The sequence below is a fragment of the Oppia nitens genome, unplaced genomic scaffold (assembly GCF_028296485.1).
Source record: "Oppia nitens isolate AA-2021 unplaced genomic scaffold, nextdenovo-longstitch-racon4-pilon3 scaffold5_pilon_pilon_pilon, whole genome shotgun sequence".
Lineage (NCBI taxonomy): Eukaryota > Metazoa > Arthropoda > Arachnida > Sarcoptiformes > Oppiidae > Oppia > Oppia nitens.
The window spans coordinates 3712266-3764314 of record NW_026533243.1 but is presented as its reverse complement, the minus strand read 5'-3'; the positions used below and the strand labels follow the sequence as shown (position 1 = coordinate 3764314).

At 24.0% G+C, this 52049-nt stretch overlaps 5 protein-coding genes across 5 annotated transcripts; 3 read left to right on the top strand and 2 right to left on the bottom strand.

The window, feature by feature from the left end:
* Positions 1-26905: 26905 nt before the first annotated feature.
* Positions 26906-28800, bottom strand: LOC128961415 (pre-mRNA-splicing regulator WTAP-like). The gene is made up of 4 exons (XM_054307650.1): positions 27788-28800; positions 27532-27710; positions 27316-27470; positions 26906-27251 (listed from the first exon to the last, which is right to left on the bottom strand). The coding sequence occupies exons 1-4, from the start codon at positions 28502-28504 to the stop codon at positions 26962-26964; spliced, it is 1341 nt and encodes a 446-aa protein (XP_054163625.1). The 5' UTR covers positions 28505-28800; the 3' UTR covers positions 26906-26961.
* Positions 28801-29323: 523 nt separating this feature from the next.
* LOC128961416 (superoxide dismutase [Mn], mitochondrial-like) lies at positions 29324-30394 on the top strand. The gene is made up of 3 exons (XM_054307651.1): positions 29324-29440; positions 29500-29705; positions 29770-30394. Exons 1-3 carry the CDS (start codon positions 29400-29402, stop codon positions 30213-30215), a joined length of 693 nt encoding a protein of 230 aa, XP_054163626.1. The 5' UTR covers positions 29324-29399; the 3' UTR covers positions 30216-30394.
* A 907-nt stretch (positions 30395-31301) lies between these two features.
* LOC128961852 (SH3 domain-binding glutamic acid-rich protein homolog) lies at positions 31302-33040 on the bottom strand. The gene is made up of 4 exons (XM_054308148.1): positions 32801-33040; positions 32532-32717; positions 32352-32460; positions 31302-31746 (listed from the first exon to the last, which is right to left on the bottom strand). Exons 1-4 carry the CDS (start codon positions 32843-32845, stop codon positions 31739-31741), a joined length of 348 nt encoding a protein of 115 aa, XP_054164123.1. The 5' UTR covers positions 32846-33040; the 3' UTR covers positions 31302-31738.
* A 115-nt stretch (positions 33041-33155) lies between these two features.
* On the top strand, positions 33156-37678 carry LOC128961851 (Golgi-associated PDZ and coiled-coil motif-containing protein-like). Its single transcript, XM_054308147.1, has 5 exons — positions 33156-33427; positions 35873-36129; positions 36184-36547; positions 36606-36770; positions 37209-37678. Exons 1-5 carry the CDS (start codon positions 33164-33166, stop codon positions 37641-37643), a joined length of 1485 nt encoding a protein of 494 aa, XP_054164122.1. The 5' UTR covers positions 33156-33163; the 3' UTR covers positions 37644-37678.
* Positions 37679-43404: 5726 nt separating this feature from the next.
* Positions 43405-46803, top strand: LOC128960923 (runt-related transcription factor 1-like). Its single transcript, XM_054307091.1, has 5 exons — positions 43405-44224; positions 45557-45670; positions 45762-45926; positions 45985-46353; positions 46455-46803. The coding sequence occupies exons 1-5, from the start codon at positions 43915-43917 to the stop codon at positions 46754-46756; spliced, it is 1260 nt and encodes a 419-aa protein (XP_054163066.1). The 5' UTR covers positions 43405-43914; the 3' UTR covers positions 46757-46803.
* Positions 46804-52049: the final 5246 nt, after the last annotated feature.

Sequence of the window (52049 nt, the reverse complement as noted above, 5' to 3'; positions counted from 1 at the left end):
TAGTTTTTATGTTATATTAAAATTTTATTAAGGATTTAATACTTTATATTTGAATAATAGAGATATAACAGACTATATTTATTGAAATGACAAGTACTGTACTTAACATAAATTAGAGAAATGAGTTGACAGTGATATTTGATATAAGTTTAAATGAAATCAAGCATTTGTTAAGTTTAATTAAAAATATTTTATTTCAAATGAAATGACATTTTTCGGGCAGAATAGACATCATATCTATTGTTAAGAAGTGGTTCTCCAGAAAACCTTTTGTTGAGTCTATTATTAGTATTTAATATAATAAAGTACTCCTTTTGACTGATAAAAAACTGTGAAAGACTTAAAACATACAAATAGTACACAAACTACTTGTCCACTAAAATAAACTTTTCTCTGATCTACTAATTCATTGCACGCATCGATATTTTTATATAGTATTAAGTATTTGAGTGAATGTTTTTGTTTCAACTAGACTTTTGAACCAAACATTTTTAAGAACCGAACCGAAACAATAAAACCGGATCCGACCGAAACAAATGTTAATATTTTTAATTAATAATATCTAAAATAAATCTAATAAACTGCAAGTGATTTACATTAATGGGATTAAACAATGATAGATAAGTAGTGTATGTTAAACATAAATACAGTTGTAGTTTAACTTTTGTTTACTTAAATTAGTTGCAGTTATTAATATAATTTATAGTTATGTATCTATACTATAGTATAATATAGTATAATTCTCTATTAAAAAGATGATTGTTGATACTATAATCTAATATTTAGTAAAAATGTTTGAGAAATAATTTATTTTCAGTGTATATATATATTTATATCCAGTAAAAGGATTTCACACGTATATGTGAACATTTTATTTATAAATAGGATTAAAAATAGTGATTACACACAAAACTTAAGACACATGAAATCATGAAAAATCATATGATTTTAAACAAATGTCTTATAATTATTTAAATATATGTATAATATTAAAGTATTAAAACATTATTTAATAAACTGATTATTAGTTATAAATAAATATTTGCGGATAGATATATAAAATTCATATAAATGTGATATCCGTTTCAATAGATAGGTGTGTTCTAAATGTGCTATAAATATAACACATTATATGAAAATGATTTTTTCAGCATTTTGTTTTGTGTGTAATCTTAATTAATTTACTATTTTATTCAAATTGTCTAAAGAATTATATAACGATAATTTAATATAGAATTTACAATATATTAAAATATACATGTATTTAAAAATGTTAGGATTTCTGTGAAGTTATATAATCTAATATTATTAACGTTTTGTTAACTGAAAATATACTTTTAATACAAAGACAGAACATGTTATCGATTCAGGGTTTTCAGATTGCTGTCTAAAAACCGGAACCATTGTAAAGCCTAGTTTGAACACATATTGCTTATTATGCAATGCTTTTGTTAATGTTTCACAATATTGATGTATTATATATATAATACAAACTATTTGGTCAAACATGCAATTCATTTGGTCTTCATATAAGTACTCATCGATAAAAAGTGCAATCATTTAGTAAATAAAGATTTTGTTTTATATAAAGTTTTTATAACGTATTGATTGTTTAGCATTTGTGGTACAGTACTACTCGACATTTCAATAGCACTGTAAGCATAACAGTGTTATATATCAGACTTACCGATTGCTGACATCCCCTGAGAAAAGTCCAAACAAACTTCTTTTCTGTTGTTGGATGTGTTGGATGTCATTCTTATGAACGCTTCGACACCTATTCAGTGGTAATATCACACGGTTTGAGACCAACTCTTTCTTTTATGTAATTTATTTTTGACTTCAGAGTCCAGTCTCAGACTTTGGCAGATTTCTGTCAATTAATGTCTAATTTGATGCTATCTTTTATAACTGATTGACAACAATTAGTTACAACTTATTAGCTCTGATTCTGCCTCTTCTTCTTCTTCTAAGTGCTCATCTGTTAAGTAATGAAATCAATAAAAATCAGTTATTTTGATATAAATAAAATATAAAGCAATTTTTACTCAACATAATAATTTTTACCAAATATAATATTGAAATATATATTTGTTATATACTATAATTAGATAATGATAACTACCGTGACATTTACAAATTAGTATATATGTATTATAGATACAGATATCTATAACAAACAGGTTAAATGTATAATATTAAATGAACATGATAGATCTATTATAGTAAAAATATAGATTGCCAATCAAATTAATATGACTACACTTTACTTATATAAACAATGTAATTACATAAATAAATAGCTGATTCATTATTTTCTATTTACAATAATATTTGTCTAAATCTAATCAAACTGATTATAAAACTTAAATAAACGCAATATCATTAAAACATGTTTGTTTGTGTATTTTTTATTGTTTGTTTTGTCTATTAATTAAAATTTATTAAATATATATATATTCCATAATATTTTTAGTAATTTACAAATTTTCACCTTCTTTAGACTTATGTATAATTACAAGTTATAGTTATATTTGAAGCTAATGTTAATATAGAAAATATAAATTTACTAATAAAGAAATAATTATTCCATAAATACATCTTTTATTATAAATTGATTATTGAAAAACTAATAAAATGTTATGCTTTAATATTTCTGAGACATTTAATAAAATTCATACATTATATATTGATATTTATATATTATTATTTCATATATTACAAGATGTGTGTGTGTGTGTGTGTGTGTGTGTGTGTGTGTGTGTGTGTGTGTATGTGTGTCTGTGTGAGTAAATGAGAGAAAAAGAGAAAATCAAATTAGCATTAAATGAAAGTTGTGTTCATATATTGATTTGTTAAGCATTGCTATATTCAGTATATCTGTATATAGTTTACACAATAGATATAAAGATATATATATTTGAGATGATATCTCAAGAGAGCAAAATACAAAACAATGGAATTTTTATCTCAACTAAAAGTTAAAGATATTTTAAGTCATTTGATAAAATTCTTATATTATAGTTGTTATAAATATATATATATATATAATATATAAAATTAAATTCAGTGAACAAAAATTTAAAATATTGTCAACAGAGATTTGATAAATATGTGTGACAAACATTATTTTATTTTATGCTTATTAAAAACTGAGTTATAAAACATATTATTTTTTATACAAATRTTTAAAATTTTGACGACTAGAGATATTTAAATAAAATTTATAACTTATAATGGGATGATATTGATTAAAAATGATAATATGTAAACAAAATTATATAACCATATAAATTATATATAATCTCTTTTTTAATTCAATGCACAAAATTGTAATTATTTCTAATATTTATAAATAATATTGCAAATTAATACAAAGCGTTTCAATAAATTCTATAATTATTATAGTAAACTTTTTATAATTAAAATGTATTTAAAAAAATATTTATAACTTCATATACATATAAATGTGCATATAAATTTATATACATTCATTTATAGTTAATTTATAAATTTAGATAATTTATAGAAAAAATATTTTGGAAAGTTATTGACTTAATTTAATAAAATTAATAATAAAGCACGTTTTTAATATTATAATAACTCAAAAATAATAATTACTATTAAAAATATTGTATTGTATATAATATGATWTACAGTATACAGTAATTTCTAAGTCATAAAATATAAGAAATAATTGTTATACAAAATGACTATTTTAGTACTCATCATAAATATAATGAATAAATTTTTAAAAATGTTTATTACATTCAAACATAATGTGAACACAATTATTGACTCATATTAGTGTTAAATAAAAAATAAAATCAATCWTTTTAATAAAAAAATATATTAATAAAAAATGATAAATTATTATTATTCTGTTTCATTCAGTCGCCCAACAATATTATCTTCAGGTGCACATTGACAGCACATCTAATTAAAATACATTATTATTATTAATTGATTATATGTTATAATTTATTTAAATAGAAACATTATAGAAATTACTATTAATATATAGTTATTAATTAATAAATTGTAATTAAAAATTTTAGTGACATATCTTCACTGAAATGTCTATAATGTTGTTAACCATGAGGTCTCACTAGAGATGGGCAAATAGAAAGTTTCTAATAAATATCCGTGAGAAAGTTTCTAGAAAGTTTCTAAGGAATAAATGTCTATATAAAATTAACTTTATTGTTATACTATGGTATCCCCATATCTATAGCTATTGTAATACTATAAATATATTAATGAGACATAATATATACATATAATATTGTACAGTAATTATACAAATGGGATACCTATATAAATAATTATAATTATTTAATAATAATCAGTTTTGTAAAATTTTATTTATCATAGTTTAGCATAATTAAATTAATTATTTATTTTAATTAATAATTGAAATACTAATATAATATTTAATTATTACTTGTAAAAACAATGTTAAACATAACAAATATCGAGAGAACAAAAATAACATGGGGATCCCATAAATAGAAATTTCTTTTAGAAACTTTCTAGAAATTTCTCTATTAGTTTATAAATTTCTCTTTTTTGCCAACACTAGGTCTCACTAATCAATGACATTCACTGATATGTCTCAGACCTCTATAGGGGCGTAATCTGCGGTAAACTTTGTATCGGCAAATACACACCACTCGGATCCTTATAATTGTTGTTTATTAATGTCTCAGTTGGCACTTAAAACCTCGGAGCGTAATAATATATTTTTTTTATTTTACAAAAAAATAGTATTATTTATTGTAGAGTAGATTTGAAAAATAAAATAAATTATATAAAATACAGAGAATATATGTCATCAATAAATTGGTGTCAAAAATAGATTTGTAATAAAATTTTCGACTTTTCTAATGTCAAAAATGATTTAAATTCAAATCTATAATTTAATTTATATGTGCAAAATGATAAATTTGTGCAAAATATAAATACATTCAATTTTTAGATTTATTTTTACCATCAATTTCCTATTGAAAAAAAAACATTTCAGTATATTGTCGAACAAACAAAAGATAATGTTGTTATTGATTTTATATTTTAAAAATATAGTTATTAATTATGTGATAACAATTTTTTAGTTTTAATATTTATTATATAAAACCAGTATATATATTAGAGAGCGAAAAGTTTCGGACCCGTACCTGACCCGTACCTGATCTGATACCTAAAATCTCGGACTCGGACCTGACCTAACATAGGGTACAAATTTACCTGACCTGACCTGACCTGACTATGTAGGTCCGAAAATAATTTTATCAGAAAACAATTTTATTCATACTATACACACAACAAATTTGTTTAAATTAAATTAATTACTCGGGATTAACGATAACTGATAGTAGATCTAACTTAGATACTAATAAAGTTAATATGCCATTATTTATTAGATCAAAATATGATATTTTGTAATATTTTATGTTTTATTTATACAAATATTTCATAAATAATAATTTAATAAATTTTGTGTTTGATTTTGATATTTTGTAATAATTGTCATTTAAATAGTGAATAAAAAATTTTCGGACCTGACCTGACCTGACCAAAAAATTTTGGTGTTCGGACCCGTACCTGACCTGACCTTAGCCCTAACTTTTACCTGACCTGACCTGACCTGAAAAATCAGGTCAGTTTTCAGTCTCTAATATATATAAATAAAGCAATTGTATATCAAAAGTAATTATAAGTGATTAACACTAAAATATACACTAAAAAGATAATCTATTAATTAATTAATATTTTTAAAAGAATATCTATTAATTGATCATTGATTGTCAAATTGTTAATTATAATTCATGTCCAAAATAATCAACATATAGTGTATAATATAGTTAACATTCTTTGGTTACATTTGAGATGTATATAATTGTTTAAACATTGTATTAAATTGCTATTTCAATGACTATACCATTAGATATAAGAGAAGAAAGTTTTTATATAAAAAACAGGAAAAAAAACTGAGAGAAGAATCGATCACTTCTTGGATGTCAAGAGAATGAATGAATGGATTGCAATAAACAGAGCAGAAATACAATTGCCTTCAATTTGATAATAYATTTAGAGGTATAGTCATAATAATAATAATAATAACAATACTATTACAATAGCTATCAATAATATTAATAATAATAAATTTTTTATATAAATTAACAATATTTTTGTCTAATAAATAGTCGAAAAAATAAAAAGAAAGCTTTTTAATGTATGTATCTATTAATATTATATTTATACATATAATATTAATACATTACATAATAGTGAATATACATTTATTATATAGTATAGTGGTATATGTTAGAGGCAGTCAATTAATCTTGCGTTATAAAATAAAAATGACGTTACTTATGAATAGTATATATTTATTAGATGAATCATTCAATTATATTACTAATTGTAAAAACAAAAATTTAATATATAGAATAGTTTTCGAAATAATCGAATTACAATATAAATTATAGTATCGAATTACAATAGTGTGATTTATATTGTAATTCGATTATCTCGAAAACTAGTCGACATATAAAAATGTTGTTTTTAGAAATAGCATTAAATACTTTATCTAATAAATATATACTAACGTTTTATTCATAACGTCATTTTTATTTTTTACTTTTATATAATGTGATATATGATAAATTTAACAAACCATAAAAATAAAACTACTAATCCGATTTTGATAATTCTTATTTTATACTAAACTATAATTTCTTGACTACAAATTTTGCCGGTCATAATAAATTTGTCATTTGTAGTTTGACCTGTAGCATAGTATCTTTCGATGATCTCAATATTGTGTATATCTGGTTATCATAGTTTTGCGTTCAGGTGTATAATAATTCTGGTCGATATGATATTCTAAAATGTAATTTTCTGAATTAAATAAATTATGTCTAACCGTTAAAAATTTATTCAAATATTACCCGACGCAACATTAATTGACTAACTCTTTATATACAGACTGTATACTATATACCGTTTATCTTCTACTATATACACAATAGTACTCTATATAAGTTATATATATATACATATATATMTAGTTATACTGTATATAGAGTGTATATTACTGTATAATATTAGTGTTTTTATAATGTCTTTACACTAAAAAAATTATATAATATAAGCAAAATCACAATAAATATCAAACAATAAAGTATATAAATTATACAATTATATTATATAAGATATTCAAAAATTATATATTATTACAAAATGTACCGAATGTTTGGCATAAATTAACGTAATGTATAACCAAATTGATTGCATTACAAACTTTCAAAAACATACAGTTTGTTGGTTAGTAAAAATCAAGTCATCAAATTAATTAACTTTTTGAAAGACAAAATATTATATATAATATATATTATCAATTTTGATGGTTAATATTAAATAAATTGTATAAAAGAGAAGATACATGAGTTACATTATTTTTTATTATTATTATCAAAATTAATGATTATATTATACATTAAGGTTTGTTTCTATTTTTAAAACACAATTAATCATCATTAAGACAATTTGTACAGTTGGACATTAACAGCAACTTTGTGATAATGCAAACAATCATTTTTAAATAATATATTATATGCTTCTATAATATATATAAAATCAATATATATATATATATATATATAWAATTAAAGTATTTGCTCATAACATTTTTACAAAATAGTGAAATTCAAAGTAAAGTTTAAAAATACATATTTATTCATTTCACATAACATAAGATATTTTAAATGGAATCAAATGTATGAAAACAATAATAAAAATATCGATTATAATATTGAATTTATTTTATAGTTTAGTATTGTTTTAGTGAAGTAAATATCCAATTATTTATCTTTTTGTGTCACAAATGTTCGAAAACTCAAAAATAGTTTTTTAAGTTTTTAAAATACATTTTTTTCTTTATTGAAAATTTATTTATATATATATATATATATATATCTGTAAATAATATGTCATTAGAAAAATAAAAGCATAATCTTAATTTATAATAAATTTTATTATATAAGTTATATTTTAATAAAATGGTCACTCTGTAGAATAGCTATAAAAAATACAATAAATATAAAATATATTAAATAAAATTTGAAGTAAATCGAAAAACTCTATAATTCATGTGGCATATAATATTATACCTATTATATAAACTTAATATACATACAAAAAAATTTTGTTAAATATTTTTTTGGAGATATGATCAGTAAATATATTGTAGACTTTTTTGAACGTTTTGCTCAAAAGTCATCAAAACTTTATAATATTATATAATGTCTCTTTTCGTTCATCTTTTTTATTTATTTTTTTTGTAATATTAATATAATGACCAAATCTTAAAGTTTATCTGTATTTTTCTAAATAAACTATTTTTTAATTAAATAAAAATGCAATCTTACATTTAATTAAATAGTATGTAATTGACATTCTGAAGATATCAAAATTWATTCAAAATTGTGATTAAAAAATAAATTTTAAAAAAATCTATAAATACTGACAGAAATACTAAATTATTATTTGACCACTATTTTATATAAGCCATTAATACAATAGGAGTACTAACGTTATACTGTACTGTAATATAGTGTGATTTACAATGTTTTTGCGGTCATTATGTGGTGTTTTGTAAATCTCTTAATAAATGTTAAGCCATTAACTACTTAATGATATCAAATATAATACATTCTCCAAATGCATRTATTGTTTTGATTGGGTCTCAAAAATATTTATATACTAATGATAGTAACTTTTATTTATTTTATTTTACGCTATTATTAAATATTAAATTTTAAATATAATAATTATAAACATAATAATAATAATAATTAGTTTTATGGTTCAAATTGTTTATACTATAATAACTGGAAGAATACAGTTAATAAAATAATACGGGTTTCGGAAAATCTTAATGCATTATTAGGATTACAATTAATATCAATTAATTAACATTTATGTAACATATCTTTTCCAAAAATAGTAAAAATGTATTAATAATATTTTGAAAGATATACCAGATATGGACAATCGATTTAAGTATTCAAATAACTGTTGATATTAACATTTTTAAGTAGTTATCTAATTATAAAAAGTATCATGGTCATTCTTATCCTTTATTTTTAAAAAGTCTTCTCCCATCCAATTTCAAAAGGTCCTCAAAATAAGTGTTTTTTATATTTAAAATTAAATATTGATTCCAATAGTAAGTAGGAATGACTTTAAAAATTAAAACACGAGTTCTTCAAATATATAATGTTTCGCACATAAAATATTAGTACGTTTTCTTAAAATCATAAAAATATTATTTGATTTTTTCAAACTTATTTAAGTTGACTATCAAATGAGTTTTATGGTACATATTGACAAAATTGCTTTTGTACCGTAAATTATTTTAATTATTTTCATTATTATTATGTGCACTAAAAGCCTGATATTTACATCTATTTAAGGCATAAAATAATTACATCTATTGTTAAGAGTTGTTTACTGAAGGTAACAGTTTGATGTGTTGTCACAATTGAAATTATGGCTGACTTTCAGGGCTTTCCTCTATTTTTATAAATTTATGAATAATTTTTATGACAATTCTATAATGAACTTTAACTTCATCTGAAACTTAATATTTTGTTTATAATTTATTAAAAATAAATAATGACAAGAAATCTTATAAAAAATACTCACTAAAAAATCAACGAAATTACTTATTTAAATGTCATTAACTTTTAAAAAGTTTGTGATAATTTGATCAAATTTACAATATATATATATATATATATATATATATATATATATATATTACTGAATAGTTGACAATTACTATGACATAAAAATTTAATTCAATACTTTATAGATTTGCTAATACTTAAAACGGTTGCCCATACAKGGTATAGATATAATTAAATATGACATATACTGTATTATATGAATGATTCAAAACTATTTTGATAAAAATGTATTTACTATATTGTATAATAAGTTACTAGTAATCATTAGTTAATAATTATACTTTTAATATAAATATTAATATTGATTTAAAATATATATAGTTGTTCTCTGCTCTGATTTGTTAAATCCTTCAAAATTAATAAACTTTCAACAAATAAAAATATTTTTAAAAATTTATTACATAATAATTTTTATTGAAAACAATGTTTATAGATTTTAATTATTAAATAAAAACTAATAATTAATTTGGTGTTAAACTCCCTGTATTTGTCTAGTTATTCAGTAATTATGAAAAAAGTATTATAAATTTTCATTAAAAACTAATATTCAATATTTGCGAGATTTAAAAAAAATAATTTATGTTATATTTTAGTTCTTATAAATAATTATTAGATTAATTGCTAACATCTACTAAATTAATTTCTAATGCAATAAATTAAATTATTGTTTAGAAATTAAAGAATGTCTTAAAATTGTAATAATTATAAATAAAAATTACTTAAATCTTAAGAAAAATATATTAGTAATTAATTTTATAAATTAAAATATCAAAACCTAAGTCATGACTTCGGCTGTTAAGCAATTTATATCATTTAAATCATATCATATACTGTACTATATATAAAAATATCAAAAATATGAGTAATATTTTATAAAATCAAATTAATGGTGAAAACAATCTATTAATTAAACTTAAATTTCTTTTATGATTAAGTTTATGTTCGAACAAACTTTTTTTTAAAAAAGTAGTTCACTGAAATCTATATGTGTGTGTGTGTGTGTCTGTCGCTTTCAAGTTGGGAATTTTGAAATTTTGATTTCAGTTTCGGTTATTTCATCAAAAATAAGGTATAGGGTACATTCATTAAAATTTTGATATCTCTTCGGGAACATAGAGAAAATGGCGGCCAAATTAAAAAAATTTTTAGAAATTTTTTTATTAAGTATAGATTTGAATAAAGGATCAAAAACAAGCTGAAGAAATATACATTAAAATTTTGATATCTCTTCGGGAACATAGAGAAAATGGCGGCTAAAGTAAAAAAAATTTAGGTAAAAATTTTTAACGTTTAGAATTGCATAGAGAATCAAAAATAAGATATAATAAATCAAAAAATATTTTTTATTTTTCAAAAATGGCGGCTAGTATAAAAAATTTTTAAAAAATTTTATCGTTAGAATTGCATAAAGCATTAAAAAATAAGATAATAAATCAAAATTATTTTTTATATTTTAAAAAATAGCGGCTAGTATAAAATAAATGTAAATTTTATCGTTTAAAATTGCATAAAGCATTAAAAATAAGATGTATGGTAATGTATGTAATTCTAAGTTTATATTAATATAAAAGTATTAGAGTAAATTATTTTATAATTTTGTTTTATACTACACATGACAAATATTAAGTTTATTTTGTATAACTAAATTATTTGATACCCGATATGACGATATGACTATAGTTGAATTTACTTTCTCATTCTGAATTATTTGATACCCAACGTGACTATATTTGATTTTATTTTGCCATGATGAATCATTAGATACCCTAAATGTCTATAGTTGAATTTAATTTCTCATTCTGAATCATTTTATACCCAACATGACTWTAGTTGAGTTTATTTTGTCATATTTAATYATTAGATACCTTACATGCCTATAGTTGAATTTAATTTCTCATTCTGTATCATTTCATACCCAACATGACTATAGTTGTTTATTTTGTCATGCTGAATCATTTGATACCCAACATGTCTATAGTTGAATTTAATTTCTCATTCTGTATCATTTCATACCCAACATGACTATAGTTGAGTTTATTTTGTCATTCTGAATCATTAGATACCCTACATGCTTATAGTTGAATTTAATTTCTCATTCTGAATCATTTCATACCCAACATGTCTATAGTTGAGTTTATTTTGTCATATTTAATCATTAGATACCCTACATGATAAGTTGGGGTTGAACCCTAGTTGAGTTTATTTTGTCATGCTCAATCATTAGATACCCTACATGCCTAGTTTTATTTAATTTCTAATTCTGAATCATTTTATACCCAACATGAGTATAGTTGAGTTTATTTTGTCATGCTCAATCATTAAATACCCTACATGTCTATAGTTTAATTTAATTTCTCATTCTGTATCATTTCATACCCAACATGACTATAGTTGAGTTTATTTTGTCATATTTAATCATTAGATACCCTACATAAGTTGGGGTTGAACCCTAGTTGAGTTTATTTTGTCATGCTCAATCATTAGATACCCTACATGCCTAGTTTTATTTAATTTCTAATTCTGAATCATTTTATACCCAACATGAGTATAGTTGAGTTTATTTTGTCATGCTCAATCATTAGATACCCTACATGCTTATAGTTGAATTTAATTTCTCATTCTGAATCATTTCATACCCAACATGTCTATAGTTGAGTTTATTTTGTCATATTTAATCATTAGATACCCTACATAAGTTGGGGTTGAACCCTAGTTGAGTTTATTTTGTCATGCTCAATCATTAGATACCCTACATGCCTATAGTTTTATTTAATTTTTAATTCTGAATCATTTGATACCCAACATGACTATAGTTGAGTTTATTTTGTCATGCTCAATCATTAAATACCTTACATGTCTATACTTGAATTTAATTTCTCATTCTGAATCATTTGATATCTAATAATTTTAAATTATTATTCTATAATAAAGTGCGATCATATTTTATGCCATCAAAGTTTGTTCATGGCTATGCTTATAGCATTTTCAACTGGTTAATTATGGATAATATATGAATGATGTATTTGTTGTTTAAAAAATGATTTTTATCACTACAAAACTAAAACATTTTAAGTGAATCTTATGTTTTACTAAACTATAAGTTTAAAATTATCAAAATTTGGCAAAATCTGTTTTGTATAAAACATAGTTAAATAATATATTTAAAAAATAGATTATAAATAATAAGAATTGTCTAACATTATAATGAGTGACCCAATACCTACTCTATTCAAAATGATGACTATATTTTAATATTATTAAGTTTAATAAATATTTAGGTTAATAATATTTAGGTTGTTAACTTATTTCACTTTTGTATAATTTAGTTTTAACAAGTACATTTTGATTTTTAAAAACTTTATTTATTAAAATAAGAAAATTGATTCAGTTTTATAATATATTTTGTTTGAATAAAATTCAATTACAATAGAGTTTTTGAAATATTTGTGGCATTTTAAATGAAGTATATYCTCTACCACTCGTTAAACAATATAGATATACTATTYTGAGATCATATCAATTGTTGAATTTTTATATATATATATAATATATTGAATAAAATAGTCTACAAATTAGTTAGCACTCTGTATGATATTCTACGCTTACGGGTATTAACGGAACTCCCGTTGTTGTAGACTTGAAATACAGTATATTGATTGCTATGGCAACAGTCGGGAATGGCATCACTGGGAATGTAACGCCAATTGTCTCCATTTAGTCGGTTATCAACTGTTAGAGACTTTCCAATCCATTATTTATTGATATTTTATATAACACTTTAATTGTTAGATTTAGTGGATATTTGAATTTGTATATTAGTCTAATTGTATTATATTGTATGTTATAAGTATTTGTTTGGCTATTCATTGATTTGCAGTCACTATACAATATATATGACACACTATGTGCTATCGTTTCATAAGTAGAGTGGATGTCCGTTAGTTTATACAATAAATAGTTTTTTACTAACTTTTATAGTCTAAACAACTTTTATTTAATCCAAGTTTTACTCATCTAATATAAAATCAAAAGGACTGACATTTACGGAAATCCGTATATTTTTAGACCATTTAAACGGAAAATCAATTTTCACTGCGTTTTATAAAAATAACAATTAAAAACACTATTATTATTATATAATATTATTAATACAGTATTTATTTATTTAACTTTTAATGTAAAGTTCGTAAAATTATTTAACGTAAGATTTTTCTGWAAGATTACAAAAATATTGTTTTTAATAATGCATTAATTCAAATAAACAATATAAATATACTGTTTATTCAGTAACGTTTATTTAGTATTAATTAATTCAGTTTCTAGTAATTATAAAATTAATAATAGAAATATTTTATTATTATAATACAGTACAAAATTCCCTTATAAATTGTCAATAAAACTCAATATATAAATTTAATTTAGAATTTTAAAAAGTCATAAAATATATGATAAAATGATTTGATGATAAAAAGTTAATAATATTTAATTATTAGAAAATATAATTAAAATTATCATTGAAATGTGTATACCTGTAGATTTTTTTTTGGAAATTTCACTTTTTTGATAAACTCTAAGAAGAGATAATGTTAAGAAATTTCTGTTTTTATTATTATTGATTTTTTTAATAAATATATATTTTTTGAATATAAACTTATGTCATATTTACAATACAATTTGAGATTTCAATCATTCAAATAATCATATCATTTGTTTGTATCATCTTTGAAAGCAAACATGAAATGACTGAAAGTTAGTAATAAAATCATTTTTTCGAGTTTTTCATAAAACATAACAATATCTCTTGCATTGATTAATGAGCTTTCGCTTTGATTTTATACTAAATATAACTAAAAATTTACTGAATTTTATTTAACATAATTTTATCAAAGAGTGTATTAGAAAAACAAAATTAGAATAACAATAATCAATAAAACAATTGCTATATTTATTATAGTAATAAATATATTCATATAAAAACTTTATATAAAAAATAATAAATTGTATTTTATATATATATACATCAGGGTTGGGATCTGGGGTTAGGGGGTAAAGCCGGGTACCCCATCAGAGACAAAGATTTTGGAGATTTTACCATGAGACTTTTTCGGAAATTTGAAAAATTAATGCTTAAAAACGATTGAAAACTGACCCATTCTAAAATTTCAGCAAATTTTTCAAATTTATAAAAATTACAATTTTAATTAATAATTATTAATTAACTAGTATTATATTTTTATAACTTATTTACATTCACTTATTAAGAAAAGATAATAGTTAAAATTAAATTAAATTAAAATTAAGTTACAATTAATTTAATCTGATATTATTTTATAATAATAAGAGTGTTTTAAAAATAATTATGTTATTGGAAGAATATTATTTTAACATAATACAATTTTAATAAATTATAGTACAAATATTGTTACAAAAGTACAAAAATTTTGWTAATATTAAATTTTCTAATATTAATATTTTGTCAAAATAATTAACTTAAAATTTAAAAATGAATTATTTTAGAAAATTATTTATATTTTATGTAGATATGATTTTAAAGTAATAAAATAATAATAAAAATAAAAAACTAGACTAATGTAGTTATTAATTATCTAAATTTATCGTTATTAATGTAAAACTATTTTTTATTTTCAAATTAAAGCTAAAATTTAATAAATTTATTAGAAATATTTTACTATTTTTCTGGGAATTTCCTACCATTTAAATGGGTATTTTTGGGAATTTTTAAAGAATTTGTTATTTAAAAATGCAATAAAAGTCGACACCCCTCCCAGTATTCCCCAAGATTTTTATCAGTGACCCGACCCCCCCCAGTACCCCCTAGACCAAAAAATTGCACAATCCCTGAAATACATATTAAATATAATAACTGAATATCGATTAAATACAATATTATATTCTATTAAATTTCTTAAAATGTTGATTTGACTTAATTTTGTTAACATCTTTATATTAAGAGTCACTCATTTGACTTCTTTATCTTTTTTTTCAAGATTTTTAGCCAAATTTATTGATTCCCATGTGTTATGAAAGCACAAGTAAAACAAAATATTGCGAGTCTTTAAGCATTTTATTACTTTTTCCTAATTATTCTCTCTCTCTCTCTCTCTCTCTCTCTCTCTCTCTCTCTCTCTCTCTTCATATTAAAAAAGTTGTCATTTAATGTATATGTATTGTCATATAATATATGTATTTTTATAATTAGCATAATTTTTTTAGTACAATATTCATAAAATTATTTAAATATAACGCTAAATATACATATAATAAAACGTGTAAAATAAATAAATAAATAGTTAGAAAAATACGATTTTTTGTTTTAGTTGTTAATAATGATTTTAATTTATATTACAATTTATTGAAATGATTTTTAATTTTGGAAATAATTAAAGAATTACAAATATATTTCCTAAATAATTTCATATTTTATAATAACCAATAAATCTAAATTATTAACTATTTATATAATTTAATACTTTTGGAGATCTTTAGAAAATAAAAACTATTATATTAACTAATTATACTTAACTTAAGGTATTCTCTATGTATTACTAAATCATTAATTCATATAATATTAATTTTTTTAATTGAAATAATAATTATAATGATTTTAACGATATGCTTAATAACTTGAACAAAAGTATTGTATACTACATAAAAAATAATAATAAAATAATATATATATATTAATTATATTATCATAACATTGTCATTCTTTATCTAAATTTACATTAATTAGATTAAAATATGTTAAATTTTAATAAATTAAAATGTTATTATATAATTTTATTTGCATATTAAGATGATGTGCTAGAAATATAATAATTAAGTATTTAAATGAAAATAATACACAAATCAAACTTTAATTGTTTGTAAATATAATACTGCAATCATTTCATCAGTACTTTAAGAGTCTTTGGCTTAATATAAATCTACAATAGTTTTATCACACAAAAAATCTCAAAATTTTACTATAAAGGAAATTAGTGTTTTAGATTGTGCTGGTTATTAGATTGATAAAAGGTTTCCACACAAATACATACATATTATAGTATTTTAAACATTAACTAAAACTAATAAAAATTATGTYCAAAAGTAAATTTTATTTGTATTGCCATTGAGTTTACAAATTTTTTTTTGATTGATTTATATAACTTCTGTAATAATTATTTCAAAATATTAAATAACATTTCTCTAAACTCATTGGAATTACATTGAAAATAAACATTTAAATATATTTTATGAGTTTTTAAGTAAAAATGATTTAAAAATAAATTTAATCTATACAGACATTAAGCACCCTTGTCTTATGTATATTAATCTAATAACAATTTTTTAAATATCATAGTATTATTCAAAAGTTACAGCAATTTGAATTATATTTACATTTGAATCAATAATATCACTTCCCGTTAAACTATAAATAAAATTTTTATAATATTATAAACCTTTAATTTTGATTAAAATAATATAGTATTTTGACAACAATTTTTCCCGTTTACGTTGAATTCTTTGTGGAAATTGAGTCTAATATATAATATTAAATGTTATAACTAAATAAATATAATTACAAATGAAACATTATTTTAAACGATTTATAAAACAATATCATATATTTGAACAGCCTGTAGATATGTATATCAATATAAACTTTACAATTTTTATTTATTATTTGTGAATTTTATATTAAATTTTTTAAATATAGTTTTTATAGTCAGTTATTATTAACAAAATAATGTATAATTCTATTGAATGTTTTGCAGATAATTATTATTTCTATCACATATATCATAGATACCCGAATTTACTACTTTTTCTTTATAATTGCAATGAATTATGCATTAATATTAACTATACTACAAACTACTATAAACTATATGTGATATTTTCCAAATTGACTTAACTTTTATTTAATTTTTATATAAACTATAGTAAACTAGGTCATTTATACTCAAATTGGACAAAGAACTCTTAATTTAATTTGCTATAAGTTTTATAACATCAAAATAAATGTTGTATATGTTATTTGTAATACAAATATTGTGCAAAATAATACTATTATATTTTTATATTTATAATAAAATCATTTAAATATATACAATTTATTGTTTATATCAAGAGAGAGAGAGAGAGAGAGAGAGAGAGAGAGAGAGAGAGAGAGAGAGAGAGAGACTTTCCATATGAATAAACTGGAAAAATGTATTTCATATATAATGACGTGTTGTATTGTATTTCACAATTGTTATCATTGATAAAAAAGATTTTCACATATTTATAGTCAACACTGTTGGCACACATTATACATTATTTATCATAACAAAAAAGCATTGTGTGGTCAAAAATACAGAAAATATTTTGTAAAAATTGCAAAAACAGCAAAATTTAATGATTTTTGGTAAAACTACATGATATAAGTCAAACATAAGTGATGTCATTATAGATAGGATGCGTGTTATAAAAAGCATGTATTGATATTACTTATATAAGTTATATACAGTAGTGTATAAAAACATTATTGCTTGATTATTACTGTATATTGTAAATAAGCTATATTAGCATAATTTAGTTCAATTTTTACTCCTACTATTTTACTATTATTTTTACTACATTTCTATATTATGTTAATCAATTCATACTATATTAGATTCATTTTCATAGAGAGCTATATAAAAAATAATAAGTATTAAACAAATAATACTACTAATAATAATATGTGTGTGTAATAAAAATAATAACTTATCCATTTTCATGATCTCATATTATATTATATTTATTCATTTCTAATACTAAGTTATTCTCTGTGTATATATATATATATATATATATATTTAATATATAAATATGAGATCCAATATTTATAACTATTCTAAAAGCTATGACATATATTATATAAGCTATTCTTAAGAATATTTTTGTTTGACTCAAACAAAACTGATGACTAAATAAGCATTTTGTGAGCAAAGGAATTGAATATTATTGTGTGACTGAAAAGTATTAAAAACATATATACCGTATATTATATGATATACAATATATAATATATCAATCGTATATATTAAAACATTTACGTAATACCAGTGAAGTACAAATAATTCAACGAAAAATATTTTTTGAAGACATGAAGTCATGTCTATAGAAATGATATAAATAAAAAATACGAAAAAATGCTGAGAAATAATAATAGTATTATATTTACTGTAGAAAACAATAATTTAGTTTTAAAAATTGTGGACAAAAAATAAAATTTTAAAGACAGTAGGAATGACATAAAGAATGACACAACAAATGAGATTACATTTTATATAAAGTATATAAAATACAGTTTCATAACTCTAGGTTTAATATCATGAAAATAATATCCAATTCATTTCTATAAATCGTTTGTCCATTTATTTGATAGGTGTGTCCAATATATATATAAAATTAAACATTAGAGGAATTCACAATTTTTTAATTACTAAATCCTCGAGTAATAACATCCTAAAATATAATAAAATATTTAATAGAGTATTAGTTTCTATTTTTCACAATTTTACTAATATTATTTTTATTATGTGAAATGCATTTCTGTCTAATAATAGTCACAATTTATATAAGTTACAAACATTATGTGAATTGTATTTAAATACAAAACTAAAAGTGAATAAAAATTGAAATATAATTATTGATAATACTTATATTTAAACATTAGAATATACATTATAATTATGGAAAGTTCTCTTATAATCGTTTTATTTACCAAAAGTTGCCTATTTTTCCTGTTCTCTGCAATTAACTTACAATAAAAGTTAGCAATTTTTATTAAAAGTGTTTAAATATTCATCAACTCATAAATACTATAAAAATTGTTAAGACTACATAATCCATTAGATTTTGTTATCCATATTAAACTTATCAATGTTTTTATATCAATTTAATTTATTAAGATAAGGGAATCACAAAAAAATCTAGAAATAAGTATATTTAATATTATTTTATTTATTTTATATACAGCACTAAAGTTATTTTTATTAAAACATCAATTTTTTGTATAAATTATCAAAAAAGATATATAATGTACTTAATCTATATTGATGTTAGTTTTTGTGGTGGCATAAAAATATGGCATATCGTATATAAAGTATAAAACGATACCTTATTTGATGAACAAAAGAGTAAAAAATAATATGAGATTTGGATTTAGTTAAGACTTATATTCACTGTCTAAATACTTTCATATAATTTCATCGATTGTCGCTTAAGGTTTGCCTAAAACACAATATATTATCATTTCTGTCGACAAAATACTTTATTATAAAAGTATCTATTATTAAGTAAGTTATTGCAAAACTGCAGTCTATTAATATTATTGAATATATAACAGAAATCCCTGGATATACTTATTATAATAATCTATATATGCAAACAATTTTTAGTAATACATTTTTACACATATTTTATACAGTGAATTACACATAAAATATTTAAATATTTGATCATTTTGTTGCATATGTATTAAATTTTGTTTTTTTTGCAAAATTGCTTATTTTAGCATAAACTACTTTTCAAACAATTTAATTTCATAACAATAGACTTATCAATAATATGAAATGTTTTTCATTCAATTTAATTAACTCAAACCATTCTATTCAATGCATTGTAAAATAATTAATAAAATATTTATTTTAATATTTTTTTGGATTAATGTGTTTTAAAAATATTTTAATGTTTCAAATGTCTTGTGAAAATATAAGATATTTTAATGTATAAAACAAAATAAATCAGTTTATCTATAAAAATTTAATTCAACTATGAACAAATTATATTAATCTATAAATTATTATATTTTAAATAAAAATAAAATGAAATTTTTAATGTTATTTGTTGATAAATAAATATTTGTAATTTTGGGATATTTTACAAAATTGCATAATATATTTAAATTATTTATTTTTTAAATTTTATGGATTTTGTCATTCAAAAGAATAGTATAACAAAATAGGACATAAAGTTATCAATGTCTACATTATATTTTTAGAAAGGTTTAGTGTAAATAATTGTTTTTTATGTTTAAAACTTTTAAATGACATTATTTTGAAGCTTTAAAACTAATTTTCATAGACTGATCAATATTTGCCATTCATTTTATTGATAAAACTATGACTTCAAATGATGCACTCATTTGTGAGATAAGTTTGGACATAACTGTCAAAATATTATATCTATTATATAGTGTATAAGAGTCAAAACATATTGAATTTTTATATTTTTGTCGAACTAAAAAAATCACGATATTTATGATATGAGACTCAGATAACAATATTGATTTAACTGTTATATTAAAAATATATTAATAGTTATTGTTTAACCTATAGTTTAGTTTTAAATTACTACAATTAATAATAAAATATTATATATGTACATTTTACATAAAATTTTAATTATAATTCTACTATTTAAGAAATGTTCATGGTCATTCAATAAATATAATTTCTCAAAATACAATTCTACATCAAAAAAAAACTGATTACTAGATGTGGTAAAAGCAGAAATACAATAGAAACCCAAAATAAAGTGTATTCTATTGTATTGTCTAATATATAATAAATAGAAATAAATTCAAATTTTAAACAACTATTCACTATTTCATATGATATCGATTTGCAGACATTAATATTAAGCAAATTTACTACAATATAAATTTATATATAATAAAAGAATTTGGGAAAAATGCAAAAATAAAAACCAATTTTATAGTATTGGGTTATACTGAAGACAGTAATAAAAAAACTAAATATTAAACAACTTGAAAGTAAAAATTGTTAAAACACTGTCTTTAAATATTTAAACACTATATTTTATTTTTTATAAGTTATATTTTATATCTAATACAAGAAAATTGATGCTTAAACGTAAATAATTTAGACATTTATTATTAAAAATTTATTTATTCAATGGTTATATGCATTTTTTAGGCTTTTAAAATTGTTATAAATTCTTAAATATTTTGATAATAGAGACGAATGAAAAAAGTATGAAAGGAATTGATAGAAGATTTGTTTGGATAACATAATGGATAATACCTTTAAAGATGAGGAAAATGTTTGAAAGACTGTACTTATGGTTGCGATTAAGTCGTAAACTGTATTAAAGAATCAAATGAATGAATGAATCAACGAATTGATCATTTGGTGAGTCTTTCCTTTCAAACCAAACCATTGATTATTTGTTTCTCTCGTCTCTTAMAATAAAAAAATAATTTTATCTATAAATATATTTCAATACAATTTGAAACAAACGAAGCGTTTTGTTATTTCTAATAACACTCGTATTAATCAAATATACTATTGTTTTCTCTGATAAGAATTTGATGGTCAAAGAAATTCTTTATTAACTCTATTAATAATAATAATATTATTATTTACTATTTTTTTCTCTCTCTCTCTATCTTTGTATCTTTTTTTTAAATAAGCTATTAATAATTTTTCTAACATTAAATACAGAATTTATAATATATTACTTAATAAATTTTATATATTATATCTAAAAATAAACAAATATATTGAAAAGAATATATTATATTGAATGATAAATTTAACTGTTAAGTCACTATACAATTGATGATATAATACTTAATTGAAAGATCCATAAGACACAAAATAATTATTTGTTATAAATTAAGTATCATTGTAAGTGTAACCATAAATTTAGCCTAAAGTCAATTTAAATAATTATATTATGTTTTGCAGTTTATTTTTTATATTAAATTTTCAATTATAAAAAATAATTTTTTCTTTCTAATTTATGGTACAGTATGTGTATGTGTACATAATTTAATTTTAAATTGTTACCATTATTATTAATACTAAATTGCTGTATTTGCATACTTTTAAAATTTACATTTCCTATAATAAATATAAAATTAATAAATATTATTTTTAAAGTGTATTCATTGAAAATTCGTTAAAATTTGTCTATTTTCTATATATATTTAATTATTTTTAATATTTTGAGTTAAAAATAATTAATGTTTTTACAAATGAATAAGTTATTTATTAAATATTTGTCATTTTTATCTAACTTTTTGTTTAATAAAATGATATTTTATAATAAACTATATCTCATAATGTTAATTTTCATACTGTATATAGTATATACTGTAGTAAAAGTTGACTAAATATATGAACTCTCATTAACTTAATTTAATATATTATTTATGATTATTACATTTAATAAACACTTGTATTTACTAAATTACCTATAATTAACATTATGGGAATTGTATTATAAATATATTTATTAGAAGTTATATAATAACAAACAGTATATACAAACAGTATATAATACTTTTCATCAAAAATAATAGACATAATATTAATGGTTTAATATTATACTGTATTACTATTATATAAATAAAATACATAACATAAAAAAATTACAAATATCTTAAAATAATAAACGTTTTGGTTTACAGTAAATCTTACAACTTTTATAAATATATATTTTAATAATAAAGACTTACTATATTTTTGTAAATCCTGTGAAAATAAGTTTTCAAAATATTTACTGATAAAAGTTATTGTAATAAATTTACACTTTATTTTATAAATATATTTATTTTTAGTCCAACAAAAGTTATTAAATCAATTTTTATATTTAAGTTTTATTCGCTGATAAAAACAAAATTAAGTATTATATTAGCACTTTATATTCAATTAAAATTGTAGAATAAATAGCATCAACAATAAGAAAAAGTTTGTAATATACCTGTATATACAATATATATATATATAACAATCTTTATTTATTTATTTTTTGCAAAATTGTTGTTTTTCATCAAAATATATTTGATTGACAATAATATTCAACACCAAAATAATAACACAGTATTTATGATTGTATTTCATAAAGATATTGATGTTTTTCAGTTGTATATCATATGAACATTAGTTGGACAACACATGTGAATATTTAGAGTAAAGTATTGAAAGTTATTGTCAGACTTGATGTCAGAGTCAGTGCTTTATTTGATGTTCAGAAGGGATCAGACCATCGACTCTATACTTACTTTTCAATTCAGTTGCTGTTATACTACAGTGTTATTGATTTCTCACATAATATCTAAAGAGTTGAGTTCCGGGTATGACATCTATTACTAACAATTTAAGATATTTATATTTTTTCATCAAAAAAATATATAAATAATTTATTTAAAAAATCAATTTTAAATATTTAATAAAATACATTTTTAAAAATGACATTATACTCTATTAGACAATTTATAATTAATCTTATTATTCAATGAAATTAAATATTCAAAATTCTTTGCAATTAATAAAATAGATAAAATATATTAATAAAATAGAATTAATTAAACAAATTTACAATATGTTATATATTATATATTAATTTTATAATTTAGAAAATTTTAAAATCTAAAATTTTAATCTTTATTTTATATTTCATAGTTATTTAGTAATAACAGAAAAATCTTAGAGCACTTATTCATTCATTCATTCATTTATTATTATTGCTACTATTGACACAATAAAACAGTTTTATAAATAGTATTAAATGATATCTATTTATGCATATCAATTGATTTATTATAATGCATATATTTTATCTACAAAAAAATATATAATTAAATTGTAACATTTGATTAAAATAATTGACTTACTAATAATATATATTTAATTTGTCTTAATTAATCTTATTTTGAGTTTCAATTAATTGTGAGTTTTAAGCAATAAATAGACAATAACTAATAATTTTATCTATAGCTAACTAATGTCTATTACCTGCTCTCCTAAAACTAGAATTGGCATAAAAGAGAAATTTCTGGAATGTTTCTAAAAGAAATTTCTGTCTTCGATAACATATTAATTTTGTTCTTTCGATATCTTAAAACAATTTATTATAACTATATTTTTATTTAACAAAATTTTATTATTAGAATTTAAATTAATATTCAAAGTAAAAAATAATTCATTTAATTGCATTAAAGTAAATATAATTCAATTATAAATAAAATTTCACAAAAACTATAATAATTTTATAAATAAAAATCCCATTAATATAGTAGTGAGTGGTATATATTATGTATCAATACTACTGTATAATATTTAAAATAAATCTATTATAATAAAATTAAATAAACCGTGTTTTTTGAAAATTTCTAAAAGTAAATATTTATAATTAATAAGAATAAAATGTAAAATTTAGTATTACATAAAATTAAATTTTTGATAAATATTAGATGTCATAAATAATTAATTATCATAAAATTTGTCCAAATGTTTAACCAATTTGTCTGTTTTTCAGTTTTAAATCCCAGTTTTTCTGCCAATTGATGAACACTGAGAGATCCTTCGGGAATATTTCCATATGATTTAGTATTAGTTCCCAATAGGATGTCTGGTAGCTGTTCTGGTCTTTTTTGCCGACAATATACACATATTTAGTTTACCTCGAAATATATATGGCCTCTAAAATTATGGGCATCTTATAGACCAGTGATGAATATACTAATCCCGGGTAATAATCGGTTAGTACTGACATGTGTATGAGTGTATGAATTTCAATGAATCAATTTGCAGTATCAGTGAATTCTTTACACTGTTATATCTATAGTCTATTAACAGTCTTAGACCTAAATATTGTTTTTAAAAATCAAATTAATTATAATAATAGTGAAAAATACTAAATCTACAAACCTTTTTCGTTCACAATTTTTGTCAATATATTCAAACTAATATACTAAGAATTGATGAACCGTTGTAACCCATACCTTGATTTTTGGCGACACTTAACTTTATCAATAATATGAAACCTTTTTCATTTAATTTAATTAAATCAAATCATCATATCATTGATTGATTGTCAATAACTTAATTTTTCTTTATTAATATATTATCCATTAAACATAAAAGTATATAAATTTGAATAACTTTAAACACCGGTATAAGTTGTTTGTGAAAATTTTAAAATTACTAAAAGCTTTAATATAAAGCTGTGTTATATAAAAGATTTACACAAAAATAATAAAATAACAGTAATAGTTGAGTATATAAGCGTTAAAACTATGATAAATGTCTAAATTATTAAACATTAATTGTATGAATATTTAGTTCAAATAAAATGAGTGAATGTGTGTCCACTCTTTGGATAAGTGTTTTGTTGAATACATTAAATGGTACACAAAGTGGAAGAAACAGAAAAGCTTGAGAACTGTTATATTGAAGGCTTTACATCAAAATATAAGTTTTATTTTGGTCTTTAAAAAACTCTACAGAGATTCTGCTCTGATATTACTAAAACATTTTGCAATCCATTAGTGAATATATTCCTAAAAATTCCGTACAATTGTTTTAAATTCTAGTTTTGTATTCGCCATCCGTTTTCATTCACAACAAGTATTTTATCGATTTTTTTTTGTTTTATTTTCAGTTATTTTTAAAGTCGATTCTGTGACCAACAGATGGTAGAAACAAGGCTTTTGACAAAATTATTGACATAAATCTTATCCAAAAAATTGTCAATTGATCGACAATTTCATCTCACAATCCAATAATTATCGAAATCGATTTTGTGTTTATTCTGTATTTATTATAGTAATAATTAATTTTAAATTTATTATCATAAAAATGTGTTCACAATTAATGGTTAAAACTGGTATTACTATAATGTTATTAATATGATTAACCATGAGATCTCAATTGTCAATGACATTCCCTGAAATGTCTCAGACCTCTATAGGGGCGTAATCTGTGGTAAACTTTGTATCGGCAAATACACACCACTCGGATCCTTATAATTGTTGTTTATTAATGTCTCAGTTGGCACTTAAAACCTCGGGGCGTAACAATATTTCTTAATTTTACCAAAAAATAGAATTATTTATTGTAGAGTAGATTTGAAAAATAAAATAAATTACTGTATAAAAAACACGGAGAATATATGTCATCAATAAATTGGTGTTAAAAATAGATTTGTAATAAAATTTTCAACTTTTCTAATGTTAAAAATGATTTAAATTCAAATCTATGATTTAATTTATATGTGCAAAATGATAAATTTGTGCAAAATATAAATACATTCAATTTTTAGATTTATTTTTATCATCAATTTCCTATTGAAAAAAAACATTTCAGTATATTGTAAAACAAACAAAAGATAATGTTGTTATTGGTTATATATTTTAAAAATAAAGTTATTAATTATATGATTGGTATGAATTGGTAGATGTGTTATCATCGGTGAGATTAATGTTATTGACGACACCTTTACTATGATTATCACTACTATCTAATGTTGGTTCAAAATTTGGTGAATTGTTTGTCAAATTGTTGTTATTTTGATGAACACATGAATTTTGTTGAATTTTATTTGACTCATATCTACTCAACTTTTCTTTTGCTTCCTTTAGTTGTTGTTGTAAATAATAAATAGTGTTTTGCATTCCCTCCACATCTTCGTCTAATTCAAGCAAAAACTCATCCATTTCTATAAATAAAAATCATATAAACATCTCTTATATATTAAACAAACAAATTATCTCATGTCTAACCCGATTGACTCTTCTTGAGCTCTTCAGAGAAATTTCTCTGAAGTGAGAGTTCGCCTTCAAGTTTAGCAATACGTCCCGATTCTATCATTTTACCCAACTCTTCATTTTCCTGATACAAAAGACGACACTTTGACATCAATCGCTTACCAGTTGTACTATCGATATAATCCAAGTTTTTAATAAATCAAAGTGTAATCATAAACATGTTGTCAATACCTGTCTGGAGTAAACTTCCAGGCATTCAATTCATTCTGCATTTCGTCAACTTTTGCTCGCGAAGAGTCCACTTCTTTCTTCATTTTTGCAAACATTAGGTTAACTGCAGGATCTAAGAGTGTACTCTGCAATTGCTCTTTGGATGGCACCTGAGATTGCTTTAGTTCTTGGATCTGATTCTGCAATAAAACATTACAAATACGTTAAATAATATTTTGAATGAATTAAACAAAAAATCAATTATCACTTGATATACCAAATATTCTTGCATTTCTTGCTCTTTTGTAGTCAATCTCATAACTAATACATTTTCTCGTCGATTAGCTTCCAGTTGTTGATGTTTAAGCCTTTCTTCCGATTCTCTCAATGATATTAAATCACTTTTATCTCTATTTAATTGTCTTAATTGATACTCAATGTAATCAATATATAGTTTTTGTTGATTCCAATGATGTCTGAATTCATGTGATGTCAATGACATAATTGTCTGCTCATCCAAATCAACACGTCTTAAGTGGGAAACATTATTGTCATTGCTTTCAGTATTTAAACATATGTTATATAAATTATTATCTGATTTCTGGTCACTCAAGAGATCACTACTAGATCTCCTGTCTGTCCTAAGAGACGACTCATCGGGCGATAAAATATGTGATTGTTTTGCCTTATTATGGCCACCGAAACTATCTTCCGAGTCGTTTAACTCATTATAGTTTACGCAATGTCGCTCTTTGGCATCAGTTTGTGGTGATGTCGATGCAGACACATGTGATGAGTTCAATGAATTGATGAGACAATGAGGAGACAAGTGGTTGTTGTTGTCGTTACTGTCATTGCAGTCTTCCGTATGGTTAACATGCAGTTCATCCACGTTTAGCGTTGAATCTAACTCTTGGTCACCGATGTTATCATCACTTCTTGTCCGACATTCAGTCGATAACAAATCAGAAGTCATTACAAAGGACTCAGTCATCAAATCGTTGGATCAATCGGTCAACAAGTGTCCACTTAATTGATATTTGCGGCCAAATGGTTGTCCAACACTCAAGAAATACAAATCACTGAAAACACTGACCAATGGTCTCAACAATCAATCAAATGATTAACTAATGAACACATAATTCAAACAAATTTTATAAATATTTGTTTAAAATGTTAGAAATGTTTTTGTTTTCAAAACTCCATATTTATTGCAATCAATTGGAGCACACATTCATTGCATATACACTACAGTACTATACATACACTCAAACATTAAGGGCTTAACTCATTCATAATATTTGACACAACATTGTATTGCAATACCCATTGACAGTACAATACAATTATTGTATATAATTTAGGCCCTAATTATCGTTAGGATTGCAAACAATTGTTGTCACATAAGTAACGACACAAATGTCACTGTTTTCACGTCATTAACAGTTTCTTCACTATCGACCACTTCTTTGGTCTCAAAGATCTTTTGATAATTTAATTAATTGAAGACAAGTGTCGATAAAATGTGTCTGTCATTGGAAAGACCTATTAAAAGATGTGTCGACGACATCAATACAAGTGATGGCAAACACATCCATCCATTGGTTTCTATCAAACATTTGTTCAGATTTTGAACTCAAGAGTCGAGTCTTAAAGTTTAGACATAACTTGTGGATCATTGTATCAATTGTTTAACAGATCTAATATCTTATTATAAATAAATATTAAAACTATCGTAAGTTAACAAACATATTATTATTATTAAATTAAATACAATTAAGTCAAACATATAAAGTACTAACGATTTGACACAACTGTTTGGTGGCGTTAGTGTCGAGTCATTGAAAGATCACTTTGTTATCAATTGGTCAACAATTTCGGTGATAACCATGTCTTTGGTTAACCACTTAAGATTCTTGCCATTCAAATGGTAAGCATATATGGAGTGCTGTAATACTAAACAAAACTAATGATTGAATTGTTTGTCAGCGCACCACTGATGACCAAATTGTCATCGATGGTCACAGTCGGTACTCGAAACAAACATACTTTGCCTGATCTGCCCTACGATTACAATGCATTGGAACCGGTCATCAGCGCTGAGATTATGCAATTGCATCACCAGAAGCATCATCAGACATATGTCAATAACTTGAATGTTGCCGAAGAAAAACTACACGAAGCTATTGCTAAGAGTTTGTCATTATTTTTATTTATCGCTAATTATTGACACTTAGAGTAATTGATTTATATTTATAGATGACATATCAGCACAGATAGCTCTTGAACCTGTTCTTAGGTTTAATGGCGGCGGACATATAAATCATACCATATTCTGGAACAACTTGTCGCCCAAATGCGGCGGTGAACCCGAAGGCGATCTTTTGAATGAAATTAAAAGTTCTTTTCAGTCGTTTGAATCATTCAAGAATCAGATGAGTGCGGCGGCTACTGCTGTCCAGGGCTCGGGTTGGGCGTGGCTCGGGTACTGTCCAAAGTCAAACAAGTTACGAATCGCCGCCTGTCCTAATCAGGACCCGTTGTTGGCTACCACTGGTTTGGTACCACTGTTTGGTATTGATGTTTGGGAACACGCATACTATTTGCAGTACAAGAATGTCAGACCTGATTATGTAAAGGCCATCTGGAATGTCGCCAATTGGAAGGACATCGAGGAACGGCTTCGCGCCGCTAAAGCTCTTTAAATAAGTGATTATTTTTTCTCAATTAATGATTATTTTCCTAAAGTGACATAAAATCTCAATAATAATAACTATTATTAAAGTCGATTCAATGATAAATTTACAATACGGTAATTCAATTAACAAATTAGTATCAATTTTTATCGATATTGTCCTCAAATTTATTGTAATGTTTATGATTATTAAATTAGCAATTATTAAAATCAGAATTTAATTCCAATTAATAAAATGTTTAATTTAAGTTTTACCAATTTATTTAGGGTACAGTTAAATCGTGTTTTTCCCCATATGAAAATATRTAAGTCATGGGGAATAATGCGAGTTTTGTATCATATGAATACTTTAGTGTTTGACTTAATTTCCCCGTTTTTATATATTTTCAAGATTTCCCACCCCTTGTATCTGGACATCTCTAGTTGTTCCAAACCCTTTGAATATGTTATCTTTTATAATAGCCATTTATAATATGTAAAAATAATTTAATAGATTACTGTTAATAATCGGTTATTACAGTTCCCAATTCCCCCATTTTTTGCTTTTCCCCACATCCTCGTATAATTTACCTTCTGTAATAAAAATGTAAGTTTTTACGTTATGAAAATGTCCTTTCACATTTTTTTAATTTTCATATGGGGAAAAACACAGAAATACGGTAACATTGATTTGTTAGATAAACAATGAAATTATTGTATTGTCATAAATTATATTACAGAGTATTGAGTTCATAAACATTTGCAGATAATTCAATTTGAGTTATGTTTAGTCAAATCAAACACATGATATACTTGCTTATGGCTTATCATTAATAAATAAAATATTAAATTAATAATTTTTTTATACATTTTTATTGAATTTAGAAAGGATTTAAAAACAATATTATGTTTGAAATAAATTATTGTGAAATACAGTAATATACGGCAGAAATACTGTAGTAAATCATAAAACTATAATTATTTTCTTTAATTATGTGGTAAAACCGGAACAATGTATTATTATTATAATACGGTAATGGTTTATAATATATTAAATATTAATTTTATAAATAAAAATAGGATAGTTATCAAAATTAGTTATTTAAAAAGATTGTTAAAATGATAAATCAAAAACATATTATTAGTCTCTTGAGCGATGTTTTATTATATGTTTATACAGTATCTATTGAGTACAGTATTATAATCAGTCATTTTATTACTACATCAATGGTTAAAATGATTTTTTAAAATATAAGTTATCACAAATTAATTAAAATATATTGTATTTGTTGTTATTATACAAACCTACAGTATATATTAGTTCATAATAAAGTGACAATCAATAGGAGAAATTGCATTTTAAATAATGTTAAGACTATATTTGAGAATAAATTAAATTTAGAAGTTTATGTTATTTTTGATCACTTTGTTAGTGTTATTGTTATTAATAAATAAATATATATTTTTTAATTTGTCGTGCAATACATCAAACAATATGTATGTAAACGGAAAATAAGCCATTCATGCGATCGGTTCATACATCGGGCCATACATTCATTTGGCTGTAAAAATGAGATAAACTTTTTAGTTATGAGAGACAATCGTTAATGTTTTTTAATATATTTTTTAAAATTATTTCATTATATAAATAAATAATTATAAACATTACTAATATATAAATCAAACAAATATTAGAAAAGGCACTGAAACTAAATATGCTATTCATGTCTACAATCAGATTATCCCTCATTATCATCGCTCTTATCTTCTTCAATGCCTTCACTGTCTTCATCAATGTCTTTATTATCTACAGAACTATTATTTCTATCATTATTTTCGTTATCATTAGTATTATTATCATTATTTGTATCAATGTCAGTATTATCATTATCATTGTCATCATCTGAGTCACTCTTGAGCTGAATCACAGACCGATTTTCCTCTGTTTTCTTAGCCTTACTGATAAGCATTTCATTCAAATCAATTTTCTTGCCCTTTATCTCAAATATCCCGTCGGCGGGAATATCTATGACTTTCCCGTCTAAAGTAAGTCGTTCCTCAACAACAGTTACTTCATCTGTCAGTTCACTGATCACATCGTCTCCATTGTCCTCATCAAGTGTTTGTCCATTTTCATCATTAGGTCTAATCATATCATTATTCATACCTTTATCTGAATCGGAAACGTCTCCATTCTCGATAGTGATGTCTTCTTCAAGATTCAAAAAATTGAAAACAGTGTCGTCATCACTGGCCGTTGAGAAGTCTTCATAATCCTTCATATATAAGACAAATAGCAAACCATTTAGTTATCAAATAAATAGATGACAAACAAATGATAGCGTACTCCACAATATTGATCTTCATTGAAGAACTGTGGCGGAAGTGCTATCGGATTATTGTTTCTTTTTTTGCAGACAGTCTTCATGAGTTCCTTTTCCTCTTCATGTCCCGGTTCGGTGATATCTATCACTTCATACTTGATTTTATGTGAATCCAATAACATCTGTGCTCTTTGTTGGTGTTTTTTAATCTGTATTTCACCACAATTTCAATCAAAAAATGTCATCAATTGGTATCAAATATTATAAGACATTCAAATGACAGTTAGTTTACCTCTTTTGAGGCAGAAATGCCTGATATAAGCACTTTGATGACCATTTCGTGGCGTCAATCGACACAACACTTGTGTTAGTGAATTGGATCAAATAATGGATCAAATAATGGATCAAATAATGGATCAATTGTTTTATTGACAGTAAATGTGTTTAATTGGTTTTAACACAAAAATTAATAACATTTATAGACAACGCCTGAGTTATTGCCATCAAAACAACACATCAGTCATAACAACAAACACAACACTCTCTCTCTCTCTCTCTTCACTACCACTTATGCCCTCTTCAGGTGCTCTTATCTAATCGTTGCTGATGTGTGTGACAACAGATTACAGACAGAGATCACCTCACAGACAGACAAATGGCAAGTGTATCGGCAATTGGTCTCAATTGGGTCCATATCTTAGAGAAAGAGTTTGATGTATCTTTTGTCGACACCGACACGTGTTTGGCCAACGCTTTTGCTGTCGTGTCAGACACTGAAGAGACGGTCAACGGATCGCAATTCAATGAGCTTTTGGTCAACATATGCGACGCCAGACAACATCTCACAGCACTCAGTGGTGTCTTCACTCAATTGATTCACAAGACTATCACTATTGCTAATAATAATCACAATTTAGAGGTATTTATCAATTTTTCTTAAATTTTGACATATCTTATGACTTTTAAAGCAATTAAGTTTAGCACAAGAGATGACAATTTAAGACATAATAATTTATTAAACATTTGTTATCACAATTAATACAAAATTAATAAGTTTTTTAGTGATAATGACATATAACTTATAGACATTGAATGCAATGATAATATAAATATGATTATCATATTATGAGATGAATTCAATGAGTTGATGGCAAGTCTTCATCATTAGTGACCAAAGTTTCGCTTTCATTGGAATTGATTATACTTTCATATCTTTGACAAATACCAATCAATTGACTTTTATTAAGAAAGCATTCTTCATCTGATGAATCTCTTATAGATGTCTTAGAATTATTCAATTGAATCCCTTCTCTTAATTCTTTAATCAATTTATCACTTAAAGCTGTCATTTTAGTCTTTAATTGATTTAATGATTGATTGATCTCTAGTGTCACTCCATTTAGTGATTCTTTAACAGATGACACGTCTAAACTGGATTTGTTTCTAATCTCAAGAAGCATATCATCTAAAATATCATAGAGTTGTTCCTCTTCTTCTTGTATTCGACTACACGAAGATATAAATGAGTTTTGGGATATCATTAGTGCATTAAAAGAGTCGTCAATAGTTGTTGACAAGTGATATAGTTTTTGTTCCAACGGTTCGCGAATATCGGAAAAATCGGGTATTTTTATTTGAGGACCAATTAACTCCTGAAGTCGATTGAATTCTTGATGCATAAGTGAATGCGTTTTGTTTGCCGTATYGATAGCTTCWCGTAAATAGTTTTCCGATGATTGCGATGACCGCCACATCTCTTGAATTATATTTATGATTTTACGGGAAAAATAGTCGACATTGACATCCAATTGTGTCAATTTCTGGTCGACGCCTAACTCTTTCAGTTGTTGTAGAGTTGATAATATGTTAACATAATTATCCCTTTCATTGGTTTCATTGACATCACATTTATTGTTACATTTTGTAAACAACTCTTCATTGATTTGATTTCCATATCTTTGGTTAGATTGACTGCTATTCTAATACAAGAACTTAATTGATATCAATTAAAATGCAAAACGATTTGTTTGTATTGATACCTGAATTTGGTTTGTAATTGTTGTCAATCTTGCGATAACATTGTTTTGATGTTGTCGTTGATCTTTGACAGTATCTACCAATTTGTTAACTGATTCAAAACCATAGGTAACCATCTCTTTGATGTTAGTGTTGGCATCCAATGAATGTTTGACCAGATTTTCAATGTTCATAATATGTGACTTAACGTGTGATTCAAAAACGGTATGTCTTTCTTCATATTTGACGACTTTTTCTAACACTTGATTGCTATTAGTTTGCATTAATTTTTCTTCTGAATCCAATTTTTCTATAATTTGGTTAATTTTTGGCTCCAGTTTTAGTTCAAATTTRTACTTTAAAAGGTAATACAATTTAAAGTTAATTTGGGTTTTATTATATATAACAACTGTATATATAAATTAATATAATATACCTTAAAGTTATTAAAGTTGTCATTTAAATCATTAATTTTTCGCGTTATTGTCTCTGTTTTAAACTCTGTTTTTCTATCATTTAAATTTAATATCTCTTCAATTTTAGCAAACTTTGAGTCCAATGAGTTYTCCAGACGCAAGAACTTGTTTTCAATTGAGACAATTCTTTGAGTTAACTGATCCAATGTRTAGTCAATTCGTGTCAATTTATAGGTATTGTCGTTTGTCTGTAACTGTTGAAGCCGTTGATCTATAGACTCTAAGGTGTCATAAATTGATTTAGAAGTCATGGTTTGCTGTCCATTGCTTATGCTATTAGTATCTGAACTTTGAGAGGTCTGTACTGTGGACTCTAATGATAAAAACAATTTAATTTATTTTAAATATATTTTATTATAATTATGCAAAGTTTTATATCAAACCTTTTTGGGATTTTGAGACAACCGATGCTTTAGTCCACTTGTTTGTCATTAATACTAAAACTATTAACAAAATATATAAATTATTCATTTGAAACATTATTTATCATAATTTTTAATGTCATCTTAGGAAACAACAAGAAATATTAGTTCACATCATTATTATCTGTCATTATCTGCTAATAATGACAACTAATAATTTTTGTATAAACGCTTGAACTTTATATAAAAATAAATTTACACTAATTGAATGTTTTCAATATTTATAATAATTATATATATATATATATATATATTACTMTATAGATAATTGAAATTTGTCATTTAAACTTATGCTTTGCTTAATGTCAACAAATTTATCATAAAAATGTAATCTTTTTAACAAATTTTCTGATAAATAGAATTTATATATTATTATATCAATGTCCAAAATTTATTAAATTATTTATAAAATTAATTAATAATTTATTTTTGTTTATAAATTATTAATAGAAAGAGTTACAAGAATTAAAACAGGAATTATATGAAGCAAAAGCTGCAAATAATATAAATTTAGAAAATATTAAACCCATTGAAAATCAACAGAAAGATAAATACAAATCACAATCCAATCTCTCAAATGGTTTAGATTATTGTCAAAGAAATTCATTTGAAATATTAAGAACAAGTGATCCGTTGAAAGACAACGAAACTTTCAAAGTTAAGTCTAAACAATTGGATATCAAGACCGAGGAATGTCAACAATTAAGGTATTTTTAGTCATTAATAAATGAGATTTTTATTTAAAATTTGGTGTATTTTAGGAAAGAAAATCAATCACTTAGACGTCAAACTCTTGAGCTTCAAAGTGAGTTATTTGGTTCTCGTTTAGCGGCAAAGTATTTAGACAAAGAGTTAGCCGGAAGGATACAACAAATTCAACTGTTAAGCCGTGAAGCGAGAGATGCCGAACACGAGAGGCTATGGAACCAATTGGAGGCCGAAATACATCTGCACCGGCATAAGACTGTGATCCGAGCCTGTCGGGCCAACACTATTGATGGCTGTCCGCTACCATTACCTCCCGAACACAATAATGATGTCATTAAAAAGAGACAGGGAGTCGGTATTTATCGATACGTGACAATTGATAAGGAGTCCAATGAAGGAATTGGTCTTTCTATTACTGTAAATATCAATTAATCTTTTTAATATTTGAAATATTTTATAAATTATTTGATTATAGGGCGGTAAAGAGCATGGCGTTCCCATAATCATATCTCAGATACATCCCGACACACCCGCTGCACGTTCGGGTGCTTTATATATAGGCGACGCTATACTTAGCGTTAATTCAATTGATTTAAGACAAGCCAAACACATGGAAGCGGCACATATACTCTCGAATCAGGTTTGCATCTAAATTACAAATTATTTATTTTTTAATATTTTGATTTATTGCTGCAGTAAACTGTATTCTGAATTTATATATATAATTACATTTTATATTATCAATAATATATTATATAAAGTAAACTACTTTTATAAGAATCTCAAACAAAATAACAGAATTACTAACAGAATTTGTCGTTTATTTTTTATCTTATTGTTTAATAATATTCAGTACTTAAATAACAGTATACAATAAACTATACACTCTTATAATAATATAATATTTATTTTTATATCTCATTACCTGAACTGTAGTACTGTATTATTACATATATTTAGTATGATTTTAAAAATTTCAATAATATTTTATATTATTATTCACATAAGTTTTGTATTAATTAATGACTGATTTAAATTAATGAATATTTAATAATAATTGTAGTGAATTTCATTACAGATGGGTAAATGTTTACTAGAAGTTGTATTTGTGTCACCCGATGAACCAACAGATGATGACGAATCAGTCACTGGTTATGCTGATGATGAGCACAGACGTGATATTACCGGTTTGGGTATTAATGCCGGTAATTATCCATTCTTTGAGCCGCAAGTGATTGACGCCAATGACATACAGTGTAATGATTGTTATAATATTCATGCAAATAATGAGACGGAATCCCTGGATGATAGTGTCAGTCAAGTGAATGAGACCAATGTCTCAGTTGTCTCATCGCCAACCAAACGATACCCTGGAGTCGCAAAATTGTCTTCAATCTCAAGAACCAACGATATCATCATTAGTAGTAATGACAAAAAAACAGTTAATGAAAATTTAAGTCAATCTAATGATAGTTTGGCTACCAATCAAAAGAAAGAAACTTTTATCCAATGATACGTTTTTTATAAAGTCATAAATTATCTTTAAAACATGTGTTATTTTATTTATTGCCTTTTTTACAAACAGTTTAAATGACATATTAAATAATATATCATTTTTTCTAATCATTTTATGTATTTATCAAATATTATTTTCATGTTATGAACAAATATTCCAATATCTATGAAACAAAAATTTAATATATTTTTTTGTACATTTTACTGTTATTAATAATAAAAGTATTAATATTCTTATGAATAATGAAAAATAAAATCAATACATTTTCTATTATTTTATTTTTATTAGTTTTGTAAGTATAGTTTATGGTAAAATTAATCAAATCTTAAATATATTTTATGGTAATTACTATTTGTTTATATCAAAATATATATTTTAATTAATTTAATTGATTTTTTTATGTTTAGGTTTATTGAATTTTTAGGAGAATAAAAAATCTTTTAAAAATACAACAAAAATCTAACAATTTAAAAAATTAATAAATTCAGAGTAAAAAGTATTTAAATATTAAATTCAAAAAGTGCATAATATTTTAATTATTTTAATATATAAAAGAATATATATTTTATTTTACTGTAATTTATTTACAATTTATTTGATTAGTATTTACATATTTTTAATTATTATTATAATAATTAGAAAATTCTAAAATTTATTTTGATAATTATTAAATTTTACTTAACTTTTACATAGCTAAATTGATTTAATTAATCAAAAAATGGATTGTATTATAGATTTTAATAATTAAAGAATAATTTATTTATTTAAGTTGAAATCAACTCTATCTTAAATATATTTATTTACTTTAGGAAATATCTTTAAAATAATATAGTTTTGTGTGACAACAGTTGTGTTGTTTGAAACAATAATTTACTCGAAGATAATAAATATCATTCATTACATGGATGTCGTGTACCGGTGTTAAGCACATTGTGTGACATAAGCAGTAGGTCTGAGCTGAGACTTGTATTAAACATAAAGTTAGTGCTATCAGTGTTGTTGTCGCCTTTAAATGAATTATAAATGACTTATTTGTCACAAATGCAATCCTTATTAAATTACAGACATTTACACCAATGCTTGACATTTTGACCCCCATTTGATCCAACAAATTGTGAATAAAGTCAAACAATTTTATTCATTGAGATAGCCATTTGAACAATACAGTATAATAATAATAATAAATTATTATTATTATTATTAAAATTTTTACGACATTTTCTTATATAAGTCTTTATTCAGCAAATGCTTCGCTTATTTTATTGTTTTGTCAAATGAGATATAATATCATTGAATAGGATTAGTGTAACAATAATGTCATTACCGATGCAAAGCATTGTATGCAAAATGAATGCTATAATTCGGGTGGAGATCACAGTCCTATCACTTATTGAGATGAATGGCATTTGGCATACCGTAACCTAACATCTCATTATACGTGCAGTGATTTTAATACAATACAATATACCGTTTATATTATMCATTATTATATCAAATAACACTTAATTATATTCTTGCAATCAATTCTTCAATTAGACAATAACTTTACTGTAACTTATATTACCGCCCAATCGTTATACTCTCGTTATTCGCCATAAATCATCTCTAAATGTTTGTCTCCCAAATGACTGTAATATGAATGTAATGCATATAAAATTCATATATTATTTATTTAATATTTTATGTAACTTTTTTGCATAAGTCATGAATATTATATCACGATTAACATCTCACTCCACTCTTATCTCTCGATAAAGTAGTAGTTTTGTATTGAATTATATTGATAGTGACATAATTATGGCACAACTGTCCTCATCAGTGATTATTTTATTAATTGAATCAATTTTGTTAATTGTTATCATAAATATGAGTTGTTACGCTTATTCAAAACGTATGTATTAATTAATTTTATTTATTTATTATTATTTAATTATTAGTTTTAATAATTATTATTAAAGAAATTCCCATATTTATGGTTAAATACAATAATGACCAAGGTGATACAACTACATTAAAATCAAACTGTAAGTAATGCTAAATGTAGAAATAGAAAAACCTTTTTAATTTTGTTGTTATGCTATATAAATATTTATATAAATAAAATTATAATGTAATTTAAACGCATAAAAATTAATGAAATACAATATAGAGATCAATAATTTTATTAATATTTTTAATTATAGACCTAAACTATGAGCAAATACCGACTCCATTAATGGTGGCACAGCCAACCCAACCCATGTCTAGCTATTTATACAATAAAAATATTTAATTATTTTTATAAATATTTAAATAAATATGTCAGTCTAATTGTTTTGGACAATAAATATTTAAGTATTGAATAAATATCTAATTTTACTATATTATTAATAAAAATGCTTTAAAAATAGTAAAATAAATTTTATTGTATTTAAAATATCTAATATTATTATTTAAAAGATTGTCCACAATATGATATTGAATTATATGATATGATATATAAGAGCAGAGTTCACGTAAATAGCTTTCATGTCTATCTCAACGGATACTTGAGTGCATCTTCTTTTCAGTTCAACATATAAAGAGATCTGTTATGTTAAGCATCGATAGCATCAATGGTTTCCCAATTGGGTTACATTGAGAATATCGAATAAGTGGAGAGAGAGAGAGAGAGAGAGAGAGAGAGAGAGAGAGAGAGAGAGAGAGAGAGCATAGAAATAAGTATCAGAAAAAACTAGTAAGACATAAGACACTCTCATACTAACAAATCCCAAGAGTGACATCCATTCTCATTATGGATACCATTGCACTGAATACCAGTGTTTCATTTTGYCATTTGTTTTCTGTACTTATATATGTATTCACTCCATACAATTCCCATTCCTACTCTCTCTCTCTCTCTCTCTCTCTCTCTCTCTCTCTCTCTCTCTCTCTTTCTCTACACTATATGTTTGTGTGTATATCTCAACTTGCAATACATGATCAACTCATACAGTAGTATTGAATCTCTCTTATAATAATTTTGTTCACGTATTTGCAATCCATTATCGGTACGCCAAATGCGGCCGCAATAGCATTGAATGCGAACTTAAAACAAATGTCTCTTATTTTATATATGTTTATCACAATATATTACTAATAACTTATTATATTATACACTCTTTGCTTTACTCTATAATACAAAATTCTTATTATCGTTGATTACAAAAAAAATATTAAGGAATGGTTTAAAGTATTACAATACTTGTTAAATGTTAAAACTTTATTAATGATAAAACTAATTAATGCAGATTATAAATATATTTAAGTGTCTTAATATGATATAAAATTATTAATATATTTTTATAAATGACTCATTTTTAAGAAATATAGTATAGAAAGAAATAGCTCTTTGAAAAAATTGTCATTTTTAGTGTATTTTAAATGCACTCTCAAACCACTTAGATTTTAAGTATGCACTATATTCGCTACTTTTTAATTATTAATTTAGCAATTATTAGTTTATCAATATTAATCTGTTCATGAATTTGAGGTCTATTGCAGTTAAAATAATTTTTCCATCTTTATGTATGCATATGTATGTATACTATATATCGCTCATAAAAAGTAAATAAATATTTAATAATCTTTTTTACGATACAAACTCTCAATTGAATACTTAATTGAATAATACATATATATATAATATATATATGTTGTCATCAATAGATTTTTAGTAAAATTTCTTTATTGCTATGATTTAAGTATCGAAACGATATATACAGTATATTGTGTACAATATATATATAAAATTAGAGAATAATGAAAAAGTAGAGAAATATCTCTAAGTCCTTCTTAGAGTTGAAGTTGAATACGATTTTTGTGATTATATTTTGTCAGTAAATCTGGTTCAGAGTTAGAGTGAGAAGACTAAAGAAGAGAGAGAGAGAGAGAGAGAGAGAGAGAGAGAGAGAGAGAGAGAGAGAGARAGAGAGAATGGTATTGACCATTGAAATCTCCCAAAGAATAAACTAAAGGCTCAAATGTATCAATACTTTCTTTGGGTTTTTTGTTATATAAATCCTTAGAGAGTAGCGGAATATATGAGTCTAACCGTAAGGTTTGTGTCCATCCCTATCAATGGTTACCTAAATTTGTGTTTCCAAATGCTATTCACATCCAATATATGCATCTCATGCTCGCAATCATCCTTTAAGATGACTTTACTTTTCAAATCACTTCCAGTCACTTCTTTTATCTATTTTCTTATATTTCTATTTCTTTATTTTTTATTCATTCACTTGCTTTTACTTTCATATATAACATTGAGATCGCAATAAATGTAAAGTTAATTTTATATCATATGTCTTTGAATAATGGTATTTCATGTACTTTTTATATGCTAAACTTATATTATATAAATTAGTTATTGTAGTAAATTATATTATAACTAATTGTATTTGTAATTTAAAAAAGATAGTTTTGCAACTATTTTGTATTTTACAACAAATACTTATTATTTTTAAGTAAAACATTTTTATAAAATATAATAATAAATGAAAAAGTAATAAGCTTAATATCCAATATATCTCATTTTATATAATACCGCATTACAAGCATAGACACACTTACACATTCAGTCACACACACACACACACACACACACACACACACACACACACACATATATATATATATATATATATATATATATATATATATATATATATATATATATATAGTATATACCTGACATTTGAGTATTACAATAGCGGCTTAAATAAAGACAGTATAAAATAAATGAATTGTCAATTTGTAAATCTGTGGACAAACTTTGACAATTGACACCTTTTATTTTTACCTAAATTTATTGATTAGGATTCTCTAAAATATATATGGACTAAATGTATTTAAATATAAATAAATATTAGTTAATACTTAAAATATTTTATATTTGGTTTAATTTATATAATTAACAGTTTTTTAGATATTATTAAAAATTGGTATATTATATTTAATTTAGTTTTAAAACATTTTAAAATACTATACAAAATTACAAATAAAATACCATAATTWTGATTTTTAATAAATTTATAACTATTATTCTAATATACAGTATTTAAAATATCAATTAAATAATTATACTATTTTACAGCAAATAAAATTATATTTCATATTTAAATGTTGGCTATATGTGATAAAAATACTTTATGAAAATTATAATTACTATACTTTATTAATTTATTAAAATAAATAATTGGATATTATTATTTAAGCAAAAAAATCTTTTAACCAATTGAATATTTAATTAATAAAATATATTTAACTAATTATTAAATATTAAGTTTTAATATTTATAAAGAATTTGTAAAATAAAATAAAAATTACAAATATTTTAATAACAATATTATAGCAATTTTATAGTAACAATTGATTTCTTTGAACATAAATTATTGGTTATTGATAAAACATATTTGTTTTATTTTATCAAATATACAATTATAGCGATCAAAATGTATAATATTAATACAATAAATTAATTGTATAGACAGTTATCATTAGAACACACACACATGTATGCAATACATATACACACTGTGTATACTGTACTGTACATACAGAGCACCAGTATGTTAAATGATGCATTTAGTAATGTGTATGTTGGACCAGTTAGGCCACATTTGTGTTATGTAATCATATGATTGATGACACATTGATTTGAGACCAGCAGAGGGTGTAAGCGCTGGTGTGATCTGGTATTGAGGTGATTGTGAGTGATAGAGAAGTGGTTCCCAACGCCGTCACCGCATTGGCTGTTGCTTTAGACTGTTGTTGAATGAGTGTCGATGTGTTGTATGTGTGGAGTAAGTGCTGTGAAACTGGTGCCCAACCAATGCTCACACATTGCTGTGTCTGTGCTGTCGGTGTGATGTCTGGCTGTCTCTCGCACTCTCTCTCTCTCCCGGAGTCATAGAGTCAGTCAGTCATACAGATTGTTGTATGACTTTTCATATATACATTAGAATCAATGCTTGTGTTTAAGCTATAAATGTGTTGAAACCGACTAAATGTGCTTAAAGTGCTCAATACATACATATATAAGTTAAAAGCAAAAGTGTTTTATTGCTTACAAAACTATTTATTATACACTTTATATTTGTTTGAATATTCAAAAACAAAACGACATCAAAATTAGTGAGAAATTGTTTAAAGAAATTTTGAGAACTAACCAAATGATGGACTATTTGTAAACCACTTTTTTAACACTCGTTTTGTGATTATATTGTTTGCGACAAAATTGCCAAAAAATATGACAGACTTTTTGTTTCCCGGAGAGCGTCTCCTAAATGAAGTAATGAATGAACACCCGGGAGAGTTGACCCGAACCGGCAGTCCTAACATAATATGTTCATCACTACCGTCCCATTGGAGGTCTAATAAGACTTTACCGATGGCCTTCAAAGTGGTGGCGCTATCCGAAGCACCCGACGGTACGATAGTGTCAATACGTGCGGGCAATGATGAGAACTGGTGTGGGGAACTCAGAAATGCTTCGGCTATCATGAAGAATCAGGTGGCAAAGTTCAATGACCTTAGATTTGTCGGCAGATCCGGCAGAGGTATGTCCATCACAAACACTTCACAAAGACATTATATCATTGATTTCATATATCTTTATTAAACTTATTTTTAGTTTCAATTTTTATTAATTTACAGCATTACAATGTAATGCATTTATTTTATTGAATAAATCATAAATAATTGTTATAAGTTAGTCAATATTGATTGCAAATTGATTTGACTATATTAGTAATACCGGTACTGTACTTAAGTATATATATAACAATCTTTTGATTGTTACACAAAATACTATATATTATTATATTATTCCTTAAGCTATAATAAGTTCTACTAAAACTAATAATTTTGTCTATTAAAGTGTCCATTAGAAGTCAATAATTTATTAATATTACAAAATTATATGTATTAAAGATATGAAAGTAAATATATACAGTATATTATATAATTAGTTATTTAAAAAATTTATAATACATTTTATATATTATTTATCAGTGCTACTTTCATAGCATAATAAGATAAAACATTTTCAAAGACATAAAATTTAAATAAAAAGTAAATAAAAAATGATAAAAAGTGAAATGTTCTCTCTCTSTCTCTCTCTCTCTCTCTCTCTCTCTCTCTCTCTCTCTCTCACACACACACACACACACACACACACAATAATTAGACGGACAGTCATTTAAAAGATCAGTGTGTGTGACGATGGGTTGCGATAAAAAATATGTTTGAAAATTGTTGAGAAAAGAAAGCCAGACCTGAGTCATAGTTATACCAATTAAAAGCTAAGATTTAGTGAAGCGTTACGGCTCAAGGAGTCTCTTAAAATACACGTTCCGGTGCTAGTAATTGGCTCTTTGGTTAGTCTATGGTTGGTATGGTTTAGTGGATGGGAATCATTCGCATATAAGCCTTAATAAACCTTAATAGCAGTACTATTTAGTTGATGTAATGCTTACCAAATGAAATGACTATATATATTCTTGCGGCTAAATCGTGATCGATATATATATATATATATATATATTCTTTACAATATATACATTCATTTAATATAATCAAACATTATATGCCCGTTGGTTTAACACGACTGTCCAATTTATTAGGTTTCACTAACCATTTTTAAGCCGCAACCATTTGTTAACCACATTTGCCATTATTATCAAGTATTGATAAATTTATAAATAAAACAAAGAAATTTTTGCATATTTAAAAATTGTTTATAAAATAATTATGATTTATTTAAAAATATAGTATATCATACTGTATTTTCACATAAATAAATTTTTTATTATTATTTAGTACTATATTTTATAACATGTGTGCGATAAGTGATATCATAAAAATAATTATTACATTTATTTGTAATGCAGGCAAAAGTTTTTCGTTGACCATAACGTTGAGCACAAATCCGCCACAAATAGCCTCATATGGGAAAGCAATTAAAGTGACAGTCGATGGTCCCCGAGAGCCCAGAAGCAAACTTAGTAATTATTGACTTTTAACACTTTTATGCAAATGTTTATTATAATATACATATTATAACTTATGTTTATTGGCGTGCAATTGCACTAACAGACCATCCGCAACATTTAGGTGCTTTTGCCACTGCATTTGGTCATTACAGACACCCATTGTTTGACTCCCGAGCCTGTCCTTTGCCGGCAATATCCACCAATGAGTGGCGATTGGCGGCGCACGCGGCCGCCGCTTATATGGCCAGATTGCCTGCCGCTGGTCAAGGTTTGTATTAATATAATTTGGTTAATAACATATAATTAAAAGTTATATTTATATATAGATATAGCAACAGGACTTCAGTTATCAACTACCAGTGCAACAACTGATACATGGAATACCTGTTCAGCTCTGAATACGCCATATTCTGCAGCCTATTATATGACGAGATTATCAAATTTTGTTGACTTTCATCAAAACCAATTGATTGACAGCAATACAAGCGTATATAACCACAACTCAAACCCGCATCTAATGGATGGTAGTGTTCCTGAAGTCCGACCAATTGCTTGTCCAACAAATCATTTAACAAACGAAAGTAACAATACGTTAGCCATAAATAGTAGCCAAATATCATTGCTTAGGCCGAGATGTGATGTCAGTCCTCAAATGTCCAGTGCTTCAGAACTAAGCAAACAACTATCAAAATCAGGTAAACATTACTTCTAATTCTATAATTTATTTTAAATAATTTATAAAAATGATGAAAACCAGTGAATATGTGATAGTGATTGCAATCACTCTGTGCTATAGATTCCGAGTCGAGTCTGTCCTCATTCACATCACCCATATATCAGAACTCAGGCACTGGTAGTTCGGCCACATTTAACTCACCAAATAATTATTCATTGCTCAACCATAACTATTACGGCTCGACCTGTGGCGGCCCATCAGGACAGTCACAATCGCTGTCACTGTCATCCTTACCCCCTCTATCAAGTCTAACCACTGGGAACACCGCTAATATGACGCCTTCCTTATTATATCCATCTCTTAACTCAACGAACTCTAGTTTACAGCAACCGATTTCTAACAGAATTTGGAGACCATATTAATTAATATTGAAATTGTATAAATAATAGCATATTATTATCATTATTAGTATTATAATTAAAATTAAAATAGTAAGGTTACTCAGGGTTTGCCAGATAGAGCCCAACCTCACACTTATTTGATGACAAAATTTTAGCTTATCTTACATTTAACATATAATATGTATAAAACTTTTTWAAAAAATTAAAACTTAAAACTCTTAGCGATCCTGATATTATATTTTATAACAATAACGATCAATATTTAAATATTATTTAATTATAGTATTGAGGCCATTAACAAACATTATTGCTAAAGTTTTGTTATCATTAAAACATAATTATTAAAAAATGTACAAATGTTTATATCAAGTATATTTCTATAAAGTGATTATTAAATAAATAGCTTTTTTAATATAATATTTTTAAAATATTTGTAAATATATAATTAAATTAAAACTTTAAAATATAATTGAAGATTTTAAGCAAAAATCATTTAATATTATTTATTTTACTTGTCTATTTTTTATTAATTTCAAAAAGTTTTTAAAAAGCAAACATATTAAATGTTATATTTAATGATGTGAAATATAAAAAATGAAAAAGTGCTAAACAAATAGCGATTAGTAACCGTTTGAAGTTATAATTTTGCTTAACATTGGTCTCATTTTATGCTTTAAGATAAACAACAATTTCACAACAAAATCATTTCACTTGTTTGAATACTTACTACCAGTGCTTACTTTATTTGTTTGTATGCAACACACAAATTGATGCAACCAACCAACCGACTTGACATGAGTTGAAAAAAATATATTTATTATAATGCACCAGATTTTAAAAATTGTACACTTGTTTCATATTATAATAAGATCCATCTTTAAGCAATGTTTTCTTATTTTTTTCAAAATAATGATTTACTTTATTTTTTATACAGTATATAAAAACAATAGCATTCAAATATACAGTACTCTATCCTATTGTTGTCAAACTTTATCCTCTTATTTTGCTTTCAAAATAATCTTAATAAATATATAAATATCTCTTTGCTGTAATTATCATAGTTGCCAAGTTATTTATAGGTAAAATAATATTGTTATGTTTTAAATAAACTAAAAGATTTACATTTTTACAAATTTTCAGCTGTTTATGTAAAAATATAATATATTGAATACAATATTTCTATTTTTATAATAGTAGTAAAGGCTTCAAAAAACAATGCATAAAATTGTTGTCTTAGTGTTTGCCGTCAAATACAGTATATATTTTAAACTTTATGGTCTAATAGTAATAATAATAATATTTAACAATAATAGCACTTTTTGTTAAATATTTTATGGATAGTTGTTTCGCCCGATGGATGACTTAATGGACAAAGAAAAATATATATCGGATATACTATATTAATGAATGCAAAGAGCGGACATACAAAACATACAAAACTTGATTTATATCTTTGCGTTTGTTAGCAAATCATATGAAATCTCGCTATAAAAGAGAGGTCTAATAACTCCTGAACCCAGTTATCAGTTATTATTAATAGCAAAATGATATATCAATGTACATGTCATGGAGTAAAAGGCATTATATATGTTGGACTGAGAATGGGATAAATGAATGAAAATAATTTTTATTCAATAATAGGAAAAAATGTGAGCCATTGAGGGATTTGGCACTGGGATTGAAGCTGTATTAGGGCTGCTTTTGAACTATAGACAGTCCTATCCCTCAATATTTGTGTGCGAAATGTGAAAAACATTTACAATACCATTTGGAAAGGTCTACCAGTGATAACATATAAAGCACTGTTGGCCTCACTTTTCAAATATATGGCACAACACTATTTTGGTCTCTCTTTTATGTCGATCTCCCCTCTCATTCAATGATATATCTGGTAATATATATTGTGTTTAATTCTTTGGCAATTCAAGCGTACGGGTCGTTGTAGGCTATAATCAGAGGCACACCATATTCACCAAAAACTCACCAAACTATGGCTTGTTATGTGTGTTTGCAATGTTAGCAAATCTATAGTAATGTACTGTATATACTCAATGGTTTATATTTGATTGTTACTAACACTGCCATTGAATACTGTTTTTAAAACGCTATATATTTTCATACAACACTCTACTCTACTATTAAATCGTATATGTATTGAGTGAAACCCATAAAAATTGACGATCACTTGATAACAACTATATATTATTTTTCATTGTTTTTTTTWAAAAAAATACTATATATTTATTATAAAAATTTTATATAGTTTATTAAATTATATTATTTTTTTAAAGAAAAGTATTTTCAGGTCCAGTCAAAAACTATAAATATAATTTTAAATATTATTATCAAAATATATGGTATTGCATATAGTATACTAGTAATGTAGTAACAAAATATTAGACTCTTTTCAATAACAACACTGAAACTGTTAATATAAAAATCCATTTGTAAAATAATGATATCCCTTAACATATATTACATTAGAACATACATTATATGTTATTTTTATTTACTGATCGCTCCGAGAGTTTGATCTCATAACAACATATATATATATATATAAATAATATACTATACAAGTGCTACTGGAAAATAAGGGAGTGTTACTATTAAGTTATATGATATCACCAGTCATACTTACCAATTTACTAGTTATAAATACTATAATTAATGTCTATTGTTTATATATATAATAATATTATATATAGATAGATATATTTGGGTAATAAAAATATGAGCTTGGTTACATCACTAACACTAACATAGTATTAAATATTTCATTAGATACTTGTTTTATGCTAAATACATAAATAATTCAAAAAATAAAATTAATGATAAATTATCAAAAATGTTGTTTTTGTTTAGTTTATCTCAGTTTCTTATCAATAATAAAAAATAAATTATAATTATCGATCACTTAATACACTCTTAAATACTACATTACTATATATTTATTATTAAAAATTACTTAGGCTTTTCAATGATATTTAAAAATACTTATTTGTAAAAATTATTATAATAAAAATAGTGTAGATATATCAATTGTTTTTGAATCAGTTACAATTAAATTATAAAATTTATTATAATCATTATATTATAAAAATTAGTGTAAAATATTGATTATATTTAAAATTTATAACAAATAACTACAAACTAATTGCTATACAGTATATACAGTATTTATTAATGATATGTTGAAAAACAAAATAAGTGGATAAAGTTTCGTTACAATGAAATGATATTTATGACGATATTGTGGAAAAATTTTTAATAATAACAAAACATTGTTTGATATTTCTTAAACTTTCTATTAAATTTTAAATAAAATATTAAGTATAAATATATATATTGTCGACCAGTTGACTTCAATTTTGTCAGTTATATACTATAGTCATTTAAAACAACATATAATATCAACTATAAATAAGATTAATTAATATAATATTAAGTTGTTTTTATAATAAATTTAGTACTGTTTGATTTATAATTGAAAAACAATTTTAATATTATCTATTTTAAAATTAATAGTATATTGTAAATAATTATTAAAATTATTTTGTTATATATTTTTATAAATCAATTCAACATAAACTTGAAACATTTTCAAAGGGGTTTTATTTTTTACTAAATTATATGTTCAAAACTTAGAAACAATAACAATTAAAACTCAGAGAGAGAGAGAGAGAGAGAGAGAGAGAGAGAGAGAGAGAGAGAGAGAGAGAGAGACTACAGCCATAGGTATAACAGGTGCCGCACCTATTGTTTTTGGGCCAAAAATACATTTTTGAAATTTTTGTCAAAAAATCTAAAATTTCTAACAAGTAAAGTATAAAAAACAAGAAAAAATTTCAAAAAAGTAATTTTCTAATAAAATTAGGTTTACTCTTATTTTTAACCAACAGTGCGACCAATCTATAAGCACAAGTAATGTCACGCCTCTACTGTAATAAAGTATCAAAAAAAAGTTTTTTTAAAACTTTTAATTACAGGTTGTGTTAGTATTTAATCTTTAGATAACGTCATGCATACCATAGTATTATAAGTAGTGCTGAGCTTTTTTGTAAATGATGTAGTTTTTAACACAATATGTTTAATATATATTATTAATATATAAGCGATAGAATGGGTGAAAATTGAACTCTCGGTGAGCTCTCTCTCTCTCTCTTCTCTCTCTCTCTCTCTTCTCTCTCTCTTGATATAAACACAGGACTTAGTTTTCAAAGCATATTATTAAAGGCAAAACTAAAACTCCAAAAGCTATTCATTTAAAGGCATTATAGTATTGGACTGTTTGTAAAATACATTAACATCTCTTTTGTTAAGAAGTTGTCAATGAATGATATATTATTGGAGGAAAAACATCAAACGCTTTAATTATCAATGAATAGGACAGAACCCACTCATCGTTGCCTATCCTATCCCATAATATATAATATGTTGTTTGCATAGCTATTATTAATATTTTATAATTATTATTGTTTTCTTATCCGTCTAGAAATATTTATATTAATTTTTAAACTATCATTATTTGAAAATACTTAAAACTTTGTTAATTAAGTACCGTAAACACACATACAMATACACATACACATACACATACACATACACATACACATACACATACACATACACATACACATACACATACACATACACATACACATACACATACACATACACATACACATACACATACACATACACATACACAAATTATTTACAATTTTATATATTTATTTAAAAATTAAAAATATAAAACAATTTATAAGAACTAAAATGATAAAATAATTAAATATTTTCCGCTGAATTTTTGTTATTAATAAAACAAATAAAAATTTAAAGCATAAGTGTCAATAAAACAGAATTTGTATAAATTTTCAACATTTTTATATATTTTGATAATTTTAACTTTGATAAAGTAAAAGAACATCATATCCACGGAGTAGTAGGGAATGGTATGCATTGATAGGGATGCTGTTTCAAGTGGTAATGCCTCAACTCATAGCACTTGGAGCGTCAATACATCTGCTGCACGTTTGGTGAGTCCTTAAAATTCAATACAATATTATTGAATTTCTCTCTCTCTCTCTCTCTCTCTCTCTCTCTCTCTCTCTCTCTCTCTCTCTCTCTCTCTCTCCTCACTCACTAACTCATACACTCATGAAGTCTACATATTGTTAGTGCTCTCACTTTCTGTTATATTAGTTATATAGACAAATGTAATTACTCTCAACTCTCTCATCAAATGAGTTTAATCACTCAATACACATATCTTTTATATTATATAATAAAAAGCAAAAGAATGAGAGATTTT

Excerpts from the sequence above, each read along its gene's own strand:
- LOC128961851 (XM_054308147.1), top strand. The coding sequence starts at position 33,164 with ATGGCAAGTGTATCGGCAATTGGTCTCAATTGGGTCCATATCTTAGAG. Across the intron at positions 36,130-36,183 it reads GAGGAATGTCAACAATTAAG|GAAAGAAAATCAATCACTTA; the intron begins GTATTTTTAGTC and ends GGTGTATTTTAG. Across the intron at positions 36,548-36,605 it reads GAATTGGTCTTTCTATTACT|GGCGGTAAAGAGCATGGCGT; the intron begins GTAAATATCAAT and ends ATTTGATTATAG.
- LOC128961852 (XM_054308148.1), bottom strand. The coding sequence starts at position 32,845 with ATGGTCATCAAAGTGCTTATATCAGGCATTTCTGCCTCAAAAGAG. Across the intron at positions 32,718-32,800 it reads GCATTTCTGCCTCAAAAGAG|ATTAAAAAACACCAACAAAG; the intron begins GTAAACTAACTG and ends GGTGAAATACAG. Across the intron at positions 32,461-32,531 it reads ATGAAGATCAATATTGTGGA|GATTATGAAGACTTCTCAAC; the intron begins GTACGCTATCAT and ends TTATATATGAAG.
- LOC128960923 (XM_054307091.1), top strand. The coding sequence starts at position 43,915 with ATGACAGACTTTTTGTTTCCCGGAGAGCGTCTCCTAAATGAAGTAATG. Across the intron at positions 45,927-45,984 it reads ATTGCCTGCCGCTGGTCAAG|ATATAGCAACAGGACTTCAG; the intron begins GTTTGTATTAAT and ends ATTTATATATAG. Across the intron at positions 46,354-46,454 it reads CAAACAACTATCAAAATCAG|ATTCCGAGTCGAGTCTGTCC; the intron begins GTAAACATTACT and ends TCTGTGCTATAG.
- LOC128961415 (XM_054307650.1), bottom strand. The coding sequence starts at position 28,504 with ATGACTGAGTCCTTTGTAATGACTTCTGATTTGTTATCGACTGAATGT. Across the intron at positions 27,471-27,531 it reads TGGAAGTTTACTCCAGACAG|TACAACTGGTAAGCGATTGA; the intron begins GTATTGACAACA and ends TTATATCGATAG. Across the intron at positions 27,252-27,315 it reads GCTCAAGAAGAGTCAATCGG|AAATGGATGAGTTTTTGCTT; the intron begins GTTAGACATGAG and ends TTTTATTTATAG.
- LOC128961416 (XM_054307651.1), top strand. The coding sequence starts at position 29,400 with ATGTCTTTGGTTAACCACTTAAGATTCTTGCCATTCAAATG. Across the intron at positions 29,441-29,499 it reads AGATTCTTGCCATTCAAATG|CGCACCACTGATGACCAAAT; the intron begins GTAAGCATATAT and ends ATTGTTTGTCAG. Across the intron at positions 29,706-29,769 it reads ACACGAAGCTATTGCTAAGA|ATGACATATCAGCACAGATA; the intron begins GTTTGTCATTAT and ends TTATATTTATAG.